The sequence below is a fragment of the Trachurus trachurus genome, assembly GCF_905171665.1.
Source record: "Trachurus trachurus genome assembly, chromosome: 12".
Taxonomy (NCBI): domain Eukaryota; kingdom Metazoa; phylum Chordata; class Actinopteri; order Carangiformes; family Carangidae; genus Trachurus; species Trachurus trachurus.
The window spans coordinates 6,158,439-6,218,340 of NC_139908.1; the positions used below are offsets into that span (position 1 = coordinate 6,158,439).

Consider the following 59,902-nt stretch of genomic DNA (forward strand, 5'->3'; position numbering starts at 1 on the left):
ATGAGAAGGGAGGTTGCAGGCAAGGCTCATGGCTTGGGAAGGCTGAGTATAATTTTAATTTTTTAAATCATAATTCACCTTACTATTGTGATTACTAACCTCCTTCAAGATGTGGAGGTGGAGGAGGAGGAGGAGGAGGGAGGACAGAAAATGCTTCAAAATCAGATTGGTGAAGCGGTTTGAGCAGGATGGAGAGTGTTTGTGCAGGAGAGGGGTTTTATCAGCGGCAAACACTCACAGGAAGTCCGGTTTGGGATTGTCCGTCCAATTCCTGCGTTCCACAGGAAGCTCTGCATAAAAAGCAACTGAAAAACGCCCAAAGACATTTCATTTGTCGCCGGTCGACTCACGGGGAGCACCACCTCTCTCCTCCCGCACTTTTGAAAACCGACGCACATAACAAGACTTTGTTTTAAAATAGTTTTCATTAAAAAGAAAACGCAACGCCGCCATGGAAGAGTCCTCTGATCCACCAGGCCGGCGGCTCGTGCCCATGGCCCGTGCTGCCTGCTCATCGGCCTGCGCGCGCACACGCACCTGACGACCCCATACTGCGAGGGTAAGTTTTTTCTAAAAGTGTTTTATTTTGTTTTCAAACCTTTTTTTCCCCTTCTTCTCCATGTCGTTATAGCAAATATAGCTGCTGAGATTTAAACATTATAATCAGGCAGGAAGTGCAGGAGTGAAGCTGCAGGTACAGGTGAAGCTAAAGTTGCTTTTATATCCATTTATTGAGAGTGTATGCACTATGCACACACAAAAAATCCTATTCAGGCTTGTGTGTGACAGTAGATGCATCATTGGATGCATGCTATTAAACACACTGTGTGTTTTACAGCTTTTTCTTTGGGAATAGTGATTCCCATACATTCTATATTTAGTTTCAATCTGCATTAGTGAAGTAAACTTAATTTCTTGGTTTAATATTGACCTTAAAGTAAAGTAAACCAAACTAAACTCATTTGTAACCAATTTGCATTGGGTGTAAAAATCAAAGGAAGAGGGATGGCACTGATTGAAAATCTTAAAAGCTCAAATTTCTATGTAGACTTGAAGAGATGTTAAGTTTTGTGCACTCAGGAATTCATTTTATTTTGAAATTTGGACTTAAAAATCACAATTTTTCCTCTTGTTGTAACTTCCTGTCTAGCTTTGTTTCCTCTGACAGTTGAATTTAATCAACCAGTGGGTTCACACACAACTTTTCAAATCTGTCCTAAAACAACATCAGGTGCACGATAAGAGCAGTGAAAACTTTTTAAATTGGCATGAAATATGTAGATTTACATAATGGGGTTATGGTTACAGAAAGTTATGTGGGGTGAAATCTTTAGTGCAATACAACATTCCCGCTTAAAATAAATCATTTTATGCCAAAAATACAAGTTTAGTATAGGATAGGATATAAGTTTCACTCCCATTGACTTCCATTTAAAAAAAAGAAAAAAAAAGTGAACGTCCCCTTTAATGCGTAATATCTTTAAACGGCAGCCTGGGAAGTCTGGGTGAGTGGGTTATATATATAAACAAAAACAAACATAAACAAACTAAAATAAGTGTAGTCTGACTCTGTGCTGTGACGTCACCCCCCCCCCCCCCCTCCTCCTCCTCCCAGCTGGAGGAGAGAGGGAGGAGGTCCTTCCACCATCACCCCCCATGCGCTCCTCTCTGACAGTCTCGAGCTCGGAGCAGCGGACTCCTCGTTGAAGTCCTCGCGGAGGGATTATAATAACCTGTGTGTGTGCATGTGTGTAAATGTGTGTGTATGAGTGTGTATTTGTGTGTTTTTATCCCCCCCCTCTTTTCCTTTCCACTTCCGGGAGTGTTTTGTGTTGTTTGTGTGGCGGATCTTTACCCTCTGGGGGGGTGAAGTGGATCTGATCATTGATCATCTGCAACGGTTTGTGATCATTACTCTGTGCCATTTGCTCTCGTGCATGCGCCCGCGGATTCCAATGTGTTGGCTCGTGCGCGCGCGCGTGGTTTCAGCAATCAGCATCCTCCGCCTGTTGCTCAGAGTAGATACGAGGTTTTCCTGTGTGTTTTTTTTAATCCATGCAGCCATTTGTGTGTTAATCAATAGTGTGTGTGTGTGTGAGTGAGTGTGTAACTTTTATGTGTGAGAGTGAAGCGTGTTGCGCTAAATCTAAGTCTGAGAAACAGCGCCCTCTCATGGCGGAGAGAGGAAACATGAGTGTGTGTGTGCGCGAAATAGTGTGTGTGTGTCTGTCTGTCAGTGAGTCACTTTGGAAGCTTAGCTAGAAAACACGCACACACACAGTTGCAGATGTAGTGACAAACACACACTCTGGAAAGTGAGATGTGTTCTTCAGAGTAAAGTCTTTTAAAGGGCTTTTATTTTGAAATTCGGCTCAATGCTGTTAGTTCAGTTGCATGTGTGGAAATGTACTTTATACAAAACCAGAAACTTTATTGATCTGCAGTGATCTATCTATCTATCTATCTATCTATCTATCTATCTATCTATCTATCTATCTATCTATCTATCTGGATGGTTTATACGTTTTAAAAACTTTATTTAAATGCTTTTTATTAACAGACAAAAAACAAAACCAAGCAGAAACCAGCAGCCAGGGTCACTGTAGGTCACATAAACTTCACAATAATGTAAAGTGTTGATGCTCAGACTGTCACACCTTGATGTATGTCGTCTTTAAAGCCCCCCATCACCCTCCTACCCTACCTTACCCCACCCCCCTGAGAGTTGCCCTCTCTCTCTCCATCTCTCTGTGGTGATTTGTGAATGAACTCGGCCTCAGATGTTTCGTTTCGTGTCGTGTCTCCAGGCGCTGAGCCAGCCGAGGATCAGGGGAGACGTGAGCTCTTGTCAGCCCACGACTCAGCTTCACCTCTGGGCTCAGTAACCTGCTGTTGATCCCTCCCTGGGGGGCCGTGGGGGGGGTTATATAGTGAATAGTGAAGCACCTATAGCGGCTGTGTAGCATCAGAGAGCAGGAACTGGTCCAAGGCAAGCTGCAGCTGGGACGTCCTCCTCCTCCTCCTTTTCCTCCGTCCTCGTCGTCTTAATCCTGAGCAGTGTGTAATGATGTGGTTAACGCGGTGTGAAGGGATCAGAGCCAATCAGCTCTTTGTCTTATTCTCTCATGGTGCGTTCAGGTGCAGGTCAGAGAGAGTTCAACATGACTCATGACTGTGCATCGAGTGAGTAGCTTAGTAGTATCACTATATATTAAAAAAAAATGCATGTGGCCTTTGCTTTTCCAGCTCCATGTTCAGGTCCACAAAAAAAAACATATTAAAATAAAATAAATCTGCCTAGCAACACGTCCGTCGTCTCCTCCTGCGCACAAATCAAACATCTACACTGCAGGTCGGATCTTTAGTGCTGCTCATAAAGACGTTTCAGTCTGCAGGACGTTGGAGCTGTTGAGTCAACACGCTTACATCTACATCTACATCTACGTCTATGTTACATCAAGTTTTACGACTTTTACGAGGGGGGAAAAAAACGCCACTAAATCTACCAGAAATGAAAAAAAAAAAAAAAAAGTTAATGTAAAGCAACGATTTGAGAAGTGAAGCAGGAAATGTGTGAGTTTAACCGCTGAGTGATGTTTTAATTAAAAAAGGGAGAAAGTCTGAGTTTTTTTTTCATTTTTTCGCAGCTTGAACTCGCTCCTGATGTTAAAATTCGACTGTTTGTGTTTCAGTTTCACAGTTTCTCCCTAAGTTTTTAAAATGAGCTCTGTTGGGTTTTGTTTTTTTGTTAAAACTTTATTTAAAGCGCTCGTCTCTCTCATTTTCTGAGACACGAGCCAGCTGACAGTGACAGCTCCGTGTGCTCGGCCTCTTCAAAAGGAAGTGACCTCTGACCTCTGGAGCGAAACTCACTCCTCTGAAAAAAGTTGCTTCATCATCATCATCATCATCATCATCATCATCATCATCATCATCATCATCATCATCATCATCATCATCATCATCATCATCATCACGTCTCATGTCTTCGTTTCTCTGCAGGTAGCCGTCCTCGTCCTCCTGTAGGAAGAAAAACGCCGCCACCATCACACTGAAGAGTGAGGAGACGTCGTTGGCCGCCGTCCACGACCCCTCCTGCCCTGCCCTCCCCCCTCTCCATCCTCCCCCCTCTCCATCTTCCTCCTCTTCCTCCTCCTCCTCCTCCTCCTCCTCCTCCTCCTCCTCCTCCTCCTCCTCCTCCTCCTCCTCCTCCTCCCTCCTCCCTCCTCCTGGCACAGCGAGCGACTGAACGTGGGAACGAGGAAGACGATGTACCGAACGCTGCTGCTCTCCTCCTCCCTCTTCATCCTTCATGTGATGGGCAACCCCCACGTCTTCCCTCACCACCACCACCATGGGTAACCACTCACTTAATGCTCTTTCCTGTGTTTATTATTATGGGCTGTCACTACTGGTACGTGAGGTCCGTCAGCTGTGCACTGCAAAAACTCAAAATCTTTCGTCTTATTTCTAGAATATTTGTCTTATGTCTTGTCAAAATGTCTCAATTTGAGTCAAAACGAATCTCTTTCCACTTAGAATGAGACTCATCACCTAAAGATTAACTTGTTTTTAGACAGTTTTCACTTGTTTCAAACTATTTTTCAATTGAAATAAGTAGAAAAATCTGCCAGTGAAAGCAAGTTTTCTGTGCTTGTAATAAGAAAGAAAAACTTGCTCCACTATCAGATTTTTTAAAACTTATTTCAAGTGAAAATAGGCTTGAAAAAAGTAAAAATTGTATTAAAAACAAGCTACTTTTTAATGTGATGAGTCTTATTTTAAGTATAATTAGATTTGTTTTGACTAGAAATGACATTTTGACTAGAAACAAGACAAATATTCTTGGTAAGATTTTGAGTTTTTGCAGTGTGGATCCGTCACACTGACGCCGTCGACGCCTCAGAACCTCAGCAAAGACCGAAGAGCAAAAATAAACCCAGAGAGAAAAAACTAAAGGTCGAGCCGAGTCGCAGAAGGTCAAAGGTCGACTCTTAACTCTGACACATTCGGGAGTGATTACATGAGTCAGTCAGGAACGATTAGGCTGCACGCCAACAAACAGAAACCTCTCAGAATCAAGTGGGCGGAGCTTAGAGCACCACATTAACCAGTGCTGTTTAACACTAACTCAGCTTCTGGTTCAGGCAGCGATTAAAGCTCCTAATTACTCTTTTTTTTTGCAAACAGGAAGTGGTTTTATTCTGAAATTCTTACCTAAATGCTGAAACTTTTTGGTGTCGCTGCGTTTCTCTTTCTTCGACGGCAAATAACCGAGTGAGTTCACGTCTTTTCAAAAACAACTTGCATAGAGTTTAAAAAATATGTATACGATAATATAAATGATTTGAAAACCGAAACAGGAAGTGGGAATTTAAATCGCTAGCTCATGTTTTTTAATTTAAAAAGAGAAATTACGACCATAGAAGGAGAGGAGGAGCTCTCTTTTATCTCCAGTTTTCTACTTTTAATCTCACTGCTCTTGTTGGTTTTTTTTTTTGTTTCTGGCAGGAGGAGGGTGTGCGGCCAGGACCTGCGACGTCACAACGTTGTCACCGCAACCGAGTCCTACGTCCAGCCGGTGCACAAGCCCTACATCACGGTGTGTCAGGGGCATCGACTCTGCAGCACATACAAGTGAGCCAACAACACACAAACACAACAAAATTACACAAAAAACACCTTTGATTAGTTTTTTCCCCCTTTTTTATCATTTATTTTTGTCCGAGCTCAAACGTTTTACTGTAGCCTACGTGAAGTCATAACAGAGTCAGAACGAGGTTTTTTTCAAATTAAGCCTTGATAAGATGTTTATTTAATTACAGGGTAAACAACAACTTGACATGTTTAGGAGCGGAGAGGGTTCAGCAGGAGGAGGAGGAGGAGGAGGAGGAGGGGGGTCATAAATAGATCTAGACTTTCTCCCACACACACACACCAGCACTCAAACACACACACACACACAAATATGCATTTTGCACAGAACTGGGTCATGGTGGCACATATTTGGGTGGAATCTAAATATCGAGCACTTTGTGTAACTACGGGAAATGAACTGCTGCCTGCAGAGACTGTGGTCATGTTTATTTTGGACCACGTCTCCCCCCCTCATACTCCCCCTCTCTCCCTCCCTTTCCTCCCTTTTTCTCTCCCTCTCTTTCTGATTCCCTCCATTTTAATCATTTTCTTTCTTTCTTTCTTTCTTTTTTAACTCTTCCCTCTCCATCGCTACAGTTTTTCAACAAGTTGCAGGCCTTTTTAAAAAACCTGCTGTAGTTGCTCTGGTTTTGATTAAATTATTATTATCATCATATTTATTATTATGATTATTATGGGATGTTTTTCATCTTCGCTTTTTTTTTTTTTTAGCCGTTGCCTGGGTTTATCTATCTCTGCTCGCCAACTGAACATACCAGAGCCCGAGCGCAGCGGGCTGCGGAGGAATCTCACATTTTGCATCTGATCTCCGTCTCTTATCTGATCGGACACACACACTTGGAAGTCGCCGGCCCGTGGTTTCCATCGCCATGGCATCCACCACATTCTCCGTCGTCAAACACGTGTCGAGGGGATGGCGGCGTGAAGTGAACGACCTGTGACCCTCTGACTCTGACTGTTGTTGTTGTTGTTGTTGTTGTGTGATGCAGGACGGTGTACACGGTGGCGTACCGACAGGTGACCAGAGCCGGGACGGCGGCCGCGACATCGACGACGTCACGTTTCTACCCAGAGTGCTGCCCGGGGTGGAGGAGGTTTCACTCTCACAACTGTAACCAAGGTAGAAACATGGAGGAGGGGCCTGTGGCAGTAGGTTTGTTACCTTTAATTGTCGGTGCAAGCTGTTTTTAGAACGGCGGAGCAGAGCCGCGAGCTGCTCAGAGCTACGCTACGGAGACTCATGGGATTTCTTGGTTTCCCTCATCAAACTCATCAAATACACAATCCAACAACTTCAAAACGCTCTGGTGGACAAGTTGTGACCTGCACATTCACCACGCTATGAGATAATAACACAACGTTACCAGACAAGAGTTGTTTTAGAGGTAAATTCATGCAAAACTGCTGATGCCTTCAGGGACAGTTTTTCAGCAAGCAGTCTCTGTGTTTACCTCTAAAACAACTCTGTCTCGTAGTGTAGCTCTGAGCAGCTTGCGGCTTTGCTCCACCTTTCTAAAAAATAGCTTGCACCGACAATTAAAGGTAACAAACCTACTAATAAGACTATAGGGATTATGGCAATGGGCCAATTTGCCAAAATGTTGAAGTATCCCTTTTTAACTTTTTCAAAATTGGCAAAAATATCCATGAGAAAACACATCTGGGTCACTGACTGACAGCGGCCATATTGGATGTCCCAAGTGAAGTTCCTGCTGGTGCATATACAGTATAACTGCACCCTAGTGGTTTATCAGATTGTATACATTAGGTTTTTCAGGAAAAAAAAAATCACAGTGAGGATGTAGAGGTCTAAAAAAACTCATATTAGTATTTTCATGTATCAAATTTGTTGCAAATGGCGACATAGGGACATCACCTGTAGTTTGTGTTTAATGTTTTGTCTCCGTCTCCGTCCTCCAGCTGTGTGTGGACAGGCCTGTGTGAACGGAGGCACCTGCTTGAGACCGAACCAGTGCGCTTGTCCACTGGGCTGGACGGGCCACCAGTGCCAAACAGGTAAACACACACACACACACACACACACACACACACACACACACACACACACACACACACACACACACACACACACACATTTACCTGTATGAACACCTGTTGTGTCTGTATACTCACTCTCTTTCTCTCGTTTGTCCTGCCAGATGTGGACGAGTGCAGCGAGCAGCGTCCGTGCGCCCACGACTGCATCAACACAGCTGGAAGTTACCGATGCTCCTGCAGAGACGAGTTCAGGCTGGACGGAGACGGACGCTCCTGTCATCGCCTTCATCCTCCTCCTCTTCCTCCTCCTCCTCCTCCTCCTCCTCAGCCCAGCCAGGCTCCAGTGGGCGAACACCACGATGCAGGTAAATGTCGTGTGCCAGATGTTGTAACATGTTGTAACATCTGTGTCCTGCAGGAGGAAAAAGAAGAAGATGAAGAAGAAGAGACAGAACTTAACCAGCTTCGCGGTCCATTATTACTTTTGGTACGCGCTATGCCACTCTCAACTCGTACCGTGAGTAATAATGCACTGCGACTGGTGCCGACTCCAGACAGACAGATGTTATGTCATGTGATGTGTTCAAGGACCAAAACGAACTTTTGATAAATAACGACTCAGCTCATGAGTGAAGAAGCAAAAAAAAACAAAAACATCTGAGTCCGACGTTTAGTTTTGTTGTAGTGAGGACTTTCACTTCTGTGTTCCCGCCCGTATCCTAGCAACCAGTAACAACAATAATAATATTCTCCATATCTACAGATGTGGTCGTTGACCTGAGGTTGTTTCTAATCTGTGTCGGTCTTATCGCTCCTTTTTTTTTTTAAGGAGATTTATTGCAACATGCATGAAAACTTCAAAATCTGATTTCTCCCAAATTTTTCCTCCTCTGGGGGAAGTCACTGTAAATCTGAAAAAAAAAGATATATATGAGGAGGAGGAGGAGCTACATATATTGTAAGAAAAAAAATATACAGTATATATAATTAAATAAGAATCTCTATATTAATATGCAGCTGCCTGGTTTCTCAGGCTCGGCTCCAAACGGCCTCAGATTTATCAGCAGAGAAAAAAAAACAACATAAAAATCACACACACAAGTGAAACTCCTCAGCTTCACCCCCGTGACTCGTGTGTATGTGTGTGTGTGTGTGTGTGTGTGTGTGTGTGTGTGATATGGATTGATGAGCGTCCTGTGAGAAGAGCTGAGTCATCGAAAAGAGTCTGAGAAGAAAAAAAAAAAAAAAAACACACGAAGAAAGAAAGAAAAGAAAAGAAAAGATGGAAAAGGAAAAAAGTAATGTGAGTTATTTGTGGGACTGAGTTCAGCTCCTCGACTCGGAGCCAGAGGAGAAGTCTGAGTTTGAAGCTGCTTCGCTTCATTTTTTTTATTTTTTATCTGTGGGATCATCACAGATGTAAACACAGGTTTACGTGGTGATGAAGGAGACGGACGGTTGCCAAGCTACAGTGGAGGAGTGTTGGACTCCTTTTCTGTCTCTCTCTCTGTTTGTCTTTCTTTCTTTCTTTCTTTCTGTCTTTTTTTTTTTTTTTTTTTTTCCTTTTCTCCTTCCCCCCACGACGACGTCTCCATCTCCGTCTTCGTCTCCGTCTTGGCCAACACTTGTGTTCTCATTCCAGCTCCATCAACCCTGTCTGCTGGGGGTCATCGCCAGCTCCCCCCTCCTCCTCCTCTTCCTCCTCTTCCTCCCTCTTCCTCCTCTTCCTCCTCCTCCCTCCTCCTCCCCCCGTTTCTCGACTCATTCCTGTATCAGTAATCGACCACATCTGGGAGAGATTGAGCCTCTCGTCCTGTGGTGCTGAGGAGCAGCCACAGAGCGGAGCGACTCTGCCATCCCCGGTCTTCCCTACTTCCCCCCTCCCACCCCCCCTCTCCTCGTCCCTTGAGGAGGAGGGGGGGCAGACGATTTCCCCTCCTGGTTCCCACACCCCAAATAATCCCCAACCCTCACCCACGCTGCAAAAACTCAAAATCTTACCAAGAATATTTGTCTTATTTCTAGTCAAAATGTCATTTCTGGTCAAAACAAATCAAATTATACTTAAAATAAGACTCATCACATAGAAATTAGCTTGTTTTTAATACATTTTTTACTTCTTTCAAGCATATTTTCACTTGAAATAAGTAGAAAAATCTGATAATGGAGCAAGTTTTTCTTTCTTATTACAAGCACAGAAAACTTCCTTCCACTGGCAGATTTTTCTACTTATTTCAAGTGAAATTTAGTTTGAAACAAGTGAAAATGATCTAAAAACAAGTAAATTTTTAGGCGATGAATCTCATTTTAAGTGGAAAGAGATGAGTTTTGACTAGAAATTAGACATTTTGACAAGAAATAAGACAAATATTCTTGGAAAGATTTAGAGTTTTTGCAGTGCACCCTCACCCCTCGGCCTTTCTCCCTCCCTCCCTCCCTGCACCCCCACGGTTCCTCTTCTTCCTCCTCCTCCTGGTTTCCAGTGTGCAGCGGCTGCCGAGGCCGTGAATCACTCGTCAGGAGGAGAGGAGAGGAGAGCGATGGGAACAGGATGTCTCCAAGGAAACCGTCAAGGATCACAGTCTCGCCTCAGATCTTAGAGACCGGCATCGTCCTCGTCCTCTGTCTGTCCGTCCATAAAAGTAAAACATCCCACAATGCAGCTTTCAGACAAAGGACGCGGCGAGGAGCTCGGTTTAATTATCACTCCGATCAAATTTATAACTCTCTTTCATGATCCAACACCTGGATGGAGGTCCAGACTGAGACCTCCTCACCTGCCTTGTCACTTTGCAACCGAAATACAGTATTCACCTTTGAAATACAGTATGCATCATGATGCACTGATGAAAAACTAAAGTTACATTTCAAATCTTCAGATGCATCAAGAAAATATGTTAAAACTTTTCTAACTTCTCTATAAGGAACTATTATTGAACATATTCTTCTCAATGTGTCTCTCTTGTTGCATGAGCAGCCATTTTGGACCTGAAAAATCCGGTCTCTTTAAACTTTGCTTGATGTTCTCCTCTGTCTATGTTTATTTTACTTTGCTTTACCGTCTTTTTATCATTCATCTTTTGTTTTTAGGTGAAGTATCAATAAAGTTACAACCTCTCAACTTTTTGTTTTGTTTGTTTTTTTATGTGTCCGTCCAGGTGGGAGCTTCCGGCTGGTGGAGAACGTGACGGAGGAGGTTCAGATCCTGAGGAACAGAGTGGAGCTCCTGGAGAAGGTAGAGGAAGAAAACACATGAGCACATAAAATCACACACACACACACACACACACTCTTGCTTTCTTTGAAACGCCAGACCTGCTTTTTGAAATATTCTTTACGAGGTTTCAGAGCGTTAAAAAAAAAAAAAAAAAAAGGAAAGATCATATGAAGTGCAATTATTTCTGTTTTACGAGGTGATTAACGGCCTCTTCCTCCTCCTCCTCCTGTGCAGAAGTTGCAGCTGGTCCTGACTCCGTTCAGCAGCTTCTTCCCGCCGTCTCTGGACGAGGGTCTGTCGGAGAAGACCACCTTGCTGTCCCACTCCTTCCAGCAGCTCGACCGCATCGACTCCCTCAGCGAGCAGATCGGCTTCCTGGAGGAGCGACTCGGCACATGTGAGTTGACAACGAAGACCAGCGACGACTTAAAAATCCATATTTGCTTAGTTGAAAAAAGTCCAACGTTAAAAACCCTCAGGTGTCCCATAATCGAATAAAATCTAAAAATCCAATAACGATAAAATAAAATCTTGTGTCTCTAATGTAATAACCGTCTTGGCGGTGATATGATAAGTTAAATGGCGAAATCAAAAGTAAAAGAGCAATTCAATTTAAAGCTAATCTTTGTGCAGGTGTTTAGACAAGGTAAAAAAAAAGGAAAAAAAAAAAGAAAATAAAAAATGACGACCTCATGGGGGCGCTAGAGGAGCGTCGCCAGGGAAACGTGACAGACATCCCTCTGACCTACAGTTTTATAAAAACTCTGGAGGGTTTCTTTTATCACATTTGGTTTTTTATTACGTTACGTTCAATTATTGAATTCTGGGACTTTAGAAAATTTGGAAATCCATTCCTCTCAGGGTTCGTTTTTTAAATTTCACAGTCTCTACCAATAATTAAGGAAGTAATTCAACTTTCTACTTTTTTTTTTTTTCTTTTTCCCCTCTTTCTCTGCAGGTTCCTGTCAGGAGAATTAACAACCGAGCTGCGATGCGTTCACGGCACAACAAATCATGTGATAATTTACCCCACAGGTTCATTTTTTGTACTCGTTACGTGTTCAATCACTGTCAAATGCTTGATTTTTTTTTTTTGTAAAAGTACCCATCAGGATGTGTGTGTGTGTACGTGTGTCTGAGTGTGTGTGTTACCATTACATCACCCCTTTAACATCCAAATCCACCCCCCTCCCCCTGAGGGTCAAAGGTTAAACTGGCCACTTTGTTTCTGTGTTTTGTTTTTGAATCAGTGCAGCTGTGTCCTGCGTCTGAGCCCCAGACCTGGACATCTGTATTTATCTATTTAAATTATGATGATGATGATGATTACTTTGTAGTTATAATAACTCAGCTCCACTAGACGGTTTCTGTGTATTTTTTATACATTTTTTACCTAGTTTTGTAACGTTTTGTAATAAAAAGCTTTAATCGAAACATGTGGTGTGTTCACTGACCTCTCCCCTATTACACATCCTCCAAATCAGTCAAGGGTGAAGCATTCAGACCTTTAATATTATGTTAAAGCGTCAACTGTGAAATGTAAGAATAATAAATGAAGGTATTAGTTAACTATTAAGTATAAAAAGTAGCTTTTTAAAGAAGCTATTTGTAAGTTTTGCTAATACTATTTCTTATTTTCCTTTTATCTGTGTCTCTTTTTCATACACATGCCACATGCTAACTAGCTAGCCCCAGCCTGGTTGGTCTAGTGTCCCGTCACTTTTTCCCGATACCGAGTCACTGCAGTGTGTTGATACTGTTAGCTGCTGTTAATGCTAACGGTGGCTACATAGCAGTAGCTAAACCTCCAGATAGCTCCATGCATTAAAGGAGAACTCTGGTCATTTTCTAAATAACGCTCTACAGCTCTAGCTCTCCTCCTGCTAGCTGCGCTACACTGCAGTTAAACAGCGTAGTAATGGGGGCAGAACTTTAAAACCGTGACTTTGGCTTCTATTATGCTCGAAATATCACTACACATGCTTTGCAACATCCACCAGTGCCTTACCCAACACAACAACGCTGACTGTGCATAAACTAGTGCTACATGTGTGTTTTTGTCACGTAGCTCTGTTCATGCTAGCTTCCTTGGTAGACCTACTGTACTAGTCGACTGTTGAGTGCATGCCTAGTCTGCATTGGTGCAGAAAGTGGAAGAAGGAGAATATGTTCGGATCCAATGTTGAAGAGATGGAGGAACATTTTGAATTTGATGGTCGTGCGTGTTAATTCGAACCAGAATACAGATGAGGAGCAGTCTTCATTGATATGGAAACAGTCCCGAGTTCGACATTCGACTAGTAAGTGTTGTGTCAGTGTTGTGTGGTAAGGAACTGCTGGATGTTGCAAAGCATGTGTAGTGATATTTTGAGCATAATAGGGGCAAAAGTCACAGTTTTAAAGTTCTGCCCCCATTACTTCACTGTTTAACTGCAATGTTGCGCAGCTAGCAGGAGGAGAGCTAGGTCTGGGCTGCACATATTTTTCTCAGGTCTCTTCCTATGGTCGCACTCGGGGACGTAGAGCTGTAGAGCATTACTTAGAAAATGACCGGAATTCTCCTTTAAAATGTAAACAAATACGTTTTATCACTTTGTTCTTATCTCACTTCTATCAAGAATATTGAGACTTTTATGAGTCAATAATAACGGTGGCCTTGAAGGCTCATTTCACTGCACAAATGTGCTACTAATTTATAGCAAAACAACTTCATTGTTTGACAACACATGTGTTTGCAAAGACTCGCAACACCACAACTGTTTCTCTGGGGACACAATAAAGTGACGCACCGAGCTGGGGCACATTAATTTATCAATATCAAAGGATTGTTAATATGCACAGTTTGCTTGTGAGTTTTTGCAGTGTACGACGTGCTTTAAGTTGCAGAGCATTGAGCTCTCAGGGCCACCGTACAAGGCATTTTATGTTTATTTATCCATTTATCTATTTCCTGTTTATAACAATAAACCAAATCGTTTTTTTTTTTTTTTTTTACACTATTAAAGTTAAATGTAATCCTCTCTGGTTTCTCACTGTAATAAACTGAAGTCTTGAGGTAACGTGCCTTATAAACTGGTGCTATAAAAATAAAACTGAATGTGCAGTAAAAAGTATTTTAGTACGAGTCGACGTAGTAAGAAACGAAAATGCATGTGTGCAATATTGTTCTTGAGCAAATTTACTGTCCATCACTGAATTTAACAGAAGCGACAGTGGAAAACCCAAAAGAAAAAAAAAATACTTAGGAAAAGAAAAAAAAAAGAAAAGAATTTATTTTTATTTATTCTTTTGCAAAGGCATTCACGTCTACCCAAGAAGAATAGGTGAAATCAAGAACACTACATCATCAATGTTAAACCCGATACTATAATGGGGTGTCTATGCCATGTGTGCATATGTACACACACACACTCACACACACATAGTGTAACATCAGGGGACCACACACATACGAGGCTCTGCAGGACGTCAGCTCTGGTTCTTGTATCCATCTAAAGCTACAACCACCAATTACACTTTAATAGCTTTGGTGAAAATCTGAGAAAAACTTGAAGTCCTTGGTTTTTTTTTTATTGTTTTTTTTTTTTTTTCACCCAAACTCAGCATGAAAGGTGCTTTATTAAGGTTCAGAATACTTTTGAATCTTTTTTTTTTTTTCCAGTATCTTACATATTAGTTTGTAAACGACTGCCCAAAAAAAAAAGAAAAAAAGAAAAGAAAAACAAAAACAACAAAAAAATAAAAATAAAGGAGTCAACCTGCAGCGGTTATTGCAGAGCCCGTTCAAGCTCATGACATGAAGAAGAAGCTGAGAAAATTACACATAATAAAACAAACAGGAAATCAATAATCAATGGATAAACACTCCATTAGCAAAAACGTTTATGGTATATTCATATTTTTGGAAGAAACCATTTTGGTAAAGTAGTTTTTTTTTTCTTTTTCTTCTTTAAAACATTCAAACCACTTGCTGCAAAGGTTAAATCTGCTTCTTACAGTTAAGAAAAAGTCAATAAATACTAATATTCAAACTAATAAAACAAAAACAAAAGAATAATTGATAATTATTCATATTATTATTAATTAGGGGGCGTTTATTTCACACCGGTGGTGAACATGGATGAGACCCTGACTGCCGTGAGTTTAAAGCAGGTGAGTGCAGCAGGAAATCAGTAAAAAAAAACATCAACTACTGACTGACGCACTCACGACGTGAACAGCAGCGTACGAGTACCAACGTATTGATCATCACGTTATCAATAAATCCATTCCCCAGTTTACTAATCGTAAGTAAGCAGGTCTGTGTGTCTAAACTCTAAAACGCTTCCAATAAATACTATTTCATAGGTTTGGATGCCGACAGCAGCACACTTTAAAATAATAACTTCAATATTCATAATAATAATAATAAAAAAGAATAAAACAAAAAACAGTTAAGATGCAGTTAGTAGTAGCACATAAATATCCTGAATGTTGAAATACATTCTCAGATGGCGTTTGAAGCGGCGAACAGTGACTTTTTGCAAAAAGGCAGTGAGTTAATGTGAAATTTAAGACCTGGATGTAAACTAAACTAAACTAAAAAAATAAAATAAAACTAAAAACTAAAAACAAAGCTCAGTCAGTTCGGTTCTATCTGGTTTGAAATGAGAAGTAATTACAAATAAAGCAAAAAAACAAACAAAAACCTGATCGTCAGTGAACGAGCGGGGAAAAAAAGTGCAACATCAACAAACGACGACCGATCAAACTTAAGGCCAAAAAAATTACAACAACTCTTTTGTTCTTTTTTAAAAAATCATCTAAATACTCTGTATGATGTTAATTCATAACAATTAAAAACAACTTCATTCACTTTTTATAGCCGTTTTACAAAAAACAGGGGGACGACCCTTCACATTTCCAATGGATCAATAAACTCTTGTTGAGATGCAGGTTTAGACTGTTAGTAATTAGTTCATTTATTAAAGTTAATAGAATCTAAATGATAATTATAATAATAATCCCATTAATCATCCTCTTCCTTCCAGTCTGATCCACCATCAATCATTGGTACAAGATAAAATTATTGGTATATATAAAAAAAAAAGGAGGGAAGGGAAGGGGGCGACTGATCGATCAGCGATGGGGAAACGTCTCCTCAGTCACATGGCACAGCAGGTGGCTTGCACTTTGGAACAGTAAAGTTAAAACTGTTGGACATTGCACTTTTTTTTTTATATATCTATATATAATAATATGAAAATCACCTTTTTTGTTGTTTTTCATTTTGACACATCTTTAAATAGGTTCACCGGTGAAGAGTGAAAACTTGTGTTCACGAAAAGAAAAACATAAAAAAACAAAAAAAAATCTGACGTGGAAATAAATAGAGCAAAAAAAAACAAAAAAACACAGAAGACACTTTGCTGCTCAGGTTATTTCTAAACTTTTTGGAGAAAGAAAGAAAGAGAGCGAGTGAAAAAAAGAAAGAAAGAAGCACAATGGTTCACCGACGATGCACAAACACCGACATCTGACCAGTCCACTTGAGTCCGTTCATCCGTGTGATACAGTTACACTCCTCTGACATCATGAGGCGTGTTGTTCATGAACTATTGGTCAATAGCAAAAGAGCCGAAGAGCCGGAGCGACAGCAGAGCGAAAAAAGAAAAAGAAAAAGAAAAACAGAAGTCCTCTGGTCAACGGGCGCTGTCGACCTTTCACCTCCACTCAGCTCCACCCCTTCGTGGAGACCCCGCTCCTTTAAGTCTTTTTAGGCTTGAGACTGGAATGCAGAAAAAGGGGGGTGAGCACGCTAAAGAGGAGGAAGAGGAAGAAGAAGAAGGGAAGAAGAGGAGGAGGAGAAGGAGGAGGAGATGGGTTCTTTGAAATGTGTCCGAAGAAAAATAGAATAACAAAAAGGCGGCCATGAGAGAAGCACAAACACCCACTGACATTTACCAACAGAAGAGCCGCAAATGCCAAAGTTTATCTGCTGCACAGAAGCGGAAAAGGAGAGAAAAATAAAAAGTATAAAATGGTGATAATAATAATAATTATAATAATGATAAAAAAGCGACGATGCGGTGGCCTCGGCGTCCACGGCCGGAGAAACAAAGCGTTGCTGCTGCTGCTGCTGCTGCTGCTGCTGTTGGAGGTTTGAGGTGGACTGAGCCATCCAAAAAAAGGCATGCATGAAGAACGACACACATCCATACTGTTCGGCTCGCCGTCCGTCCGTCACTCCGCTCACCGACACAGTGAGGGTCGGGACTGACTGTGCTGTATGGTCGGGGGCCGGGGGCCGGAATCGAACCGGAATCGGACCGGACCAGGCGTCAACTAGACAAGAAGAGATTTCATGACAGAGATAAAAAAAAAACCTTTGTCATGTTGTTTCCTGGCCAGGTGATGGGAGAGGAGGAGGAATGGGGAGGGGAAAGGGGGGAGACGTAGGGTAAAGAGAGAGATAGAGAGGCGGCGGGAGGAGGGGGGGAAGGGGGGAGGAGGAGTGTGGTAAATGTTCAGTGCCTCAGGGGCCCGTTGCTCTGGGTTACGGAGCGGGAGATGTCCAGGAAGGCCGAGCGCATCGCGTCGAAGGACTTGTCGGAGAGAGACGCCACGTCGTCCGACGTCATCCCCTTCGTGTCGATCTTTGGAAGGATCTTCAATGTGATCGTCCCTGAGGAGACACGGAGAGACACACACACACACACACACACACACACACACAAAACATGAAGAAAAGAGGAAAAAAAAAACTTTTATTAGCGGCTCTGTCTCTGCGTACAGATGTGGATCAGTCACACAGATGTGGAGACGGGGCAGAGTTAGTTACCTGAATTGAACTGCTTTTCTTTCCGTAGGTAGAAGTTGCTGTAGGAGGAGAACACCACGGGTATGATGGGCGCCTGGAAAATACAACAAACATCATTAAAACTTTATTTAATTTATTAAATTGATTTTGAACCTTTAAAAAAAATAAAAAAAATACTTTGGGTTCTTGCCTTCATATAAAAATACCACATAAAAAATGTTCTCCATGCACATGTTTGGTGTCTTTTGGTGTCGATCTGACCATCATATGTTCACTTTAACCTGCTTTATTCAAATGAATTTTTTGAATTTTTATATAAAATGACTAAAAAAGAAGACAAATAATGGGAGAGAGTTTCAAATCTGCACTTTCAGATGAAGTCGACAGCAGCTCCAGGTGAAAACATCTTGTGATCGATCATTCAGTCATTGCCCAAAATATTGGCATCCCTTCACTTTTGTTGTTGTTTTGTTTTATAATGCCCCCATTCCTTCTCTCCCTGAAAAATCATTACAACTACAAATATTTTGGTGCATTTATTTTGTTTGCAAAGGAACAGGAACAAACAACTGAGGATAAACCGAGGTAAAATCTGACGTTTTACACACAGAGGTGCAAAAATGAACCAGAGACAATGATTGGCACCTTTTCAAAACTAAGAGAATCCATTGGATTTGAAGCATGTGTGATGTATTTTATCTCACCTGTGACTCTTAACAGGTGATGGCAACATTTTGTCCCGTCCACTTTTGGAGTTCTGTATGTAAAATTTCAGATTTGACTTTTTTTCCCCTCTCATTTTTCTGTGTTGTTTACGACGGAGTATTAGGGCCACATTGAGAAAAAAAAAACAAAAAAAAAAACAGACTCAAGTCATAAATTTACGACTTTATTCTCGTAAATTTATTAATTGGAAACTAAAGAATTACACCACAACATTTGTGGTTGTAGCAACGATTTTCAGGGAGAAACGGGGGCATTATTCTATTCAATTCAAATTCGCTTCATCTAAACCTGTTTTTTTTTGTTTTTTTACTATCGCTTTATTTTATTGTTGTTTTTAATCTTCCTGCATTAGTCTCCATGTCATTCTTCTTGTTTCACTTCTTATATACAGTACATTTATACTTTTTAAACCAAAATGTAAAGCACTTTGAACGGCATTTATTTGCTTTGAAAGGTGCTATATAAATAAAATCTGATTGAATTTGATTTGATAGAACAAAGGTGGAAGCGTATTACTCTCTATTTGGAGGACTAATGGAGGAATATGGGTTATTATAAGACTGTCATACATCTCTAAGATTGATAGTGTACTGCTGTTATTCCCTTTGGTGCAAATATCTATTCTCCGTGCGATTTCTCTTTATGGTATTTTTTACTGCATTTTATTTACCTGTATTTCAATTCATATGGTCCTATGTCAGTGAATGTTTTGTTATTGTGGAAAAAAGAAAAAAAAAAAAAGAATTTGATTTGATAAACCAACAGGAAGGAAAAGCTTCACACAGACAGAAAAGCAGCACGACACGAGTGATCTCCATCTCCTCGTCTGTTGTTAATAGAGGCCGAGTTGCTCTTTCTCTCTCCCTCCCTCTTTCCTTTTCCCTCCCTCTCTCTCTCTCCCTCTCGGCCCCCAGTGGCCCTTCAGCAGGACCGGGCTGAGCCAAACGTGGCTCCCCCTGGGGGCTGTCCTGCTTCCACTCAACCGGGCCGGGCACAAACGCTCTGAGAGACGGAGCGGCAGCAGGAGGAGAGGAGGAGAGGAGGAGAAGAGGAGGAGGAGATTCAAACACTCGACATTCACATTCACTTTACACAGGAACAAAACCAAACACACACTACACTAAACAAACCCAACCACCATGTGTGTGTGTAACGTAACAGCAGGTTCAGAGCCAATTGAACCCGTCCCACCTCCACAAAATATAAGAAAATATTAATGTGTTTGCTAATTAGGAGCAGCGGGGGTTTATTTTTGTAGCCTCTAAGCCTGAGTGCACATCTGAACAGAGCTGATATTAATCTTTAGCAGCCAGAAAAAATGGCCTCACACACTCACACACACACAGACACACACACACCAGAGAATTTCTTTTTGGATTGAACCGAGTTGCGGTTTCTTTCTTTTTCTATTTTTTTTCTTTCTTTAATTCATCCCACCTGTCTGAGTGTGCGCTACGAAACCTCGACTCTGGAGCAAAACGACCTCCTGTGTGTGTGTGTGTGTGAGAATGTGAATGGAGATACAGAGCTCGTAAAAAGGCAGCGAGCTGATCTGGAGTCTGTCCTCTAATAGTCTGCTGCAGTGAGGACAGAAGAGAGTTGGGAATAACATAAATAGACTAAACTACTCTCTACTCTGAGTATTTCAAAGCATTCCTCCTGAGTTGAGTCTGGCCGATGCGTTCGTGAACCAGACTGTGATGTGGTGAAATCATCATCCTGTTGCCTGGTGCCATGTCGGCTCACTAGCGCCCCCGTGTGTCAGGAAGCTGCACAGTTCCCCCCCGCCCCTCCACACACACACGTTGGCAGGAGTTTAAAGGGATAGTTCACCCAAAATTGAAATTTCACTCGTTATCTACTCACCCTCATGTGGACTAAGGGCTGGGAGAAGTTTCAGAGTCCTCCGTGGCTTCTCTGAGTTACAGGGGGTCTCGGCGTAGCAGTGCATGTCCATATAACGGTTGCAAATGGATACCAACTGTCTTCGTAACAAAAAGACACACCAAAAAACATCCAAATACCTCCATGCTGCTCGTATGTAATGTCTGTCTTGTATTGAAGCCCCGAAATGCGAAATTGTCCCGAAAAAAATTTAATAAGTCTATATTTCAAGCTTGTTTTGTAGCGGAAGCTCCTCTTCGCAGTTCGTCCAAATTTGACGAACCGGGAAGAGGAGCTTCGAGAAGCTTCCGCTACAAAACAAGCTTGAAATACAGACTTATTTAATTTTTTTTCGGGACAATTTCGCATTTCGGGGCTTCAATACAAGACGGACATTACATATGAGCAGCATGGAGTGGTATTTGGATGTTGGTATCCATTTGCAACCGTTATATGGACATGCACTGCTACGCCGAGACCCCCTGTAACTCAGAGAAGCCACGGAGGACTCTTCTCCCAGCCCTTAGTCTCCCAGCCCTTAGTCGACATGAGGGTGAGTAGATAATGAGTGAAATTTCAATTTTGGGTGAACTATCCCTTTAATGGAGCAGGGCCATGGCCGTCACAAGTGTGGAGGAGAAGAGAGGAGGAGGAGAGGAGGGCGAGGGTGTTCGGTTACGCCACATGAAGCGTCGACTTAATTCACACGTTCAGGAGGTGAAACCTGAGGAGGAGAGGCAAAAAAATAATAAAAATATATATATATATAAATAAAACGGGACTCACTTGTGCCTGCACTGCCAGGTGGAAAGCACCTTTTTTAAAGGGCAGCAGGTCGCCTCTCTGGTTCCGCGTTCCTTCCGGGAACACCCACAGTCGGATCTGCCGGAGTCAAAGGTTCGGAGAGAACGGAGATTTATTATCTTACATCGTCCCACGAGAGTTTGGAAAACATAAAACCAAAAACATATGAGTGACAGAGTAATATGAGCCCTGAGGAGAGTAAGGAGAACTGATTTATCTTATTTATTTCTTTACAAAAACCAAACAAACTGAAAAAATAAAGAATAAAAATAATGTCTTTAAAGGGATAGTTTAACATTTTAGTCATAGCAGCAGGTTCATTACTTTTAATTATCAGTGCATGTTGTTTTGAGATCCACTGGGCAGAGACGTGAGCTGCTCAGTGAACACAATGTAGGTGAACGGTCACCACGCTATGAAATAATCATGTGTAATTATGTAACATTACGACACACTGAGCAAATACTTGGCACTACTTGCGCTTGTGAAATCCCTCCGCCCAGCAGCCGTGTCTGGACTGTAGTTCCGGCTTCGCATTTGCCCCTAAAACAACTCTGTCTCCTAATTATACATGATTATCTCATAGCGTGGTGAATGTGCAGGTCACAACTGATCCACCAGAGCGTTTTGGAGTTGCTGGATTGTGTATTTGATGAGTTTGATGAGGGACAGGGGACCTGTACCATTCACCTCCATTGTGTTCACTGAGCAGCTCACGTCTAGGGATGTCACAATTATACATTTTCTTGGTACAATTATTGTCAGAGAAATAATCACAGTATTAAGATCACGATTATTATGCATTAATTAATTTCACAACACTATGAATGTGTAAAATCAAACATAGTCAAAATAAAATTACATTACTCATTGTTGACACAAAATATTTCAAGTATCTATTAATATATGACCAATTATTAACCCCCCAGGGGAAGCGTTTGAAATATTCAGGTCATAAATTGTCTTTTAAACCAAATGTTTACGTTTATTTTAACCATTTTTGTTTTGTTTTTAAATAGAAATGACACACTAACATTTAAATTCCTACCAATTCCATGTTAGCATTTACCTTTATTGTGGCGTACATCTGCCCATATGGTGCTGACATAACTTTTTCTGGGAAGTGACGGTATTTAGGAATCTTTACGATTAATTAATTGTGGCGTTAAATACCACGATTAATTGTGAAAACAAGTAATCGTGACATCCCTACTCACGTCTCTGGCCCGCAGATCTCAAAACAACATGCACCGATAATTAAAGGTAATGAACCTACTGCTATGACTATAGGGATTATGGCCAAAATGTTGAACTATCCCTTTAAAACTCATAAAACTCATCAAAAAGAAAAAAAGAAAGGGAAATAGTGTCAAGAGAACAAACATTGGCTCGACACATAGAAGCAAAAATACGATTATATGTCATTTCAGACGCCACAGAAGCCGAGAGCTAATAAGAAGACTTTTCTACAATTACGACCGAAGAGGCCACAAAGACGCCGTCTCACCACATGGATTTTAAAATGTGTGTGAGGAGGATCAGGATCGTGTTGCAGAGTAATAACACGGTGCTCGTCTCATCGCTGCGTTCCCCATCAATTTAACACCATCACATGTAAATGAGCCCGAGTCTGACCGAGGAGAATCTATAAGACGACCCAGATGATGACGACGATGATGAAGGAAAATAAACATCAGCTCTGGAAACAGGAAATAAAGCTCAAGCTTCAAAGCTCCAAAGCTCAGTCTGTCGTCGCCGAGACAGGAGGCGGATTACCTGGTCGTCCAACATGGTTTTGGCTGCGTCGGCCATGACACTCTTGGCGTCGCTGGTCTTCTTGCGGTTGATGAAGACGATGCCGCCCAGCCAGCAGATGAGGCCCACCGTGCCGGCGTAGATCAGCTCCTTCTTGGCGATCATGGTGCAGCGGTCCGGGAGGATCTCCATCAGGCCTGAGACACAAAGAGGAGCAGAGAACGTGTTCGTTTGATCATTTTATAACGAGATTAAAGGGTTTATCCTCCAGCTCCAAATACGTTTAAAAATTCATTGAGATTAAAAATACAAAACTCAATTATAACTTCTGATGGAGTTTCAAAAGCAAACCTGAGCTATTAAAATTAAAAAAGATAATAAGCAAATCTGTAAAAGTTGAGAAATAAGATGTTGACCACTCTTCTGGTCATTTGAGACTTTTCTCTCTGAGAGAAAAGTTTCTGTTTATTTATTCAGAGTACGTGGCAGGAAATGTGACAAAGCTTTCATGTTTTAAGTAGAAAATAAAATAGAAACAAAAGGAATTTATAAATGAACAAATAATAATACATCAATAACTACTAAGATTTGAAAATGGATTCACAAAAACAGCTCAAATTCATTAAATAACTCATAAAAAATCACATAAATTATAATATTATTAAGTGTAACCAGGTTAATTAAAGTCTGCACTAAATCCTTCTATGAATGTTATCATGTGCTTCTTGATTGGTTATTTCAGCGACTGCGTCACACTGAGGCGTGTTCCTCACATCATGTCCAAATCATTTATATCAGCGTAGGTAGGCAGAGTAAATAATAGAAACACCTGTCAGAGTGACACACGTCAGCAGCACGACAGTAAGAGTCACAGGACTGAAGTGGATTCAGGCTCTGGTTCACACTCACACTGGAGGAAACCTGTCGGGCCTTTTATTACCTGACATTTTGTGCTTTTTAAATTGTTACTTTACACTTTTATATTCTTAACTGTGAGCTGTTTGTCTACAACGATGGGTCTGTGTGGAAAAAGCATCTCATCTCTGTCTGTTTTTGGCAATAAAGCTGCCTGAACTTTGCTCTATATATTATCTTTTTCTTTTTTCTTTTTTAATCTTTATCATTTCATCACTTCTTTATTCAATTACAACAGAATTGAAAATGCTTATCTTAATATGTAATGAAAAAGAACAGACAATGAACTTTATTATAACTTGTGTTACATAAATATTTGAAAACGAGTGGGAAGAAGAAATAAAGTTATTTAATTAACCCCTCCTGTTTCCCAAAAATCATTGGTTGTTCATTTAACTGGTTGTACCCAGAGACCAATATACACAACCTGACATCAATTTCTTACAAATTTATTTCATTTCAATTTCCCCTATAGACATTTTCTCTGATTATATTGTCTATAATTTTCATTTTATTCATCCCTAAGTTCTTGTTGTTGTTACAGTTACAGATGCTTGTGTATAAAAACTGAAAATCCTCTCCCTGTACAGTTTCTGGTTTATTTATTATTGACAATCAATTAAAAAGACAACCTTTCAAAGATAAAAACACGCCGCCGTCTCTTTTGGCTCAATGTGATGTCCAATATTTGAATGCGAGATGACCTTTGGTCTCACCATAATATTTATCTACGACCTTGTGAAACCCTGGATTTCTTTATTGATGAGACTTATCTCTGTGACCGCTACCTACATTATGAAATGTGTGTTTGATTGACCTTTGTGATACAGAGCAGAGCAGATAACGGAAATAAAACATTGAACGGACACGTCCACTGTTTTCTGTCTGTTCAGTACAAACATTATTAATTTCGTCACAGACGGTGTTTACGACCGCGGCCTCTCTGCAGAGGTGAGGATTTTATCACATCGTCTTGATGATGAGCAGCTATTAATGGGCTCAGGGTGTAACTGTCGGCATGGCAACTTGGACGCCAAATCAGTCTCGTGCTGAGTTTCCTCGGCACTAATTAGATGCCTGGTTCTCCTCCCGCTGTCTCTACGCTGGCCTGGAGCCTGGATGGGAGAGAAAACATACCTACCTGCTAAATCAGCGGCCTCAACAATGAGATGTAGGAGGAAATGATGGTGTGTTCAAAGACCCGGCCAAAAATAAAAAAAACAATCAGACGAACGGGAATCTCCCTGCAACGTGCTCTGATTCAAATCGACAGGTTTAAACGCTGTCCAGTAAATTTACCGACGGCTTTTATCTCAAGAGTATCTCGGGTCCTGCGAGGCCGGTGAATGATGTATGAATCTTTTATTGGTTCATGTATTGATCAACACTCCACTCCATGATCTTCTGAGCCAACTCCAAACCGCTAAATACATCGCTGAAACCATTTCTGCGGGTTGGACGGCACTCTGTCTGCAGCACATCATCACGCCCCGGTCTGTCAGCACAAAGCCTGGATTGTTTTACATTCGCACCCCCCCCCACCAGGTTTTAGGAGGACTATTGCTCAACCTGCTTTAGAAACCAAATCCAAGCGAAGGTCGAGGGTCTGAAACGTAAAGTAGTTTAAAGTTTGGATGTGATTGAGTTGGCAGGACCAGTAGGAGAGAGGCGGTGGGAACAGTCCTGTTGTCTTTATCCGTCCTGGTCTTGACCTCTGGTATTAACCTGAGTCTTCAGCGATCAACCGTATCGATCAGCTCCAAGTTCGTCTGTTTGCACCTGCTTTAAAATGCATATCAACCACTTAATGCTGAGATCTCACTTAACGCGTTCTGTACTAATGAGCAGGTACATGATCGGACCGGTTCATTGTCAATTGGCTTGTGTGTGTGAGCATATGGGAGAGGTTGAGTGAGTTAATGCTCTGCTCACAGTTCTCACAATCTAATTAAGTTTTATCCATTTGACATTGTAAATTATTTTGGGGGCTATAATGAATCTCTGACATTGGACATCTGTACAGTCGACGGTCCTTCAGAGGACGTCGGTACAGAAGGTTGTCCTTCAAAGGACGTCGATAGCGTAGGCGGTCCTTCAGAGGACGTCTGCAGAGGAGGTCGTCCTCCAATGTGGTCAGGACATGTTTGCATTCACACTGTTATAGTAAATGTGGACAGATGTGGTCCAGATCACCTCTAAACGTGGTCGGAATAACCGGATCTCAGATGCATCTTGCATCCCGTTTACACCAGGCGTTAAAGTTACCATCCCAGGTGGCTGGACTTTTGCGTTTTTTCTTTCAAATTGCACAACTGATAAGCACCCACCCCCTCCGTCCCGTAAACGTCAATGTCGGTTGCATGATTTGGCAGTTTGACTGACAGACGGGCCATCCAACCAAAGTTGTATAAGACTAATTTGATTGGTCCCTGCTCCTTACACAGATGACCAAGTTTCGTCATTGATATGTCAAATCACTTATGTAATCGATTACTGTCTAATACTTAACGGATATTCTCAGATTTTTTATTATTTTGCCAAAAATGTGCCGCGTGGGATGGTAACTTTAACATGCGTCTCGTAATGTGGTCACAATGCGTCCCTGACCACCTTAGAAGTTAGAAGTTGGCCGATCGGATCACGATCCGTCCTCAGTGTGTTTTGGGTGCGTTTACACCTGTACTTTCATGTGGTCAAGCGCCATCCGATTGTTGGTTGCCGAGATCAGATACCAGGTCTGAACAACCTTGAGCTTCTTCGTGTCCTTGTGCCGTTTGGTCGCCAAGTTGATGGATCCCATATGCGAGCACTCATTCATCCTCATACTCATTCATTATTTTGGACCAGGGGTCAGACGTCAACCCTACAGTAAAAACACATGATCAGGCCATCGGCCAGTCGTCGTACAGTGTGAGAGAAGACGATGGTTTCCTGTGTCACGGTGTCACAGCTCATCCAGATTGACCGCGGCCACTGGGTTAAACAAGTCGAGTGTAGACGCCGATCTCAGCGGGGATTACCTGGTCAGTCAGGTGTGTAGAAGCATCGAGCTCTCACTACACATAACAGGCTTCAGGTAGAACGGCCACTCGGCCAGCATCAACAGCCATTGGTTAATAAAAGCACGTCCTCCTCACTCCACTTGTTTTCCTTGTCGACTCTGATGTGTAAACGCTCACCTCGCCTCGTTTCCATGAAGCACAGAGCAGCAGAGTGTGAATAATCCTCGTTAGTTCCGTTGAGCTGCAGCATCTTGTCCGTGTTATTGGCCGGGGAGTGGAGCTTCGCCTCGTGTGTACTCAAAAAGCAAATTCAGAAATCCCCCACAGTTGGTTCTCACTTCTTCCAACCATTTCTGACTCTTCTCTCTCTCTGCTGCAGCGGACCGTGGATGCGTCAAATTAAAATGTAAAGAAACCTCCCTGGGTGCTTCACCCCATCAAACAGCTCAGCTCCGTCCGACTCTTCCTTCTTCTTCTTCCTCTTTTAAAATCTGATCGCGTTTGAGACGAGGAGTCAAAAACAAACTAACAAGAATAAAAATAAAAGCTGCTGAGGAGAAGCTGCCATCTGTGCAACCATCTTGCACCAGTCGTCATCATCATCCAAGAAAAACACAGCAGCCAGGATTGGAAAATGAAAAGACGAGACCTTTCACCGTCGTTTCACACTCACTTTGACAGAAATGACGGACGGCCGGTGTTGGCAGGTATAGATCTGATTTTGAAGTGTTGACTCTGAGCTTCACGGTTTGTGTGTTTAACTGTGTGATCAATGTGCGCGTCACAGCTCTTTGTACACAAACAATCTCCAGTGTTTGAACAGTGCAGCAGGACAATAATAAGGCAGTGATGCCAACATACAGCGGGTGTTAATATCTAAAAATCTCAAATTAAAGCCATAAGTCAACACTTCAGCCTCAGGGTTACTGTTTCCTTTTAGATTTAAAGGGACATTGTGTGACTTCTCCTGTTATCCATTCACGAAAATCGGTTATTTCGTTAAAAAGTCTGTTTTTCATTAATCAGTAATCACCCCCATCAACAAACTGAAGTGTTCCTTTCAGCTCTGAATCAGCCGTTCATATCATTCATATCTCCATGGAGCGGGTAAGCTCGGTGCTGGCTGCCATGTCGTCGTGTCTCCATGTTTTTACGTTCAGTGGCAGCGTGACGGTAGGAAACCACGGAAACTCAGCGGAGACACCGGAGCTGCATTCACCTGCAGTCGGGCAGACGGCCGTCGGTAACAAACCAGATGCCATTTTAGTCACAGAAGTCGAGAGAAAGCCGGTCAGATAAACAATACGACATGACAACATATTGTCACGTGTATTGTTTTGCCTCGTGCTGACGGACCACTTGTTTACATAGAGGCTTGTTTATGCCGTTACGTGCGACAGCTGTCATCCGTCTGCTGTCTGCCCAATTTCACGTGAATGCAGCATGAAAAATACGATTGAGTTGCTTGCGATATACAACCGCAACGCTAGATGGGAGTAATTCCTACACAATGTCCCTTTAATTCAATGGAGCAAACATAGTAAAGTAAAAACAAAAAAAAACTATATAATCTCTATACTCACCTAAAACATCCAGGGAGCTCTGGTGGTTGGAGATGATGACGTAGGGTCCCTCCGTCTGCAGATGCTCCCAACCGCTCACTTCAAACCGAAGACCCAGGAAATACTTCACATGTCGAACCAGTGAGCGTATAATCCTACAGAGGAGAGAAAGAAGGTTAATTATATAGTCCTCTTGAGTATAGGTTACTGTTTAGAGTCATGTGAGAGCACAGCAGCTTACGTATTATTAACTAAAAAGCCTTGTTGGAGAGTTTGACGGTATGGGAGGAATGTTAAATACTAGAGGTATTTCCTTACACGGCAGAAACAAACAAAACACCAGCTTGGATATTTTTTAATTTGACCTTAATCAGACCATGAGGTACAAGACATCTGGAAGGTAATCCGTGTCCCACATTGCAAACATATTTAGCTTTGTTTGTTTCTTGGTTGGTTAAATAATTGCCTTAGTGAGTCTGACCATCTGCCTGTCCTGTCCGACGCTGGAAAGAAAAGCGAAGTTAGAGCCAACGGGGGGGCACTGTGATGAGTCCAATCAAATCAATACACTGTTTTATCTGCAATTACCACCTTAAAAATGGGGGTCGTAAAATATCCAATTTTAGCAACTGCACATTAATATTTGATATACACATTACTTAAAGGTCCTTTTTATTGATTTTTTCCCCATAAACTAATAAAAACTTTCTAAAAAAGGGCTGAAAAAATTTACAGCCAGCCAGCGCCATGACACCAGCTGATGATGTTGTAATTGGAAGCAGTGGCCTACTTTCACTCAGCATCCAGCAAGACAGGAAGCAACGCCGTTACCGCCGTTATCATGTCGTGTCATATTTCCAGCCACCGGACAAATGTAACTTCAATACCACCCTCTCCTTTTAGCCTGTTTGTCCTCATCAGCTCTCGAGAGAAAAGTCTAAGATCTTTTACTTCCTGAATGTTCAATCAACTGTCTCCTGATTAGGGGTGTGTATTGGCAAGGACCTCACGATACGATACGTATCACGATACTTGGGTCACGATACGATATATTGCGATATATTGCGATATCCAAATTGTGCGATATATTGCGATATTACATAGTTCGCTGAAAAACTAAGAATGTATTATGCATCTTAAAATCCGAGTTGTAGGCCTATATTTACATTAAATGATAGTAGTAGCCTAATTCATCACCAAATGAAAACTTTAACATCTGTGTTTTCTAATAAGACAAACTTCTCAGTCTACCTCACTTCAATCTTTTGTATTGATGCAAAATGGGCAAATATATGCATCTGACAAATTATTTGTATTTCATACTAGTTAATTAATTAAATACAAACATGTAGATCGCTGCACTCCTACAAGTAAAAATAAAATTAAATATGTAGTTTTACATTTAAATAAAAATGTTAAATTGAAAATGAAATAACCTTATTATCTGAGACTGACATAACCTGCTGTATATTTACACTCCTGCGCTTCCACGTCCTGTCTGGAAATAAAGGCTGCAGTCACACAGACTGCAGTCACACACAGACACTGGCAGTGAGAGACACTCGTCCGTCACACAAACACAACAAACAGCTGTGGATTTCCACGTGTGCTGAGCAGTGAGCGGAACCTACCGCGGCATCTCGCACCACAACAACACCAGCTCCCGTTAGCTTAGCGGCTAGCGGAGCCTGTCGGCTCTACAGTCTATGGTCAGCTCTGTAGCATTAGCTCCTCCAGCTGGGCTGCAGCGCTCGCGGTGCTCCGGTTCTACCTGGTTTCCGTGACAACGTGAACACAGCGGCTCCTCCGCTACGCTGAGAAGCTGTGAACAGTCTGCAGTAATCCGTGTTGTTGACGAGGGAGCGGACGCTTGGTGGCATGAGTGCAGGCGCTGTTAGCGTGTGTGGATAGCATGTAGCTCGGCACAGACGCAGCCTGGCTTGCCCCGTTTAGGTGATCTGACAAGCCGCCTGAGGTGATGCCTCAGTGGGGTTGCACCAGGTGCAGCCCCGGTCTCTCCTGGTCCTCCACGGCGTAGAAAGCCGAGCTCATCCAGCACACTGCACTGGGGTTTGCTTTGCTACGGACGAGTATCAGTCGGTGTCGGTCGCACTGTGGCACATTCTACACTTTATAAAACATGTGCATTATGTTTGATTTAAACAATGATGGGGCTTTCCTGATCTCTTCCTCTGATGCCTCCAATAACGCCATCTACTGGGCTGAACAAGCAACTACTACTTTAGTACCAAAAAAAATAAATTCACCTTTTTTTTTCCATCTCAATTTATATAATAAAATATCGATACTTGGCGTCCTTGTATCGATACAGTATCGCCGTTCAAAATATTGCGATATTGTGCCGTATCGATATTTTCTTACACCCCTACTCCTGATTGGTTGAAAACTTCCTAAAAAAAAGTTAAAACCAGGAACAAAAACAAGCTAAAAAGGAGGTTAAAAGGTTTTGTGAAGCCGGCTGGTACATCAGATTCTGGTTTTATAAAAACACATGAGCAAATTTAGAGAATGTGAGTTTCATGGTTTCCTGTTTATAGCTAGAACTTGACCTTTGTAGAGACAGAAGACGATAACCACTCGGATCAAAAGGTGACCTCTGCCCCCGACTCACTGAGGCTTTCATTGAGATTCAAAACATCCAGCTCCGGGCTGAGACCCATGTCATAAATTGATTATGCAGAATAGATGCTATTAAAATCCTTCCTCACCAATCACCATGGCGCCCGTCAAGGTTAAAGATTTAATCCTTTCCTATGTAAATTCACGCACCGACCTAACCCCGCCACCCCCCGTCTCGCTCTGAAAACTGGCTCGTCTTCAAACCGGTGCCTCTTATGTTACTGCCAATTTAAATTTATCTACACTACTCTGGTGGTGGTGGTGGTGGTGGTGGTGTGTGTTCGACTGCAGTGTGGAGTTGGTCTGGACATAAAATACTCAGGCCAATGTTTGCAATCAGCTAATCAGCTGCGTATTTCCCGCCAGTATCAGATCTCGGGTTGTCAATCTTCCCCCCAAATCACATTTAAATTTGTAATGCTTCATATGTTAAATATTCAAATTATATTCAAACTTTTAATGTCTTTTTAAAACTCATTATATTCACCTATACCAGCTTATTATCACGTCCCACATCCACTAGAGGATATTCCAACCAAATCTGTTATGTAACAGCAACACACTTAAGGGAAATCAAAATATTATATTATATAGTTATTAATATTATAAGTAGCGTTAGCAAATCGCAGTTGATCCATGATTCCGAATGAAAAAACAAACAACGGAAAAAAAAAAAAAAACACGCAGGTGCACCGCCCCAGCCGAATAAATGGCAGATTAAAAAAACTTGTATATTTGAAGCTGCAGCTCTAAGTCGTGCACAAGAACAAGGACAACATTGTTTGTTTTATCAACATGTTTAGGCTACTACTACCCCCGCTTCTTCCTGCTATCTTGTAAACAATGCCGAACATCGCGACGCACAAGGTTAATTTGCGTCATTGCGGAAGGCAAACGTTCGAAAGTCAGTTTCCAACTTTGAATATTCTCATTTTTACAATAATTCAAATTATGTTTGAATAATGAAGTTCGTTCTGACCGTTCCATCTGATCATCCCTCGATTGTGGTTTTGCATCTTTCCCCCTCCTGCAGCCAGGAGGTAGCAAATAAATCTAAAAAGTTATGCAACGCTGCAAGTGGTGAATGTTAATATATCAATAAAATAAAATAAAATAAAATAGCAGCATTTGAAGTTTGCAAAAAGAAAAAAAAAGGAAGGGGAGACACCAGGCAGCAGAATTGCATAAATGAAGAGCGCCTTGCAGATCTGTTCAAAGCCTTTCAGTGAATTTATGTTTGCAATCTGCTGCTAATTAACATCCAAAACTCCTCAGGCAGCAGCTGATTCCAGATTCCACACCTGTCACTGCCTCATACTGCCATCCTGCAAACGGCCCAGACCACCACCGATGTCAGACTTTAAAGCAAAAAAGGGAAAACGAGCTAAAACGTAGAGATGAAAAAAAAAAAATCTTCAAATATTTATTGAGGATTTGCACAAGACTGGATCACTTCACTTCTAGGGAGAAAATGCCGTAACGTACGATTCAAAATCTGCAGGACCAGAACCACCACCACCCGTCCCCCCCGGGCCACCATGCAAATCCAGACCACACATTTTGAATAACAAACCAGCTGTTTCTGCTGTGCAACACACCAAACCTGGCTTCTGTTACACCAGCAACTTGAATGACCTTCCCTCTCAGGGAAAAACAGCAGAGTCACTCCCCGTCTTCTGTCTCAGCCCGAGAAATCTTCACTTCAAAAAAGACTCTACTCCCAAAACATGTCCCTCATGTTGTTGTCCTAATCTGTCCTCCTTGTAATTTTTTTTTATCATAAAGTTGTACCTCTGGTTTCAGATTGGCTTGTTATCTAGGAAGCTACTTTGTGAGAAAAAAAAAAAGAAAGAAAAAACATGCAAATTTCCACTTCTGGTTCTGGTACACAACCCTGCCACCGATAATCACACATTTCTAATCTTTTTCAATCCAATATCCTGCTCCAAATGAAACAAAACTTAATGATTATGGCAGGGAGATTTTGAAAACAGCAAAAGCAATTTTTGAAAGTTAATTCACCCCCCGGATGCCAGAGCTGATCATCTTTTACCCATTCACTAAGGATGAGCATTTTTTAACTGGGCATAAACACTGTTGGAGTCTGGATTGTGACACATGAACAAATCTCTCGAGTTTCCTTTCTCTCTTCCCTTTACTTGTGATAACTTAAGTCTTGGCCCATGAAGAAGCAGCTGCAGAGTGATGATCTTTAATAATAATAATTGTTCGTTTTATGTCATATTATAAAACCTAATTGAGCATAACTGAAACTCCTAAACTACTAAAAGCTAGTACTAGTGATTTAACCTTAAGCTGAATGATCTTCACTGGAGTCCACTGTAAAGCTGACACGTCCATATCTCACAGGAATTCACCATATCTCCATATCTCTTGGCAATTAAGCTGGGAAGTATAAGATACCATCATAACTGATAAGAATGAAGAGCAGAAAAATCTAAAAAAAAGAGACACAGAAGAACTGAGCGTGAATAAAAATAATTTCTCGTTTTAGGATGAAACATTAATATGTGATGATCGCCTCGTTAAACTCTTGTCCAGCTCTAGTTTTCTCACCGTGTGTGAGACGGTTTGTAGAGTTAGTGGAGACAGAGACCAGACAGATTTGATTATATGTAAAAATAAAGCTCTCTATGTTTTCATAATCACAGACGTGAGGAAGTTCTTAACCCCCTTTAAGTTCACGGCCATGTGACTCTACCTAATGCAATCATCCCACACAGCTGCCTCACTTCCAGCTAAGCAAAGCTTTTTTCTGTACATGCACGCTCGATTGTCTCACTATATAAGAACAACTTCACCTTTAAACCAGCATACAGTCTTGAGGGGGGGGGGGGTTATCTTACAGCGCAGAAGTACAGTGATAACACACTCAGTCTAGTGTAAAAGTCCCTTGTTATGCAATGACTCAGCCAGTGTTGCCGCAATATTAAGATTGTTCAAGGGGAATGAAATGGCCTCGCTTGGAGTCGTTTTATGGCCAATCTACTAAAGCTTTTCGTCGACTTCATTTCATTATCTGTCACTAAATAAAGTTGCTTGGGAACCTACAGAGCCTGGCGGTATTTAGCTGCACACACACACACACACACACACACAACCTACTTGGCACCTCACGGATAAAAAGGTGAGTCTGACCCGTTAGCTGTAAAAAAAAAAAAAAAATTGTACCAACAAACAAAACGATACAAGCGCTGAGGCTAATTCAGGTGCTGAAGGTCAGAGGGCTGTCCACGCCGCGGGAGGCACGGTCACCGTATCATGATGACACTGCAGAGGATACACACACTCATTCAGGAACAAGTAGTGAGTTCACAATGTAGGCTTAAAGTCAATCAGCTGAATGTCTGAGTGAGTGACAACATCAGGGCCTGTGACAATGAATGGACGTCTCCCCCACTGACGTTAGACGCTATTACACAGCAGGGAACCTGAGCTCCGGCGACTGTGAGTGAGAAAGCGAAGCCTCTGTCGTCATGACATCCTAACCTGATAATTAATGTGACAGACTCCACGTGTGGGGGGGCATTTAAAAATACACGAGAGGTAGAGGAAATGCAAGCTCAACATTAACAGTAACTGGACTTGTGTGGAGTGTGGATGACTCCTGTAAGTCAGCTGTGAAGCAAGCAGCCACCTCCCACCCCCCCACCCCTCCCTCAGTCAGAATAGGCCTTTTGTGTTCCCGTCCGACAGCAAATGTCTGTGACAGACGACTCCGTCCTTGATGATTCACAAAGCCCCCCTCTTTTTTCTGTTTTTGCTTTTGCCACAGTTGGCTTTCGCATGTAGAGAGCACAGCCAAAAAAAAAGTCTATTCACTCCCTGCGCAAGGTCTGACCCCAATTCAGTCACTTTGTCAGAGTCAACAGGTCCCGATAACCTTTGAGCTGTCAGAATGGTACACTGGTGCAACATGACACCGCCGGCACCACGGCTTAACGTGACTGCAAAACAGTTATTCCAAGAGCAGCCGGGCCGTGCAGGGCCGGGCCGGGCCAGGCAGGGGCAGGGCAGTAAGGTCTGACTGCTGTTGTAACTGTGGCGGGGGGCCGGCCGCTGTCAGCAGATCCAGGCCATGCGAGGTTGCATCCAGGAAGGATTCGGGGCCCTCGTCGTAGGTATAAACAGTAACCCAACTCTCTAATCAGGGGAAAGTTGCCATCTGGCATCTGTCTCTCCAAGGTAATTACTGGAATGCAGTTGTTTGTGTCCAGCGATCCGTCCTCACCGTCTAGGTTTAACCACAACAACAACAGCAGCAGCAGCGGAAGCAAACCCCCCTCTTAGGTGGACGCTGATCTCAGGTGTACCACATTTCTATCCAAATAGGTATCAGTTGACTTGAGTCAATGTGTGCATGTCCAGTATAAAATAACATATTTCCTCCAGTGGTACAGGCCAAGCGGTCGTTCCTATCCATTCCTGCTACTATGGCATGCTGCTTTCACTTGAAATGGGAAGAAAAATGCCTCTTTCATTCATACGTTTTGAACAAAAACTGAACATTCAAGCTTCATAAGGGAGATGAGATGTTGCAGAGATGTCCTGGTTTGCATGATTATCTGTGCAGCTGTAAAGTGACACACTGACAGCTCAACTACACCTATCAGCTGCTGCTCCATTAAAACCAATGATATCCCAGTTGTTTCATTGATTTTTAAACAAACAGCAGCTGAAACACTAATGTCATGTTGTGATATGTAGTAGGGGGGAGAGACTTGTGACTCCTGCAGCTCAGCTCATGCAACTTTAGCTAACGCATTTCTCAGGCATTTCATTTTCCTGAAGGGAAAGTGGCAGACATTCTTGCAGGAAATATAATTAAAGGGCATTTACCGTTATCTATGGTTAGCATTGTTTAACCCAGGCTGGTGACAGTAGGAGCGTGTCTCGACTTGGTTTGGGTCAGAAATGAACATCACATTCATGTTAGCATTCTTGTTTGACCAACTGAGAGTCCAAGGGGGGAGGAGGAGGGCTAATGTTAGCATATATGATTTAAAAATAAAAATAAAAATGCATTAAGTATTTATCTATATTTTTTGTTATGTTTTCGTGTCATACGTGAGATATTTTCTGTAGAATATCAGCTTGTCTTTTAAGGTTATGGTGCTGTTATGTAAACATGAAGAAGATCCACACACAGTGAGAAACGTGATGTTGCTATGCTACAGCCATGCTAGCCGGGGCTAACAAGCGAGCTAACGTTCAGTTCAGTTCAGTTACCCATTGGAACGTTCGATTAGCCGTTAGAACGTTCGATTAGCGGTTAGAACGCTAGCGACTTTTTGTGTGTGTGTTTTTTTTATGACGCGAACAAACACACACAACTCACCTCATGTTTTCAACATCTCTGCCTCCGCTTTTCAATATGCACAGAGGGATCGCGACCAGGGCCAGGCACATCATCCAGGCGACGTAAAAGCACTTTTTGAAATAGAAAACAAACGTGCTGCTGGTCCACATCAGGAGCGGAACCAGCAGCAGCAGCGGTAACATCCATAGCACATCCATAGCGATGATGATCCTCCACCTCCACCGCCGCTGCCGCCGCTGCTGCTGCTGCTGCTATCACCACCACGGAGCTTCAGTTCACACCACCACCAGTGCCCAGAGGCGGGGGGGAAACACACACATAGGCTACACACACACCACCACCACCGCTTTACTTTGCTTTGCTTTAGGGCGGATGAGAAAAAGCCGCTAACACGCTGGTTAGCTACGGCGAGCGAGAGCAGCAGCAGCAGGGAACCACCACCGTCCAGGACCCTAGCTAGTGGTAAACATCAGGCTACACACGCCGAAAAAAGTGCTCCTTTGCCCGGGGAGGGAGGAAGGAAGTGAAGGAAGGAGAAGGAAAAGGAAAAGGAAGGAAGGAAGGGGGTGGGGGGAGAAGAAGACCCGTGGTGGTGGTTGGTTGGTTGGTTGGTTGGTTGGTGGCAGCGACGACTGCAACGCTCGTCCCCGGCTGCCAGAAATGAACATGAACCGCTGCTCATCTGTTGCTAAATGGCATCATGAGGTGGAGTCTAGTCGTCATCGGTTGTATTTTTTTTCTATTTCCGGTTAGAGGACCACTATAGTCTGATGTCACCAACTCCATGCAAGGAAATCAGTTTTATTTCTGCAGGTTTACATATCAAAACTGCACTATATAATTTCAGGTGCCCTTCTACCATGCCCAAATAATGAAACAAAACACAAATAATAAACAAGAAACACCTAAACTAAACAAATAATAAACTAGAATACTAATAGAAATCTAATCATAATGAAATCAAATAAATTGATTGAGAATAACCAAAACTAAATACTCACTAAACAAAACACTGAACTACACAGCACTAAATAGGTACTAACAATAAATAGCTCCAACACATTTACAACACATGTAAAGTTTTGACAAAAAATCCTGTTTTTGGCATCTGCTGTTCAAAGCCTGTGTGGATTCACTCTCTCCAAAAGGATATCCGTAGAAAAAGACCAGTTTGACAGCCGATTACATGAATAATTGGATTAGCAGTGGTAATCCAATCCTTGGCTATAATCTGACACTGTCCAAACCGCCTTGACTGTGCTCCAGCCATGTCCAAGAGCTCTACTTGACGTGATTTGGAAGATTAGGATCAATCAGTCATTAATCCTGTTTTAATAATATGTGCCATTACCCCCTAATCATTGGCTGACTCCAAAAAGTTGGCACCAGTCTACTCAAGGCAGGAGCAGCAGTAACGAGACTGTCTCATTTACAATATGTAGGCCTAATGTTCACTTAAGTGAGTGTGATGGAGAAATAAAAATAAAAAATCAAGATCAAAACAGGCCTTCCAGATGGTTCTCAATTAATCTCCTGCCAAATTATAAGAAAAAGCGAATAATTGTTGTTTATTCTTTTTTCTCTCTCTCTTTTTGGCTTATCAAAAGCTTATCAGACAGGAAATGTTGCACATTTTTACAATTTTGTATATTAGTGGTTATATTATGCAAGTGGTTTAACATTGAGTACCTGTAGTGCTCAAATATGGGTAGAACATGTGGACAGATGACATAGAAAAATGCAACTATAGGATTAGAATGAACCATTTACAATTAAATGTGAAGAGTATAACATTATAGAAAGAGAAGAGAAAAATATAGCCTACATGTATGTGCAATATGTTGGTATAATAGGTGGAAATACAGAATATATCATAGGTTTGTTAATTTTTGTAAGTATTGACCCGTGTGTGACAGATATCGAGGACTGATCAAGTGGCTGCAGTTGCAATCAGGAAGTGTGAACCACGTGTGGTTGTGGGAGGAGTTAGATTGTACCATGTCGCCCCTGACTGTAAACTGTTTGTTTAATATGATGGTGGAAAAACAAACCTGTGTACTAACACCTCCTTTAATAAATAAAAGGTCAACCTCAAACTGGAAAAAGTTTGCATTTGAACTGGTTTGGTGGAGATCAAGTTAACAAACTGGAGTCACAGGTGTTGGAAATGTTCCAACACATCCAATATTTACTGATGTATGAACATCGACACCAATCTGGTAATACAAAAGGCTTACATTTACACCTCTGTGATTTAATAATAAGCAGGTGATTGGTAGGCCAATTATTTCCCGAGCTTATTGTGTAAAAAAAAAAAGAAGAAAAAAAAGCTCCATCTGCTTTGTTGGAAATCCTCCAAGATGGATTCATCATACGAGATAGTAAAGCTGCTGTTCATCAAGGAGAACAAACAATGTCTAGCTGTAACCCTTCTATTGGATTTTGACACTACTGTGTGGTTGAGCCCAGGTACATAAACACCTTTTCTCCAGAGAGCTGATGAAATCTTCTGAAATCTTCACTTTGTAACTTGTGTAAAAAGCAAAAAAAGATTCACTGAGTTGTAAGAACCAGCAATGGAGAGGAGAGCCTCTATCATTTATGTGTGTTTGTTTGTTTGGTTTTCAAGTGTGTTTAGAGCTGTATAGGTGTTTTCTATTGATATGGCACATATGTATTCACAAAAGTCCATCCAGCTGTTGATTTAGCAACAAAACTGAGTTTGACCGCATGAATTTCAACAAACACAGTCGACAGACTGTTTGTAAATCACCTTCAAGTTGTAATTTCCTTTCCCCTTTTCTCACCCCAACGGCTACTGCAACGTTTCCTCGCCGCTCTGTTTCACTTCTGCTTGTTTGCCGCAAAACTTCTACGAGTAAAAACTGAAAGCTCACACCAGCCATTCAGTGAAAGTATCCGCAGGAGACTGAGGCGATGTATCATCAAGTCGTGTTGTTAGTGATGGTCATTACACTAGCATTTCTGCTCATAGACTCATAATTCTCATAATATCTTCATTGTCAGATAAAGCTCTGGGTGCCTCTTAGTAATGAAGTCTAAATGTGCAGATTAGCTGAAACCCCCCTTCAATCTCTGCTGTGTCGTTATCAAACCATTACACACTTCCTGACAACACTGTGTATGAAATGGTGATAAATCCACCTGAGCGTCTAGAGGTGTTCAACCAGGCAGGGGGAGGCAGAGCTATTGTGTTTTGCACAGTAGATCATAAATATCCTTGCAAGGCCTTGCAGGAATAAGAAATCTGAATGAAGACATTTGAAGCAAGCCTATCCCTGACTCCAAGACTTCCAAAGCCGAAGCCTTTTAAAAACCAAGGGTGTAGTGGTTGCTGAGGAAACTGGATATAGGGTACAACCACTCTTGTGCGATTGACTTGAAAGGTTGGGGTTCACATTAAAGCTTTCTATTGGCCCTCGATTCAAACGGCTCCATCTGGAGAGTGTAAAGACCCAACGGAGGTCCTGGAGCACTCGAGTCGGCAGGCTTCAATGATCAGTCAGGAAAACTCATGGAGGAACCTTGAGAATAGTGATTAAGAGACAGTTCAGTCATGAGCATGGTTTGTTGTCATTGGACATCTGTGCGAGCCACAATCTAAACATCAATTTGAAACACAAGTGGATGCACAGATGTTCATGGTATCATGGTAACCTTGGGCCAAGGACTGATGTTGACTTTGGAGCTGCTTTATCGGACCTGGACCCGTACAACTAGATGAAATACAGAGGGTCGCCTGTCACCATCTGGTGGCCTGTTGCATCAGCCAAGACCTGCAATCACTTCCTGAAAACCACAAGCAGGTGTTCAGAGCTGTTGACAAGAAATAAAGAATCTCTTGTGGTTTCACAAGCTCCCGATCCTTCAACACAGCCATTCAAAGATTTTTTTGGTTACTAACAGCTCAAAAATCCTTCATTTCACTAGACCCAGTTGTGATTTTGTCCATTCTGGTATTTGACAGACAGTGGTGGTTGTAGGGCACCCCCTGTTGGTGGAAAAAGAAGCATACCACATGATGTGATTTATGTGTATTTTGCAGCATCTTCTCTTTGAACAAACAAATCTATGATCCAAATTCAACAAAAAGGTTTGGTACGGAACAGAACTCGAAACTGTTGAAACTACTACGACCCCCAGCACATGATTTGCTGTAAACAAGCTAAAATGTTCCAGTCAGACATGATAATGATCCGTTAAGGTAAGTTTGAGTTCAGCACAGGCCGTGAACCAATCATGCATCTTGAACTGTTTAGTGCCACTGAATAATTTCAAAAGAACAACTTGCTTTGGACAGCATTTCTGTAGCTAAATTCAACTAAAATGTGTGGGTTTGTTCAATTTAGTAGCTGCACAAGGATGACAGGCCAAAAGTCTTTCAAGAAATGTAACCAGAAATGCTGCATTAACAATGTTATTTCTACCAAAATATGATTCTTTCTCATTAATTTTGTATTGCATGAGGAAAAACACAGGCGTAAACAATAAAGTTGATTGTATCTCTGGTCCATTAAATGTCTCAGTGAGCCATGCTGTTCCTTGGCCCTGGTTGGCCACACCTGAAAACAATCACCACATATTTCATGTTTATTTTAAGTAAAACACATCACAATTTCTGATTAGACAGATGCTAATTTTTTTTTTTTTTTACATTGAAAAGTCTTGATTCTGAAATTCCTCTATCTGCACTTCATGGCTTCTTTCTGTCTTGCACAGTTTTAACCACTAGATGGCGATGTTGTTGCACCAATACTGCACATAGCACTCACATCAAAGTGACTTTATGATTTAAAGGCATCATCACCATAAAACTTTAAGATTATGTAATGATTCAGGTCGCAATAATCACCGTGGCTATGCTAGTTGATGCAATGCTGATGATGAGGTAATAGGCTACATGTACATGCAAATAAGGCAATGGAAAATACTGAATACTGAGACCAAACTGGCTTTCCTTTTCCACTGCAGGAGACATTTTGATTTGACAACAATGGCTGGATTCAGTTTGAGTTTTCATACCTCCATTAGAATATTTTTCCAATGTGATTGCAATACACAAAGAGTAGCAATTCTAGGCCGCAGTCATAACACATTAGAAGATACAGGAAATCTTTCCATTGGTAATGAATTAGGTGAATATTGGTGTCTGTCAAATCTGTGGCCAGAGCTCAGACCCTTATCACAACAACAACCAAACTCCAGATTTTTGGTGCATCAAAAAGAGTTTCTAAACTTTGCACCTTGAACGCAACATCCTGTTCCTGTGTGCATTGCAAAGTGGGAACTTGCGTTGTGTTGAGGCGTGAAGCAATGATGTGTTGTCAGTCACAAAGACAGAGAGACAGAGAGAGAGAGAAAGCACAATTTGGTTGCACAGAGGTTGGTAACAAACCCATTGGGGCTTGTTCAATGAAACATCTGCCATGGGTGGTGACCTTTTTGAACCACCACCCACCACCACCACCACATTGGTCCTTCCCCTCCCTCGTTCTAGCAGCATTCAAGTCACACTACAAAAAAAGGGGTAGTAGAGATATTGGTAAAAAAAACAAAACCCAAAAAACTCAAACAAACTGTATTGAACAACCCTGTAGGGGGACACACACTCACTCATACACCCCACACAAACCATTGCAAGTGCGCGCGCAAGAGCAAGAGCAGCTGTCAGTGGGTTGAGGCGGGTGCCCGCGCGCGCTGCATATAGCAAGAGAGAGAGAGACTATCCTGTTTGGAGATTACGGCGCTGCAGCTCAGCTCATGGCCATCTTGTATCAGACAGGATGAGACTGTGAAAAAAAAGAAGCGTGAGTGAGAGTGTATGGTTTTTTTTCCTCCCTCCCTCCCTCTCCTCCTCCTCCTCCTTCTCATCATACGGCCGCTGACAGGCGAACACCACAGAGGCTTAAAAGAAATCACGTCTGCTGCTGTGTGTGGAGGACCGTGAACACCTCATAACGAGTTGTGGATTATTCCGGGGACATCGCACTGAAACCATGAGCTGGGGGTCAGAGCTATGGGTGAGTCTCGGTGCACTGCACTAACACTGCACTGCACTGCACTGCACTACACTGCACTTGTAACGGCGGTCAATGTGTGTGTTCGGTTCTAGAACGTTACGGTTAATTCCGTTCTAGAACGTAACGGTTCCCCCCAGTTTAAATAAACCTGCGCTGTGCTGAGATAAAACGAAGCGCAGTGGCTACAATGTTTCTTTTTCCCCCCTCATTTGGTTTAACGGTGGATGTCCAGCCCCCCACCCCTCCACCACCACCGCTGGTGATGATAGTTAGCCAACATGGGGGCTAATTTGTAACGTGTAACCGGGGCCTCTGTGCCTCTGGCTGCTAACGGTTGATTTTTGGTCGATATGTCGTTGTGTTAGCAAAGGGGGGGCTAGCTCAACATCCATTTTACGTTAGCACGGAGCGTTTCAATTCAAACCACGCTTCGCACACATACACACACACACCCCCTCACCGTAGCTATAACACAGCTATCTGCCCTACTGTGTGTGTATGTGTGTTGTTCATGTTGTGGTGCCACTTGTAATGTGTAACAAACTGATACAAACTAACACGCTTCATTTAAACTGTCAGTATAGAGAGGAAGTGCACGAGGACATCAAGTTCTGTTATTTATCTAACCTACTGCTGGTTTAAACTAACTTAGGCTATCATCATTTCCACTAACAGGTCAAACAGGCTAGGTCTAGTTAAATAACTACCATAATAGCTGACTTATTTTACTGCAGATGTACAGTAGGCCTCTTAGGCGAAAAAGAAACAAAAATCTTGTATAATTTCATATTTTGTTAAAAACATCCCAAATCTGGGGCTAATCAGAATCAGAGAATCAAAGAATTTGACTTTTATACATAGAAAGAACAGACGATGGCTATAAGTATGAAAATATAATATCAAAGATGATAAAGTATTGTAAAAGAAAAGAAAAAAAGGTACAAAATATTATGTATAGGCTATATGAGCATAAATACTCCAGCGAACAGTTGTGTTACAGTAACGTTACTAGATTGGAGAAGATGAGTGACAAGAGTAGGAGGAGTGATGTCTAACAGGCATTTTTAACCATGATTTTACCATGTAAAACCTAATTTTAATCCACCGTAAATGATGTGTAGGAGGTAAAAGTTACCATAAATATCTTTATTCAACAGGAAAACATAAGCTACCACTCTTTGTGAGCAATAGATGACTGAGAAGTCAAGTGATCTTACTACAATGAATTCCTGTGCTATGATGTCACCTCTTTTTAGTAAAAAAAATCCCACTTAAATTCATCTCTTGCTGAACATATTACAACCCGGCGGTGGCGCCCCTTGTATCATTGTTATTAACCCATATCCAGACTTATACTCACACATTTAAAAGCAGTGTGTTGTACACTACAGCACAGTAATAATGACGATTACAGGACAGTGTGTCGGACTATTTTTTACAAGTTGATAATAAGCAGTTGCGGTGAGAGGAATTCCTGCTGTCAGGGTTTTCTGTTTCAATGGCTCGTCGTCGCCGTGTTGTCATTTTGTTGTGGAAGTGATCCAGTGGGAGTAGCAGTCATTCTGCTGTCTGTGTGCTGACAAACAGCCTGCTGCATGGAGGGCATGTTGAGCTTGTCGATGCACATTTAAACATGAATGGTGCTGGTATATTTTCAGTACATGTGTGTCAGTGCCGACGTGCAAGAGCGAATCAGATGCCTGTGTAAGTTACGACATGGGGTTGACATTTAAACCTACAAGGAAGGGTCAGATTTTATTTCATTTCAACTCCTGTTACACCTCCTCACAGTGCACTGCACCAAGCAGCAGCTTTTTCTTTACATAGGTTGAACAATTTAATCAATAATCTCAATTTATTGAATCTTGGTTGAGGTCCAAACATCACTGATTCTGCAGCCGGGGCAACTGATCACAATACTTTGCAGTGTATTGCACTTTTTTTTTTCTTTTTTCTCCCAGATAAAACTGCAGGCTTAAGTCAATATTGTGGGTTTAACTTTGTTGCTCTTCTACCAAGCTGGAGATAGTTGAATCAGGGATGTGTTTTTCTTTCTAAGAACAAAAAAAGGAGGAGGAGGGGGGAGGAGGAGGAGGTGCTACACTGAATTCTCCAGCAATTTACCTGGTGCAAAGTTCACAGCAAAAAAAAAAAAAAAAGTACACATTCTTTGCGTTTTCCCGGTGATGTCAGTGTAGCTTTACTTTACTACTGCAATGCTTGACCGAGAATCACTCCTGCCCAGGTACTCATGCACAGCCAACATAGCCTGGAGGCACTCGACAGGCTTTTTCATGTGCAGCCCAAGTCTGGAAAACGTTTGCAAGTTTTTTAAACAGAGGCTGAGGTTTTGCAGAGAATAACGTATTACAACCAGATGCTCGCTGTGTTTCTTTTTTTTGTTTTTTTCTCTCTCCCCCCTGTCTTTAGCGGGATGAATAGAGTCCAGACACTTGTTCCTTCTGATGTTGGTCCCTGCTGTATAACGACAGAGACGTTGAGCAGTGTAATCTGCAGGTGGTTGTTGCCCCTGGAGAATCAACACGGCTTATTTTGTTGTTTGGTCCGTAACCAGGTCAAACAGAGAAGCAGGGCTGTGATACCAGCGCTGCTGCGGCTTTGCACCCACAGTTTTCATGCAAGAGCAAGAGCAGGATGTTGTGGGTGAGGCTACGTGCACCTTTAGAGATGACGCAAATCTCGATAAATGAAAAAGATTGAATAAAATACCCAGCACAACGATGTCCTTTAATACGTGTTTGTTAACAGTTCAACACCTGGAAGTTTTAGCTATCAACCCATTATCATAATGATTGCTAGTTGCTAACTTCCTCTGAGAGAAACTAACCGATTGAGCAACTAATCACTGCAGCAAAATCCTAAATTAGCCTGAAGTCAAATTCAAAATCAGGTTCTTTGGATGTCAGATCAGCTTGTGTCAGGGTGATCACAGTGTAGTTAGCTTCAAGAATTAGCTGATGCAACATGACACATGGAGGATGAGGCGCCACATGCAGCGAGCACACACACACACACACACACACACACACACACACGTTGTCATGCTCATCCTGTTGCTCCTCGCCGTGAACAGGAAAGAAAATGACATTTCGTCGAAGTCGCAGTCAGTCACAGCTTTCACAATCTCTCACATACACGACGTGCTGTGATATTATCATTCTCCCTCGTGAACTTTTATTCTAATGAGTGTGAAATTTAAATTTTTTATCATAACCGAGGATGAGACTGATTGATTTAGTACCTTTTCCTGATTGGATGCAGTGAACAACGTGGGGGTCAGAGGCCATCGGCTGGAAAACTGGAGTTTACGCTCATACAAACTAACAGGGTAGATAAATAAGCAGCGATGAGTGTGGTCGACCGCTGTTGTTTAGCCTCTTGTTGTGAGTCACCGTGAGCGTGAGCGAGCGCAGTCAAGAGCTGACGGACTCCAAGATGTCGAATGCCTTTGGTGCGGCATCATAGCTCTGATTATAGTCTTCACTTGTGTTCTTGAAAACAGACTCTGACTGGGAATGTTTACCGCCGTGAAAAAAATAATATAATGGCCATGAGTGTCCTGTCCTTGTGACGTCATCACCGTTCACCAACCAGGCGCCTTTAAAAACCTACATTGTGTTAGATCTGTGACAAAGTTGTGCCTGCAGGGAGCCGACATGCACACACACACACACACACACACACACACACACACAGCCAGTTGCTTTTTAATGCAAGCAAAGGACAAAGTAAATGGGTCAGCAATGCATCACATGCATGTACAATAAGGACGCCCCCCCCTCCTCCCTTTACCACCACCACTTCCACAGAGGCATTATGTGCAAACGCAACCAGGAAGGAGGAAGTTGAATGTGGTTAAACATATGACTGTGACTGGAGCAGAGTTCAGAAAAAAGAAATTATATCATTATTGTATATTATATTATAAGAAACTGCAGAGACCTTTCATTACACTCTGAATACCATCTCTAAATTAGGATGCATGCACTTTCAGACAGTCTAAAGAAAGGTAAGACCACAACACAACACCTCAGTTTTTTGCTCTTCCTCTTGCACCGGATGTCAGAGCGAGATCTTTGAAACCTTGCGGCATCACTCTTTAGACTCGGTATCATCATCAGGATATCACAGTATATTAGACAGAAATGATAATAGAATAAAAGCTCATGTTAAACAAGTAGTAACTCCTGCACCTTTTCCATTTGTGACACACCTTGAGCGTTTTCACTTCTCTCGTACGTGGTTTTCAATTTGGGAACTGGATGTGAAGGTTTCTCACAGTCCCACCCAGGCGCTCACTGAGTCTCTGTGGGATGTAAACGTGCCGTTTTTAAACAGTGACACACACATTTTTACAGTGCAGACGAAATGGACAAGGTTGAAACTCTTCTGAAGGAGCAGCAGCTGAAGGTGAGTTGTTGGGTTGGTCGTTGGTGGGTGATGGGGGCTGGATTGAACTTGTCCAAAATGAGGGTGTTTAGTTTAGTTTAGTTTGTTTATTTGGTTTCAGCCGAGGTGTGAATATCTAGTTTGTTTGTTTGCTTTCTAAGTGAGAACACGCTTCATGCTCTAATGCGCCGCAATGTAATCGAGAAGGGGAAAGTGGCATTGTCTAGAGAGAGAGAGAGGCCTTGTAAATGGCACTGGTTTTGTTTTTCCCTCCTCTTCGTGTCATTTTAAGTGGCCCCAGACTTGGCCCGAGGGGCTGCAGACGGAACAGTTCAATCAGAATCAGGATTTCAGTCGTGCATCTGGCTGCAGTGGAGACAGATCAGCAGGGCGGGTATATCCTGACGGCGGCAGCGGTGGTGGTGGAGGTGTTGCTGTTATTCTGAGCTTTGAAACAGCTCGGTGTTAGACTGAGATTTCCTCAGTGTTGCATCTCATCTTGACTCAGACCCCCCCCCTCCACCCCCCCCACCCTCTAGGGTCCCATGCAGCCTCATCCCCTGCTGCTCACTTGACATTCAGGCCACTTCCAGGGCTGAAACCCGACCTAGTGTGTTTCCTTCTGTCAGTGTGTTGGGGAGACAGACAGAAAACCTTTGGCAGGACTACAACAGACAGACCCCCCCACCCCCCAACTCCCCTAACTCCCTATCCACCCACCCCTCTGCATTAAATCTTATACTCATCACCACCTGCTGACTCAGTGAATCCACCCTGAGCCCAGTTTCTCTCCACCTCTTTTCTTTGAGCCCCACAGTGACGGTAAAATAGAGATGAATAGATCCTCATTTGATCTTAAGGCCTCAGACTGGACTGCACCACAGGAGAGAGAGAGAGAGGGAGAGCGGGGGCAGGAGGTGCGGTATTTAAACAAGCGCTGGTTCACATTGACTAATCCAAGATGAGTTGCAATCCTAAAACATTTAATTGCTCTAGTTTCTTAAATGGGAGAGTTTAAAACGTTTCTGGTTTGAGACTAAATGAGATGTTTGAAGACATCTGCTTCAGCCAATCGTGAGCGACGAGGATTTATTGCTGCGTTTTGATGTTTTTTTATGTCGGTTTTATGCACCAGAAAACGATTGATCGGGACGCTGTGACTGAGAGTCCAGGGCGTTTTCTCACCACAAGTTATAGCCCTTCCGCTTTTTTCCTCCAAAACTTTGTCATCTTGTCCGTGAAAATGTGACTCAGTCCTTCCCACCACACTGCTGCTGCTGCTGCTGCTGCTGCTGCTGTTGCTGCAGCCTCTAATTTTTTTTTTTTTTTTTTAAAGCGCTGGCTCTTCTGTTATTTGTAAAATTTCAGCCTCTAATCACGGCTGCGACAGGGGAAATTATGCAGCCGATGGATGAGCTTCAGTCACGTGAGCCCTCTGACGTATTGTCACCTAAAGCTCACAGCTCTAAAGTGCTACATACTGTACGTGTCGTTTGTTTCTTCAGGCTGTGCACAGCATTTGGTCGTCCAACCCCCCCCTTCTCCCCGGCGGTGCAGTAATGTTAACACGACTGCAGAGATTGACATGTTAATGCTTCGCTGGCTCTTTTATGGCTGTTTCAAGGTGGATGCAACATCTTTTTTTCCTTTTTTTTAATGCAGCCTTTGAAACGACTCGTGCTTAAAGTTTGTGTAACTGTAGCTTGTAAACAAGTTATATTGGCAGTGATTGTGTTGAAATAGCCTGTCGTAAATACTTGGCTACAGAAAAAGTAAAGACGAAGATGCCTCGGAACAAAAAATATACATATTTGGCGGCATTATAACTCATTTTGGAAGAGAAATCGCACTCCAGGACTCATATGGAAGAAATAAACCACATGAAATATAGTATTAACTGGTTTAAAACAAGCTTAGAATAAAATATAAGTTATGCTACGGCTGGATTTTTATGAGTGCAGGTAGTTACGTCTTTATTAGCCTCAAAGAGCAAATATATATGACAGCACAGATGTTTGCTGCAGCTATATACTTTGCAAACATATCCCCCGTGTGTGTGTGTGTGTGCTGAAGATGCTAGTGCAGATTTTATTAGCTCTGTTATTCCAGTCCTCTGTGTGTCCTGTGTAGTGATGGTGAAGCTGGGAGATGCTTCAAGACGCCGGTGGGTTTGCTGCTGCCTGTGTGACAGCAGAGGTCTGTTACTGCGCTTCCTGAAAAGCAAACCAGATGTGGTCGATAGACAGTCGGCGTACCACGTGAAGCTTTTTAACATCTTCTTTTTTCCTTTTTTAAACAGATGTTTAATGTTGCAATGAGTCATAATGAAAACTGTGTCTCATGCAGTTTAATACACAGTCGTCCGTCTCCAGCTGCTTTAAGATATTTGAACTGTCGTATATTAGGGGTCGTTTACTGCAGCAGCCCACTCGTGCATTTCTTTACAATTCCTCCTGTGCTGTGTGTGTGTGTGTTTTTTTATTTTTTATTCTCTCTTGTTTTCATCACGCTGACTCACTCTGTGCCCCTCACCCCCCTGCCTTTCTCCTCTGGCTCTCTGAGAGACAGATGTTAATGGATGCATGCTGTGAACGTGGTGGTTCAGTGTAGTAGTAGAGGACAGATTGGAGAGGCTTTTTTATTTTTTATTTTTTTTGCTTTAGGGTTGAATATCTCTCTTAATTACGTAATGATCTTAATAGGGAAGGATGTGGGACGTGTGGGTATTATAAATGTGAATGCATGAAGCCAGACAGAGAGGGCGGAGGTCAAATATCGTATTAGTTGTAAAATGATATTTGAAATGATATCCATCACTTCCTCCAGTCAAACGCAGCCTTCCTCAGAAAATGTAATAAGTTTGTCTCGCATGTGTTTTCTCTGAGATGACGCCACCGCCCCAGTGTAAGTGCTGTGTGTGTGTGTGTGTGTGTGTGTGTTAGCATAGAAAACACAGGCTGCCACTGTCACGCAAATAAATGAAATGCATTCAACGCACTGCGAGATCAGAGTCCTGCCTCTGGAGCAGCAGAGTCATCTTTACTCACATCCTGAGATGAGATGAGGAGGGTGGAGTAAAAGTGCCGCAACACAATTCAGAGAAAACTGCCAGTACAACTATGATACAACCGCTGTGTTTTTATCAGTGTTGCAAAACTTTAACCCCAAAGTCTTATGACACCGTTCTGCCCCGTGTGAAGAAGATGGTTGTACTTGTAGGAGGTGATGACGATTTGACTCTTTTCATATTCGAGGCTCCACTTATTGAGCTGTGGCTGAGTAAAAAGGGAAGCTGCCGAGCAGAGAAGCCCTGCACGACGCTGACAGAAAAAGAATCAGACCGATCTATTTATGAACTGAAACCGTAGCGAGACGTGCACCTCGGCCGAAGTGCGAAACACATGAAATACTAATGTGTAAAAAATCTACTCTCTCATTTCCTACCAACCGTGTTTGCCAACAGAGTTAATTATAAGCCTGGACTATTTGTGTTTGTATAGATGTGTGTGTGTGTGTGTTTTTTTCTTCTAAATTCCACAAAATGCACGAGAGCTGTGATTAGCTGTGAAGACTGACACCTATCGGCAGCACAGCAGAGTAATCACAAGGCCGACTGCAGAGGAAAATACACTTATTATGTTCTTCAGAAGGGAAATGAGACGTGTCATAGCAGCACATAGCACGAAGGCCTGGGCATGGAGATCCACCGGAGCCATGTATAGCACCGAGTGACTGGCAGCTGAGCGCAGACCCCCTTTACAGTAACTGCTGGGTTAACCAGGGGTCGCATCGGCCAAATAGTTTCCGTCATTCACTTATTTTTATTTTACAAATGAATTATGGGGGAAACAGATAAGAACAGAAAACAGAGGCCGAACTGATGACTCCATGTGAAGTAGATCACATGCGCTGTCAATAACCACATGTAGGCCACCTCACGTCAACAGACCGATCCCATAGATTTGTTTTTGACATTTTACACTGTAAAAAATAAATTTGTAAATATGCGACAGTCACAGTTGTGTAACTCATCTGTATTAGGGATCCACTGAACTGGCTTTTCAGTCCCAACGCTGCTCATACCTGGGCTTAGCTTAGCATATCGACCGATACCCAATACCATTGATACCACTGTTCAATTAATAAACTGTAACTAAACTAATAAACTTAATAAACTTTAACATTACTTTCCTAACTAGAATTGAAGTGAGTACCGTTCTAGCTAATGGGCTGCTGGGCCCATGTCCAATCTTAATATTGGATCCGTGCATTTATATCCATCCATACCGCTGCACAATATGTAAAAATATCTTATATCTGTGATTATTTTTTGCAATTTTAGTTGGAATGATGCATTTTCACTTCTAAAAAATATATATTTATATATAAAAATGCTGATTGTGCCAAACAGTCATGTTCCTTTATGTCTCTAAAGCATCTGATTTGTCTGTTGCACCACAACTTTATTGCATTTTTGACTGTATTTCAGCTATTTGTGCAGCCCTGCTCAGCAATAACACTGATAAACCCGTCTCCGATGAGCTTTATCAGCTGAAAGTGACACATTTTCGTAAATTGCAGGCTACACGAGTTTACAAACACTCAGCATGTCTCTATAGCCGACTGATAACGATTCATTTCTCCATCAATATCCCACTTATCTCTGCATAATGTGATCAGGCTTACAGGCTAAGAGACGGGCCCAGCAGCACTTCCAACCTGTTTGCTGCTCGATTGTTAAAAGATGGCATTCGTCTAAAACCAGTGCACATACGACACGGCAGAAGGTGTCATTTCAGTTCTCTCATATTTCTAAAGTCCAGACGTGAGTGTTATATAAGAATTAAAGAGCTTTATCCTCCGAAAAAGAACAAAAACAGCTCAACGGGAACAATGGCTGGTGTGTGTTCGCTGGCCCCGGCAGGATTAGTCAACGGAACAGCCCATTGGACGGTAGAAGGTAGTTACAAGGGAGGCGAACTAATCAGATTAATAACAACGTCATTTAATCAAAGTCTGTGCTGCTGGTTGCGACATTTTTTTGTTGTTCCCTCTCATTGCACCTTCTGTTCTGCCAGGATATAGGATGTGTTTGGATGCCGTTGCATTAGTACGTACAGGGTCTGGTGACCGTTAACATCCGCAACGCTTCTTTCGCCGTACGGTATCCCGCTGATATGGATTAAGATTTCCTTTTCTTCTTTATTTTTTTGGTTGACTTAGCAAAAGCATGACCATGTTACGCAGGAAAAGTGAGTTTTTTGTTTTCCTGGACCACGTCCGCTCCGCGAAACACGAAAGGGAGAAGGAGAAGGAGAGGGCGAAGGAAGAAGAGAAGAAGGACAATGAGCTGAGTCCGTATGAGGAGTATCTGCAGGTGCTGCTGCAGATGAAGATGACCAGCGCTGTAAGTGAGCAGTTAAAGCCGAGAAGTTAACGTAGAGTAGGCCTAGTGTTGTGGTACTCGAGGCCAGTCGGCCTTGTCTCGGTCTCGGTCTCGGTCGAGCTGGATTTAGGATTTCTTCTCCAGACCAGTCAAGACCAGAGCTGCAGTGACATTTTTTTTGTTAACCGCAAATATTTCTCTATGTCACTCACTCGCTTTGGATTATGTGATGTAATTCAATGACTTTGGGATAATTAAAATTGTTTTGCAAAAAGTAAATGCTTGTGTGTAACCATCTGGAAAAATTGGTTGCACCAGTGCCAACAGTGGGAGGAGACTTCAGCAGCTTCTGTGCTATAAAATGATTAGTGCTGTCAAAGTTAATGCGTTAATTATGGCGATGATTCATTTTGAACATTTTATGCATTAAAAAACGCAATTAACGCCATTTGGTTTACTTCCGGTGGCGGCTGACGCAAAACCTTTGGTGACGTGTGCAGGCAAACCAGGCAAAGCGATGCAGCTACCCGCTGTAGCGATGTCATTCTTCACTTTATTAGGTTTGAATATTTTTTTCATGCGAGTGAGTAGAGGATATAAGCAAGGTGCCTTTTTTGTGTGCCAAATTTGTACTTCACAGGAGAGAGTTCAAAGTTTAAAGAACGCCAGTAAAATAGTCTTTGAATTTAAATATCCACCTGTGGAGGGGCTGCAGCGCACAGATACTCCTTTCTTATTTAAATATACTTTCTTTGTGTTTATTCTACACTAATTTGATGATTATAGATAAATAAATATTCATTATAAGCTCAAGTCGTTAGTGGACAAATGCAGTTTATTCGTTGATAGATTAATGGCGTTTAATTACAGAAAATTGTGCGATAAATTATTATTATTTTTTCGATCGATTGACAGCCCTAAAAATGATCTTTTCTTTTTAGTTGAGGAATAATGTAAATATCAGGCCACATGATGGTACTGAATATAGCAATGGTCTTGAAAATGGTCTCATTTGGTCTTGGTGTTGACTAGGTCTCGGGTTAGGTTGTCTTGACTACAACACTAACATACAGTAACGCAACATCTGCAGTGTGTGTGTGTATGTGATGTACCATTCTTTCATTATGACAGTTTTCACTTTGTCAAATCAAAGAAGTCGTTATAGGTGCCAGCTTCACCAGGGCCACGGCCCAGAGCAGTAAGAGTTTCTGTTTGATGTCCATGAATGGGGCTGACCACTGTTTCAGTTGCTATGACTCACGGCTGAGAGGAAGCAATTTCCTGTTCTTTAACCGGCAGAAGAGAAAAGGTTGTGGGGGGGGGGGGGGGGGGGGGGGTATTTCTAATCGAGAGAGAGCTGATGATGATTACTCATACACGATAGCGCTCATGACTCTCAACTGACATGGACAGAGGGAGGGAGGGAGGGGGGGTCGGATAGCAGCGGAAAGGAAGTAGAAGAAGCATTTTAAGAGCAGAGAAGAAGAATGATACACGTGTGTGTGTGTGTGTGTGTGTGTGTGTGTGTGTGTGTGTGTGCGTGCATGCATACACCAACACACATTCTTAAATTTCAGGCAGGCCGAGGCGTTGTTTCTATAAATATCGACGTGGCATGCAAAACAAGAGCTGCACCGCGCTGAGGTCACCCACTGCCCCCCAAACAGCTGTTCATATTCTGCAGGAAGCGCATGAGTCTGTCTGTACATGTGGACCTGGTATTTGCCTGCAGACATGTGTGTTTGTGTGTGTGTGTATGTGTGTGTTTGTGCGTGTGTGTGTGTGTGTGTGTTTAGTTCTTGCAGGCGAGGGCTCTGCAACATCAGGCAGTTGGATCCTGGTAATAACAGTCAAATTCTTTGGGTCGTATCCAACAAAATTGCATTTAAGCCTTAAAGGGATACTTCACCCAAAATCGATAATTCACCCAATCATCTACTCACCGTCATGCCAAGGAAGGGTTTGGAGAACTTTCAGAGTCATCAAAACTCTTTAGGAGTTCCAGGGGGGGTCCGGCTGGAAATGGGTTTTCATATAATGGCAGCGGATAGAGTTCACTTTTGAATCGTCCAAAACACACACTATGAAACATCCAGATACCTCCATACTGCTCGTCCGTACTGACCCAAGTGTCCTGAAGCCGCCACATGAAAAAGTTCGGAAAAGATCTATTTGTTTTTAGCCTTGTTGTAGCAGTAGCTCCCAGTGGCTCTGCTGATGTTTGTGCACATGTGCGAGATGTTCGTTTGTCATTGTAAACCATTGGATGTATGATGGAAACACAGAAGAACGTCTCGCAGCCACTGGAAGCTACTACTACAACAAGGATAAAAACAGAGATCAAATTAATTTTTTCAGAACAACTTTTTCATGTGGCGGCTTCAGGACACTTGGGTCAGTACGGACGAGCAGTATGGAGGTATCTGGATGTTTCATAGTGTGTGTTTTGGACGATTCAAAAGTGAACTCTATCTGCCGCCATTATATGAAAACCCGTTGCCAGCCGGACCCCCCCTGGAACTCCTAAAGAATTTTGATAACTCTAAAAGTTCTCCAAACCCTTCCTTGGCCTGACGGTGAGGAGAAAATTGGTGAATTATCGATTTTGGGTGAAGTATCCCTTTAATCAGCAGATGGAAAACAATCCCCCATGTAGACATAAGTCCTTGTGCGTGGTGGGAAAGAAGGAAGACGACTCTTTCTCAGAGTCAAACAGCTGAGGGCAGCGATTCAGCTGCATCATGTGATCATCATCGGCCTTTTGTTTATGTTTTTTTTTTTTTTTTTTAATTCCGTGTGCACTTGGGTCTGTCGTCTCTCTTCCTGTGACTGGTCTCTGACACATGGGGGTTACTCCGGGCTATGGCCACATTGTTCCGCCCCGCCGCCTGCTAACTCGGACAAAGCTCGGTGTGTGTCCCAGAGAGGGTTTGGCATCCCCCCCCCCCCCCCCCCCCCGCTCCCTCCTCCCTACCCCAAATATTTGTCCTCGCCGCTGGACGCCCACTGTCCTGAGATACAGTGAAGCGCTGCATTGAGCTTCTCTCTCTCTCTCTCTCTGGTGATATGGAGCTTCGGATAACAACAAAAATTCCCAGAACATGAGACGTTTTCCACCTCGCTGCTTCATTTGTCCGGACCGAGCTCATCCAGCCTGAACAACTGGAGCTTTTTATTTGTTTGTTTGAATGTGAATTGGTAGGACACTAGTCAGACTAATGATCAGTTCTGTGTGAACGTCTGTCACCTTGTTTCTGGTTCTCGCTGCAGTCGATGCCCAAAAATAACTTCAGCCTTTTGTTTGTTTACCGTAAAAAGTTATCATACAAAGGAACCGAAACAAGCGACCGCAATTAACTTCTCTGTGATTAAAGAGAAAGAAAAGGCCTTTGGTCATACCTGATGATGATGACACACACCATTATGGGTGTGCCAAAAAATCCATTCACGTAAGAATCGCAATTCTCATTTAATACGATTCAGAATCGATATAAAATGTCCCAAAATCCCAAAGAGGCACTTTTAATTTTGTTACTTATGCAACAGTTTCAACCATTCCATCTAAGCATGATTACATGTTTAAAACTCAATAAATGTGAAAAAGACACTTTAGTCATTCTGTCTTGCAAAGCAGACTGGAGTCGATCATGAGGATCCGTTGCACACCCATAGACTGAAGCACAAATCATTGTGAATCAAATCGTTTTGAATCGAAAATCGATTTTGAATCGAATCGTAGCCCCCCAAAAAATCAGAATCTAATCTAATCGGGAGATAGTAAAAGATTCCCACCCCTAATATACACACCACTCTGTTTGTATCTCGAGGCAAAAAGTGAGGATGAGGAAAGACAGTTGGTTCAGCCTCACAGCTCATCTCTGCTACTGTCCTCGCTCAGCACATTGAACCAATAAAAAAAAGAAAGAAGACAAAAGCTTCCCCAGGCCTCTTGTCCCATTGTCCTCTCTCCAGCAGAACATCTGTCCCCTCCTCACCCTCTGTGGATTATAACCCCCCACCCACCTCTGGCGTGACGTGTGCTTTTCTTTGTCCCAGCAGGAGCTCGGTTTCACATCGTCACCGCTGACACAATCTGAAAACTTGAAACCAAAGTGTTGGAAAGTACGAAGGACATAACTGTAGTTGCGAAAGCTCGAAGGCTAAAAGATTCAGATGCAATGAAATCGACACAGAAAGTTAGATTCTACTTAAAGTAAACAGACAGGATTCACATTTCTGATTTACAAACGTGTTGCACGGCTCTTAAAGTTGTAAAAACGTGTGTTTCAGAATCGATGTGTGAATCTAGATGTGTGAATCTAGATGTGTGTGGTTGTGTGAAGGCTGACTCACACCTGCATTTACATGTTTTTATCATACATTTGCCAGTGGTTTCTTTTTCCCGTTATCTGTTCCTCCCCCCGCCCCGCCGCCTCAGTCGACCAGTGAAGCGGCTCAGAGTTTGTCTCTTGTGTTTTTAACGGTTTATTGATTTTTTTTTTTTTACATTTATTTTTTTTACCTTGATCATCAGAGCAGCAAACCGACCTCTGCAGAGGTGGGAGGTTTTAGTAATAAAACTAAACGGTGCTTTCACTGACCTCGTCTTAAAGTCGTTCTGCTCAGTTCACTGATCCTGATCCTCTGAGTGTAAGTGTGTGAGTGTGTGAGTGTGTGTGTGTTAAGCAACCTCAGCATTGGATCTCTCTGTGTGTGTGTTTTTGAAGTTCTTGATCTCATTATCTTGCCTCATTCTCCTTTGAAAAGAGAGATGACCGCATCAAGTCTCTCTCTGTGTGTGTGTGTGTGTGTGTGTGTGTGTGTGTGTGTGTGTGTTTTTGTGCTGCGTCTGCGTTCCTGAATGCTCGCGAATCATCAATCAAACGTGTTCTCAGGTTTACAGGTGTGTTGTTATGTGAAACCCACATGTGTGTTTCTTTTGGAAAACTTTTGCAGCCAGCTCACAGACACAGTGTTCTACCAAAAAAAATCATCATCATCAGCAGCAGAAGCAGCAGCAGTTTGACCCGCCAGATATTTGCTTTTCTCATGAAATTAACTGTTATTTTGAACATTTTCTCATAGATCATAGTCTCTTTTTTTTCTTTTTTGAATAAATCACTCCTTTACTTTATCACCTGTTGATGGTGAGGGAATGTTTTTACTTCCTACTGCCCCATGTGGTGGGAATGAGAACAACAGGGAGACAGGAGATCACCTGCTTTTACTGTGGAGCTCAACTCAACACAACATCATTTGTGTTGCAGTATATTAAAATCTACAATTACACTAATGAGGTTGCAGGATTTCCCAACACTATAATACTGTAGTATAATCTGCTGCTATAATCAGCTCATCCTCTTGTTCCATTACTCCAACGTGCACAAACCCAGTGGTGCATCGTGCCTTTTCAGCATAAAAGCCCCCGTTTGTGTTGTGTCATTTAGAGTCTTTTATTGTGAAGCAGCAGCAGCAGCAGCAGCAGCAGCAGTGGGACGCTCGGTTTGCTCCGACCACGGTGCAAACTAAAGACGGCACAGAGTCGTAAAAAAAAACCGAGGCCGAGGCTGTTTAGTGCTGGATCAGATGCTGCATAGTTTTCCTGTGAGTCTGTTGTACTTTTGGTTCTGGTTCAGTCTGAGTCCAGGTAGACCGGCGGCCGCCACTGCTGCCAATAAAAACTACTGAATAAAGAGGTGATTAGTGGAGGTAGAAGCAGTATCATAGATTAAAACTGAGTATAAATACATTCATGTATGTTCAGGGCTCCACACTAACATTTTTTACTCGAACACAGTGAGTGACCCCCATAACTTAAAGGGATAGTTCAACATTTTGGCAAATTGGCCCATTGCCATAATCCCTATAGTCATAGCAGTAGGTTTGTTACCTTTAATTGTCGGTGCAAGCTATTTTTAGAACGGCGGAGCAGAGCCGCGAGCTGCTCAGAGCTACGCTACGGAGGCTCATGGGATTTCTTGGTTTCCCTCATCAAACTCATCAAATACACAATCCAACAACTCCAAAACGCTCTAGTGGACAAGTTGTGACCTGCACATTCACCACGCTATGAGATAATAACAGAACGTTACCAGACAGAGTTGTTTTAGAGACAAATTCAGAGACTGCTTGATGAAAAACTGCCCCCAACAGGAACGCGCATCAGCGGTTTTGCATGAATTTCCCTCTAAAACAACTTTGTCTGGTAACGTTCTGTTATTATCTCATAGCGTGGTGAATGTGCAGGTCACAACTTGTCCACCAGAGCGTTTTGGAGTTGTTGGATTGTGTATTGGATGAGTTTGATGAGGGAAACCAAGAAATCCCATGAGCCTCCGTAGTGTAGCTCTGAGCAGCTCGCGGCTCTGCTCCACCGTTCTAAAAATAGCTTGCTCCGACAATTAAAGGTAACAAACCTACTGCTATGACTATAGGGATTATGGCAATGGGCCAATTTGCCAAAATGTTTAACTATCCCTTTAAAAAAAAAAGAAACACGGCAAAATTTACTGGTTGCATATGCGCAAGTAGATGAAAAATTAACTTGCACTGTCTCAAAAGTTAGGGGGTCCGTTTAGGGCCAATCTGGAGCCCTGATGTTGATCTGATGCTCACTGAGGGAACGTCCATCCATCCAGATGTGGTTTCCTCCATCAGAAGCCCCGCCCCCCTCTGTGTTGTGTTGTGTTGTGTTGAGTTGAGTTGAGTTGAGTTGAGTTGAGTTGTGGGGTTGCAGGTCACTGGGTCCTGCAGCACGGCTCAGATCAAGAGATGTGATCCAGGACTGGAGGCTGAGTGAATAATGTGCATTAGTTGAGATTAACAGGAGGTCCAGTCCTCTAAACTGCACCATAATCCCCATCACCACCAGTTGGAAACGGGTTGCAGGTCAGGACGCTGATCCTTAAACAACTGTGTGTTTGTTTTTTTCTACTGCACACACACACACGGGGCAACTGACATTATATTTAGAAACTAGCTACAGTAAGTGTCTCCTTTTGTTCTCAGCTTGAACCTGTATCTCCGTTTCCTGGATAATAAAGAATATTTAGTTTAGCCGTTGTATTTGTTTTCCTTCGTGTCCTCCTACAGCAGTACAGACACGGCAACGAGCGGGGGCTGCGTCCTGAAATAACAAAGCTGTGTGTGGGGCTGCAGGCAGGAGGAGCAAGGTCAGGGGTCAGAGGTCACAGGAGCAGGAGCAGACCGTCCCTTTTTTATTTTTTTTTTACAGTGTTGCTCCCTCATGGACGACAGGCTCGGTCTAATTTGCATAGAGAGGAGACGGCAGGGATTCGTCTTACAACAGCTGGTCAAATTTTTTTTTTTTTTTTGGATGAATCTTTTTTTCCTATTGAAAATATTTTTTTACCAAAACAAATGAGAAGAGAGAATGAACGGGTCACATGATCAGTCCCTTGGCATCCTGCTGCTGTATAGTTTCCACTGGAGTGATATAATAACAGATGAAAATGCAGAGAAGAAAAAAGGAATGAAATGAAAGTGATTTTTGTGGAAGGAAAAGTGTTTAATGGATCAATTCTTATTTTATTACTGTTGTTTTTTTTTTTTATATGTGAGCCTTTCATCATCACTTTTATTATTATTTCAATTGAAATCCTGGTTATTCTTCTCTGTTTCCATGAGTCCAGTCCGTCTCTCTCTAACTCCACATTGTTTAGTCGTCGTCATATTTCACAAATTTGTGAGTAAAAAAAAAAGAGAAAAAACTGAAGGAAGGAAACACGTCCACACTTTGTAAAG

General features: G+C 42.4%; 2 protein-coding genes across 3 annotated transcripts; one reads left to right on the top strand and one right to left on the bottom strand.

Moving 5' to 3' along the window:
• The first annotated feature begins 344 nt into the window (after positions 1-344).
• egfl7 (EGF-like-domain, multiple 7) lies at positions 345-12,301 on the top strand. Of its 2 annotated transcripts, none has more exons than XM_083984220.1 (9): positions 345-559; positions 4,003-4,358; positions 5,512-5,637; positions 6,648-6,778; positions 7,579-7,674; positions 7,818-8,021; positions 10,815-10,891; positions 11,108-11,270; positions 11,832-12,301. In XM_083984220.1, the coding sequence occupies exons 2-9, from the start codon at positions 4,270-4,272 to the stop codon at positions 11,849-11,851; spliced, it is 906 nt and encodes a 301-aa protein (XP_083840346.1). In that variant the 5' UTR covers positions 345-559; positions 4,003-4,269; the 3' UTR covers positions 11,852-12,301. The 2 variants fall into 2 exon arrangements, with proteins under 2 accessions (XP_083840346.1, XP_083840347.1); XM_083984221.1 differs by having other exon boundaries at positions 5,515-5,637.
• A 5,078-nt stretch (positions 12,302-17,379) lies between these two features.
• Positions 17,380-36,730, bottom strand: agpat2 (1-acylglycerol-3-phosphate O-acyltransferase 2 (lysophosphatidic acid acyltransferase, beta); the record flags this gene model as incomplete). The annotated part of the gene is made up of 6 exons (XM_083983203.1): positions 36,320-36,730; positions 28,342-28,475; positions 22,863-23,038; positions 21,069-21,164; positions 17,694-17,766; positions 17,380-17,537 (listed from the first exon to the last, which is right to left on the bottom strand). The coding sequence occupies exons 1-6, from the start codon at positions 36,496-36,498 to the stop codon at positions 17,380-17,382; spliced, it is 816 nt and encodes a 271-aa protein (XP_083839329.1). The 5' UTR covers positions 36,499-36,730.
• Between the last annotated feature and the right edge of the window lie 23,172 nt (positions 36,731-59,902).

What these genes read in the sequence shown, in the direction of transcription:
- egfl7 (XM_083984220.1), top strand. Translation starts at nt 4,270, where the DNA reads ATGTACCGAACGCTGCTGCTCTCCTCCTCCCTCTTCATCCTTCATGTG. An exon ending in CTCTCACAACTGTAACCAAG is followed by an intron (nt 6,779 to 7,578) that starts GTAGAAACATGG and finishes TCCGTCCTCCAG; the next exon opens with CTGTGTGTGGACAGGCCTGT. An exon ending in GGAGGAGCGACTCGGCACAT is followed by an intron (nt 11,271 to 11,831) that starts GTGAGTTGACAA and finishes CTTTCTCTGCAG; the next exon opens with GTTCCTGTCAGGAGAATTAA.